Below are 70,811 nucleotides of genomic sequence, written 5' to 3'. Positions count from 1 at the left end.
GAATGAAGAGTAGATGCTTGTGCCTCAAGCTCAAGAGTAGATACTTGTGCCTCAAGCTCAAGAGTAGATACTTGTGCCTCAAGCTCAAGAGTAGATACTTAAGCTCAAAAGTAGATACTTGTGCCTCAAGCTCAAGAGTAGATACTTGTGCCTCAAGCTCAAGAGTAGATACTTGTGCCTCAAGCTCAAGAGTAGATACCTGTGCCTCAAGCTCAAGAGTAGATACTTGTGCCTCAAGCTCAAGAGTAGATACTTGTGCCTCAAGCTCAAGGTAGATACTTGTGCCTCAAGCTCAAGAGTAGATACTTGTGCCACAAGCTCAAGAGTAGATACTTGTGCCTCAAACTCAAGAGTAGATACTTGTGCCTCAAGCTCAAGAGTAGATACTTGTGCCTCAAGCTCAAGGTAGATACTTGTGTCTCAAGCTCAAGGTAGATAATTGTGCCTCCAGCTCAAGAGTAGATACTTGTGCCTCAAGCTCAAGAGTAGATACTTGTGCCTCAAGCTCAAGAGTAGATACTTGTGCCTCAAGCTCAAGAGTAGATACTTGTGCCTCAAGCTCAAGAGTAGATACTTGTGCCTCAAGCTCAAGAGTAGATACTTGTGCCTCAAGCTCAAGAGTAGATACTTGTGCCTCAAGCTCAAGAGTAGATACCTGTGCCTCAAGCTCAAGAGTAGATACCTGTGCCTCAAGCTCAAGAGTAGATACTTGTGCCTCAAGCTTTCTCTTCCAAGAAAGCAGTCAACTTGCACTTGCTGCAGGTATAGCTACCCACATCCTTTGGCAAAAAAACCCACACAAACTAACTAACATACTACAGCTGTTGCAGGTGACAGCAGCAACTCCCTGACCATGCATATTTAGTAGTCTTAAACAGTCCAGAAATAGAGAGTTTCATAGCTACCAATAAGCTGCTATGACTTTAAAAAAACTGAATGACCATAAAATGGCAGCCAGGAAGTGTTTTTGAGGGGGTGAGTGCGGACAAACGGGTGTTTTTGAAAACATTTTGGCCCCTTCCGCACACGCAAAATAATGCATTTTCAAACCACTTTCCCAACTGTTTGCAAGTGGATTTTGCCATTCCGCACAGCTTCAAAGAGCACTGAAAGCAGTTTGAAAGTGCATTATTCTGCATGTGCGGAATGAGCCTTTGAAAAGGGGCCACAGTAACTCTTCAGTGTATCAGTCAGAAGTTGTGCTTCATTATATGCTTTTTCATCTGTACATTCAATAAGAACCCCAGTGTCTGATCAGAAATCTTGCTGGGCAAAAACTCCACCTGGCCCCTCCCATTTTCTTAAGGCTCCAGCAAAGGTGCCATTTTTCACCGGTGGGTTAAGATTTTTTTCATTTTGTTTGGCATTCTCTCATTGGTCACGCTTTCCTGCCCTATATTTTAATTGTCGTTTCTTTGCATGGGTACTTTTGTTGTCTCGTCCACTTAGTTTTAATTGTTTCAGAGATGTGTTCTCATGTGTTTTTAATAGTTTTTAAAATGTGTTATCATTTAAATCCATTAGTTGACTTGGTGGCCGTGATGAAGGTGGAAAGGAGGGTTACAAATGTTTTAAATAAAATATATTGATGTTGGATCGGGGTCAGAGACCCTATCGTTCAAATCTCCATTTTTATTATCTAGAATTTCCCTAATAGAAATCTACTGAGGATTGTGTATTAGTAGTGTTGCTAGGTGGCTGTCTACATTCGATTCAAGAGCGTGACTGATTTAATATGTGCGCTGATATCTGATCACAGGAGTTGCTTCCTGCAGGATGAAATGCTGGCGTGAGGCTCAGAATTGAGGCTGGATTGGCCAATGGGGTGTCTTGAGAGCTGAACTTCCTGCAAGCTCAGATGTAATCTGGGTTGTCTCACAAAAAATATTAAATTAAATAGAGCCGAAGACAGTCACTTGGTGTTGGAAGCCGCTCCGCAGGACCACAACATGATGTCTACTGTCTCTATCTTCTTGCTCTGGTGAGAATTATTGAACCTAATGAGGAGAGACTTTGGGAGCTGGGTATGTTTAGTCTGGTGAAGAGAAGGTGAAGAGGTGACATGATAGCCATGTTGAGATATTTGAAAGGATATCATGTTGGTGAGGGAGCCAGCTTGTTTTCTGCTGCTCCAGAGACCGGGACTAGGAGTCATGGGTTCAAGGTGAAGGAAAAGAGATTCCACCTAAACATCAGGAAAAACTTCCTGTCAGTACGAGCTGTTCAACAGTGGAGTGTGGTGGAGTCTCCTTCTTAGGAGGTTTTTTAAAGAGAGGCTGGATCAGAGGTGGGATCCAGCAGGTTCTCACCAGTTCCCGAGAGTGGGTTACTAATTATTTGTGTGTGCCGAGAGGGGGTTACTAATTGGGTCCGCTATACCATCTCCACGCCCTTGCCTCCCCGAGAGGCATACTGCCTTTGAACGTGAAGGTTCCATATAGCAATTGCGACTAATAAAGTAACTCCCTGAACTGGGTTAATCCCTTCCAGGTACTGCAATTTATTGATTCTCAGCCTTTCGTACCTTTTATCTCACCAGTCTCTATCAAAGAACCTGTGGGTTTCACCATTGCTGTGTGCAGATTTGTGAGTTGGGGCATTTTCTATAATGTGATGATGATTTAGAAATGACCTGGTGCAAAAAAAAATGTGGTGGGGAGGCTGCCCATGGGGGGGGTATCCAACTCAGGTTTTGCCCAGGGCTCAGGTTTGCCTAGGCACGCCTCTGCCCCCTTTGCTGAGGGGAGGCTGGCGAGGGAACCTGTTACTAAAATGTTTGGATCCCACCACTGGGCTGGATGGCCATCCATCGGGAGTGCTTTGATTATGTGTTCCTGCATTGCACGGGGTTGGACTTGATGACCCTTGAGGGTATCTTCCAACTCTATGATTCTATGCTTCTGTAAGTGGGAACAAGAAGGACGGGGGCTTACTGAGCTGAGTTTTTGTGACAGTAGGACAAAATGACATGTAGATTTCACCTTCTGAAATGGATTCACTGGGGCCGAAGTCTGTTTGGAAATCAGACTACTCATTCTGGAATCCAAAACATACTCGCATATGATTCTGGTGATTCACTAGCTGAAGAAGTGGAAATCGGAACCCTCAGGAAGACTAAATTTCTGCTTCTTGTGAGATGAGAATTCAGCGACTGAAACAGGATCCAGGTCCAGTTCTCAGATCGAACCTCAATTGTACATCTGTCCATAAAGAGAATGAAGAAACAGATGTTCTACTCTGCCTGGACTGTTGGTGCCTTTTCAGTAATCCTTGTTTCCCTTTTCCAGGCTCTTTGGTAGCTCAGAAGGACAAAAAATTGGAAGGTAGGACTTATATTGGGGTTAATTGTAGTGGGAATGTGATTCCAGTGGTTTTGATATGTGGATTGTTAAAGTAGGCCTTTCATAACTCAGGAACAACTTTGTTCCATGCGCCTGTACGCACTTTCCAAATGTTGCTTTGCATAACCGTTTTCATGCGCTGTGTTAAGGATTCCATGGTATGGGGTGACCACTAAATTGTTCAACTGCTTTGTACTGCTGCTAATTTGTTGCCACTGAGTCTTAAATATATTTGAAAGCCATTGTGAAATGCTAACTGCAGATCTAGCACAACAAGACAAAAGAGTAGCGGCATTTTTATGGATGTCAACCATTACCACAGTTGAAGGCGGAACATGAAACGATTGCAGAGATGGGTCATTCAATTCAGCAGCCAAACTTCCATGATTGAGGCAATCTTTCAGTTCAGTAGTTATCATTCACAACTTGCCAGAATTATAAAGTTTAATTACCTGGTGAGTAAAGAAGTATTTCTTTTTGTTCATCCTAACTGTATTGCCCATTAACTTCATAGGGTACCCCAAATGCTAGAATTTTGAGGAGAGGGTCAAAAACTGTCTGTTCCTTCTTTCCAACCCATGCATAATTTTGTAGACCTCTCTCACATTTCCCCTTAGTCATTTGTTTTCTAAATTGAAAATTCCCTGACTCTTAAGCCTATTCTCAAAAGAAAGGTGCTCTAACTATTCGTCATCTTGGTCCTCCTCTATATGCATTGCTTTTAAACCCCTTTTAAAGGAGCAGCAGTGGTGTAGGAGGTTAAGAGCTCGTGTATCTAATCTGGAGGAACCGGGTTTGATTCCCAGCTCTGCCCCCTGAGCTGTGGAGGCTTATCTGGGGAATTCAGATTAGCCTGTACACTCCCACACACGCCAGCTGGGTGACCTTGGGCTAGTCACAGCTTCTCGGAGCTCTCTCAGCCCCACCTACCTCACAGGGTGTTTGTTGTGAGGGGGGAAGGGCAAGGAGATTGTAAGCCCCTCTGAGTCTCCTACAGGAGAGAAAGGGGGGATATAAATCCAAACTCTTCTTCTTCCTCTTCTTCTTCTTTTGCTGTATGGTGTGTGCCGTGGAAGAGTTTCCTGAGCCAAACCCATTTTAAACTTGGTAATGCGATCACAGAGAATCTTGTTCCAGGCTCTCAGCTTGAGGTAGTGGAGCAATATTCTTGGACCAAGGCAGACCAGCCTTAACAACGTACATGGATGAAATATATAAAACCTGCATTTGTGTAAAAATGTAATAAATCAGTGGGTGAGATACTTTCTGGCAGTCACATCTACGCTGAGCTGAGCAGGGCAGAAATGCATGAATTAATAGTTCCGTTAGAAGATTTTCCTTCAGAAGCAAAATATTCTGACAATCACATAAGGAATATGTATGGTTCTGGTTGTTGTGGGCTTTCCAGGCTGTGTTGCCGTGGTCTGGTAGATCTAGAAGAAGAAGAAGAGTTGGATTTATATCCCCCCTTTCTCTCCTATAGGAGTCTCAAAGGGGCTTACAAACTCCTTGCCCTTCCCCCCTCACAACAAACACCCTGTGAGGTAGGTGGGGCTGAGAGAGCTCCGAAGAACTGTGACTAGCCCAAGGTCACCCAGCTTGCGGGTGTTGGAGTGTACAGGCTAATCTGAATTCCCCAGATAAGCCTCCACAGCTCAGGCGGCAGAGCTGGGTATCAAACCCGGTTCCTCCGGATTAGAGTACACTTGCTCTTAACCACTACGCACTGCTGCTCTATCTACCAGGTAACAGCCACACAACCTGGAAAGCCCACAACAACCAGTTGAGTCCGACCGTGAAAGCCTTCGACAATACAGTTCTGTTGACTGCAGTACATTTTCATCCATTCCTACACTTGGCTTCTGTAACTAAGGCCCTTTCCGCACGGGCACTGAGCGTGGGTGCGTCGGCATAAACTATTCACACACACACACACACACACACACACACACACACACACACACACACACAGAGGACCATTTGCACAGACAGTCTCAGTAGGGGTGCAGGGGAAGGCACAGCCTTCGCACAGGCTGCACCTTCCCCAGCCGGCTTGCCTGCTCCTGCTGGCTCCCATTGCGTTGTGGAGGCCAGGGGACATGCCCCCCTGGCCAGAGCGATGGCACTGGAGACGGAAGCCAGTGGAGCAGGTAAGCCATCAGGAGCAGGTAAGCCGGCTGGGGAAGGCGGGAGGGAAACGCCGCCTTCCAGCCGCTGCTGTTCGCACAGCAGCGGGTGGAAGGCGCCCCTTTTGAAAAACCTCGCTTGTGGAGCGAGGTTCAAAAGGGGCGTTTCCGTGCCGCTTGGGCGGCGCGAGCACAGCAGTGCCTGCTATGCGAACGCCTCCCCAGGGATGGCGTTTTTGCCATCCCTGGGGCGCTCTATTTTGCCCGTGCGGAAAGAGCCCGAGAGATGGGATATCCTCTGCACTCTCGGCACATGTTCTTATTCTATTTTTCTTCTTGATCCAGGGAGGGAGTCTCTGGTATCTCCATCTCTGTGACTCTTCCTACTGGGCCAGTGTCAGTGGGAGAGGATGTCACCATCACTTGCAAGAGTAATTGCCCTGGGTATGTCTATCTGAAGTTCAACAGATTTTTCCCAGGCTTTGATACATCATTCGGTGGAAGAAAATCTGAGTTTCTCATCTCCAATGTGAATAGAGAGCACGCTGGGATATACATCTGTTGTTGCCGCATTTATTATTACTACCACTTTGAGAACCAGGAGAAATGCAGTGAACCAATGGAGCTCCTGATAACAGGTAAGAGGTCTCCATTAGAGTACTGCTCCAGGTCTCCAAGAAGCAGGATAGGCAGACGATGGCCTATCATCAGGGGAGAAACCTCAGCCTCTGTTTCCCTCCATCTTACCACCCGGTTGATTAAAAGAGAAAAACCCTTTGCGCCTCCCTGGCTGACCATCCCAGATAAATATCTTAAGTGACCACTGGGCATAAGTAGATCAGGAAAACGCTCTCAACGGCAGGATATTATGCATTTGATTGGTGGAAACGCTGCATTTAGAAACACCAGATGGAAGATTTGTTAACTTTTCTGGCTGGATGGGCTTTTAGTCTCATCCCCTTCCTGCCTCTCTTTGGGTGATTCTGCACAGGCCAAACAGAATGAGTTCAAACTTTTTTAAAAAGCATTTGTAGGGGGAGTAATTTCCGCAGAACTTGCCCCCCAAAAGTTGATTTTTTCTATGACCACCTGCAAAGCAAAAGGCTATGTTTTCAAAGAATGGTGTGTGTGTGTGTGTGTGTGTGTGTGTTTTCCAATGTGAACTTGCCTACGCAACAACCACAAGCAAACCCTTCCTTTCTCCCTTCCCCCTTTACTTCCTGGGTTCTTCACTTCTCTGTTTTGTTTTTCCAGGGTGGATTTATGAAGTCTGTGTTTATGTTGGATGCCACTGCAATGCATTGTTATTAATCATGTTTTAATGGGGGTTTATTGTAATTATTGTTTTTATCATGTTGTTCACCGCCCAGAGCCCTTCGGGGGAAGGGCGGTATACAAGACTAATTATAAATAAATAAATAAATAAATAAATAAATAAATAAATAAATAAATAAATAAATAAATAAATAAATAAAAAAGCAGAGCGAATGATAAACTGAGCATGACTGAACCAGGCAGGACTGGTAGAATAGGTTTTTGTCCCCAGCATTCAGATTTTTGGGCACTATATCTGGCCACCACATGGTCTAGTCCACATGGCACGAATCGAGCTTATGATCAGAGGCGTAGCTACAAGAGGGATGGGGGGGGTGCGTCGCACCGAGCTCCTGCCTTGGGGGGCAGCAAAAAATTCAGGTTGGTTTTTTGTATTTTTTTCGTGTTTTTCATTTTTTGGCCTGCAGGGGGCGCAGTTTTAGGCTAACAGCACCAAAATTTCAGGGGGTTTTCGGGGGACTCTCCTGATGATACCACCCAAGTTAGGTGAGGTTTGGTTCAGGGGGTCCAAAGTTATGGACTCCCAAAGGGGGTGCCCCATCCCCCATTGTTTCCAATGGGAGCTAATAGGAGATGGGGGCTACACCTTTGAGAGTCCATAACTTTGGACCCCCTGAACCAAACTTCACCCAAACTGGCGGGTATAGTCTCCTAAAGATACTCTGCATTTTTTATGCTGCTAGCTTAAAAACTGTGCCACTAAAAAACAAAAAAATACAAAAAACACAAATGAACACGGGGGGCAGCAAAAGATGTTGCACAGGGCTCCATTTCCCCCTAGCTACGCCTCTGCTTATGACCACTGCATGCAATAAATTGTCTTCCTTCCGGACACAGATCCTCATCTCCCCCGTCCCAGAATCTCCCTGAGCCCAGGCTGGACGGTCTTCCAGGGGAGCAACGTCGCCATTCAGTGCTCGCCTGGAGATCGAAACGGGAACTTTTATGTTTGCAAGGATGGAAATGGGCTGAAGGCTATGAAGCCTAATGGGAACACCGGCGTCTTCCACATCAGGAGCATCAGCCTGAGTGACGGAGGGACCTATCGCTGCTACTACAGACTGCAGCTGACGTTTTTTGTCTCGAATCCCAGCGAACCTGTGGAGCTGTGGGTATTAAGTAAGAGTTCTAATTCACCACTTGTCATGCGCTGAGTAACATACAAACACCCGCTTAGGCCCAGAGGTGGGATCCAGCAGGTTCTCACAGGTTCCCGAGAGTAGGTTACTAATTATTTGTGTGTGCCGAGAGGGGGTTACTAATTGGTGAGTTTGCCACCTGATTTTTGCCTTAGTTATGCCCCTCCTCTCAGCAGTAGCGCACAGAACTTGAAGCAGATCCTAGCGGGGAGGTGCACTGAAATTGCCGTTAGTTTCCATAAGGACGCCCAAGGACTTAGCCCGGCACAGCGGCTCGTCCATGCTTGCAGCCCTGCCCAGAAATGCCCCGCCCCCAGAATGCCTGGCCACGCCCCCGTCGTGCCCCACCCAGCCCCATTGGTGCTACGCCACAGTTTGAATCCCACCACCATGGGGAACCTGTTACTAAAATATTTGGATCGCACCACTGCTTAGGCCCCTTCCGCACAGTGATCAGTCACTGGAAATGGTGCAGGGGGTCCTTATGGTCCTCTCTCTTTTTCTACACAGATCCCTCGCTTCCAAAGCCCAGCATCACCTTGAAACCTGAAGTCGTTTCTCTCGGGGGGAAAGTCACTATCAAATGCCAAAGCCAAGCCACAGTGCAAGGTTTTTATCTCCAAAAGCCAGGGCACCTGAAGCTTCTTGAGTTTCCAGCTCTTGGTGGGAACTGGTCCCAGATCAACATCCATAAAGTAAGCAAAGAGGACAGAGGGAATTACAACTGCATGTACGCAGCATCCGATGCACAATATCCTGTTTTGTCCCTGCCCAGTGATCCAGTGACTCTGCTACTATCAGGTAAGGGAGTTGACTCCACACCTATTTCCTCAGTTCTAAACTGAACATGAATCAGGGGAGAATGCCCATTTCATTCACTGGCTAATTTAGGATAGCTGCTAAGAGAACGAACTGTGATCCCAGAGGTCGCAGCTTCAAATGTTATCTTTGCTACCATTGAGCTGTCCTCCTTTATCTCAGTATGCAACACCTTTTCCTTTGTGCTAAATTCCCCCCCCCCGCCCCGCCCCTTCAAAGCTGCCGTTGTGACCATTCAGTCTTTAAACAGCCATTTTAGAAGATAAAATGTGTGAATTTGCTTTGGTGACAGGAAATGACAAAACGTATCAATAAAATCACTCAATTTGAGCAACCACAAGGGGTCCAAAGAACATTACAGGAAAATTATGTACAGACAGGAGTTTAAGTCTGAATAATATAATGATCAACTAGCCCCACATCCAGTGGTGGGATTCAGCCTGTTCACACCACTTCGGCAGAACCGGTTGTTAAAATGGTGCTTGTAAACAACCAGTTGTTACTGGTTCTGGTGGGTTTTCCAGGCTGTTGTTAACCAGTTGTTACACTATTCAAATCCCACCACCGGAACCTGTTGTTAAATTATTTGAATCCCACCACTGCCCATACCCTACAGATTTGCTAATGATGAGGTTTCTTCTTTTATTTCCCAGGATAAAGTAGTGGTGAGTGTTTGAATTGGCGAAGACTGTCCAAGATGCTCCTCTGCTATCTTAAAATGGGTCCATGTTTTTCAGGAGACACACCTATGGGTGCTATAGCCTCAGGAGTTGGAGTATCTGTACTTGTCCTCTTTCTGGGACTTGGGACCTTCATTTGGTACAGAAGAAGAAAAGTTGGTATGTATGCCCTCCTCTACCAACCATCTGAGGGCCAATAAAACTGGGCGGTATATCATAACGGATTCTTGTTATGGGCCTTTACAGGAAGAAGGCAGTCATCGGCATCAATCAGGTAAGAAATATCAGGTTTGTCAGCTGACGTTACATTGGGCTAAAGAATGCTGGGACATTATGCCCAGTTTTAAGACGAGAACAGAATATTAATGGATAAGACCAAGATGTAGAGTAGTAGCTAAGACCAGGTGCTCTTCTGGAGGTCAAAAATATAGAGTAAGGAAGGGGTCCTTTTTGAGACTGTGTAACACCCCCCTCCCCCCTCCCCAAAATTGATATTTTTCAGATTTGGGTATATTGGATCAGATTTTTTTGGTATTTCTAAGAAAAATCTGAATTCCCTCCCGGTATGAGGTTTTCCCTGGCTTTTTAAAAAGTATCTGAATATTTTTGGCTCATTAAATCGTATGGGAAATCTTCGAGGGGCTCTGGAGGGGCAGATTTTAAAGACAGAGGCACCAAATTTACAGCATAGCTGCTGGTGACTCTCCTTACAGGACCAGTGGTGGGATCCAGCCGGTTCGCACCGCTGCGGCAGAACCGGTTGTTAAAATGGTGCTTGTAAACAACTAGTTGTTAAATTATTTGAATCCCACCGCTGCAGGAACCCCCTGAGTTTGGTAAAGATCAGGTCAGGAGAGTCCAGTTTTATTGGCCCTCAGATGGAGGGAAAATTGAGACCGGTAAAATTGGACTCCCCTGACTAATTATTACAAAACTTGGGGGTTCCAATGATTACCAAACTGAGGAGTTCTTGTAAGGAGACTCACCAGCAGCTATGCTGCAAATGTGATGAGAGGCTAGTATCTGGGGGCTAGCGTGAACTGCACTTGCAAAGGGTATATAGCAGTGATGGCATACCTTTTTGAGACCGAGTGCCCAAATTGCAACCCAAACCTCACTTATTTATCACAAAGAGCCAACACGGCAATTTAACCTGAATGCTGAGGTTTTATTTTATTAAAAAAAGGTTGGCTCCACCCGCTCGAGCAGCGGCCTCACCTGCTCGAGCAGGGGCCAGCCTGCTCTAGCTTACAGCAAGTCCCACACGCACCGCTCTGTGCCTCTCTAGCATCTCTGCCTCCTCTGCACCACCACCACCCCCCCAGGCAGCAGCCACTCGGAGCACAGGCATCAGGCCCGCCAGCCAAGTCCTCCCTGCTCACCGTGGTGCACGCATGTTGTGCTCAATGGCCTAGATGTGTGTGTGGGGGGGAGTGATTTTCCACCCCCCACATGATGAACTCTGTGTGCGTGTGCCCACAGAGAGGGCTCCGAGTGCCATCTCTGGCACCCGTGCCATAGGTTCGCCATCACTGGTATATAGGGTCTAAGACAGGGATCTTCAAACTATGGCCCTCCAGATGTTCATGGACTACAATTCCCATCAGCCCTGCCACTTGGCCATGCTGGCAGAGGCTCATGGGAATTGTAGTCCATTAACCTCTGGAGGGCCATAGTTTGAAGACCCCTGATCCCACCTAAGACCCCACCTAAGGTTGCAAGTTCTGGATTGGGAAATACCTGGAGGTGGGGGCCCTGAAGAGGACAGGTTTGGGAAGGGGAGGGACTTCAATGAGGTATAATGCTGTAGAATTCACCTTCCAAAGCAGCCATTTTCCCCTGGCGAATTGATCTCTGTTACATGGAGATCAGTCGTAATAGCAAATCTCCAGTCACCACCTGGAGAGTGGCAACCCTGCTAGGGCCAGTGCTGGGCTTGGAGCCAGACAACCTGGGGTCCTGGGTTTTCCTGGGGTAAGTAGGAGGAGGCATACTGGCAAATACACGGGATTTGGAATTTTGGGAGTACAGACTTTGAGTGAAGTGTGAGCAGGAGAATGAGGATTTTGATATTAAACATGTGGATACTATTTTGCACTGATTTTTTTGTCTTGTTTTCCCTTTTCTTGGCTAGTGTTGAACCTTCCTTCAGCGTGGTGAAAGCTCGTTGGAAAGCAAAACCTGACCGTAAGTAACTTTCTATGCCACACTGGACATATTTGTGGGAGGACAAATACAAAGGTATTGGCATCAATGGAAGATGGTCATGATGTCATGGGGCAGTATTTTAATTTCCGAGATATTTTGGTAACTGAAGTGGAATATCTGTTCTGCTCAGGTGAACTCCTGTTCATCTTAGTTGGGGTTTATGCTGGAGACTGTGAAAGGAATTACCCCTTGTTGTTGTCAACTGTAGCATCTTCCTCTTTGCATCTTTCCATGAACCAGACACAATAAAAAAATCCACCAAGGGGGGTTTCTCTATTCTTGCCTCATGACAAGGAACCTAAGCATATCTAAATCTGCTTATCCCTCTTGAACAAGGACTACAGCCAACTACCTTGTCTGGCTTACCAATCCAAGGCACAGAAGAGCAATAACCTTGGCCCGTTTCAATTTAATGCCCTCTATGCTCCTTAAAGGCAGATACCAACATATCGATAAACAAAAGAGGCTATGCCCATGCAACTCAGGCCAAGTTGAGACACTGGAGCACACTCTGTTCCATTGTGCAAGATTTGCCAAGATCAGAATGACCCAACCCATCATTGCTTCACTCCTATACAATCATTTAACTGATACTCTTAGAATTCCTTTAATCTTAGATAACCTTGATCCCTACTTTTGCGAAAGTGTAGCAAAATATCTTTTAAAGATTATAGACGCAACTCTAGATGGATACTAAGCATTAGATTGCTATCATCATAACAACAACAATGTTGGTTACGTCAACTATTTGCTACTGGTATACAGTGCCTACCTCTGCCAGTGACCTGTGGGTTCATGGTCATCCAAATTCAAATAACCTGTGGGTGATTCATAGAGATGTCGTAGTTTTGTTATCGATTGCCAGATGGTGTGACAATTGAAGGCTGTGGCAACCTATTGGAGTCAGATCAATTGTTCACCCATTTCTTTGTCCCCTATCCCTTGTTCTGTGTTTGGCGCCACCCCAACAACAATGTGTTTTATAGTGGAGTGTTGATACTGTATTCATTCATTCATTCATTCATTCATTCATTCATTCATTCATTATGGGATTTATAAGCCGCCTCACCCCCGAAGGGCTCGAGGCGGCTCACAGAATAGCTGCATATTAAACAACAATCAGCAAAACTTATCAAATACAAGAGTGCAGCTTAATTCATTAAAACTTATAATTTAAAACTTTAAAACTTAAATAACAGTTACAGTTACATACTGGCCAGTTAAAAGCTTAACCGAAAGCCGATCTACGAAGACCCCAGCGAAGAAAGGAGGGGATAGGTAGGACCCAAGATGGAAACCAGGGCCTGGCCAGATGGAAAAGTGGCAGCTTCAGTGGGGGGTGGTAAAACCGCAGCCAGCCCCACCGCCAAGGCCCGGTGGAATAAGGTTGCAGTCTTACAGGCCCACAAGAGGAACTCACCCGGTCCCGCAGGGGTAGGACAGCTGGGGTAGAGCATTCCACCAGGCAGGGGCCAGGGCGTAAAGGCCCTGTGGCCGAGTCGAAACCAACTTCGCGCCTGCTCGCAGGGCCAGGGGATCTCCAGCAGCTCTGCCTGCCATCGCCTTGAGCACTTGGCCCGGCCTGTTTGGGACATAAGGGGTGATGTGGTCCCGCAAGTATGAGGGCCCCATGCCGCGTAAGGCCTTAAAGGTCATCACCAGCACCTTGAAAACGATCCGGAACTCCACTGGGAGCCAGTGCAGGCAGCGCAGCACAGGGGTGATGTGATCTGAGTAACCACCACCTGTCAAAAGCCGGGCTGCCGCATTCTGGACCAGCTTCAACTTCCAGATCAGAAATTAAGCCAGGGAAGGCCCACGTAGAGCGAGTTACAGTAATCCAACCTCGAGGTGACCGTCGCATGGATCACAGTGGCCAAGTCGGACTGGGAGAGATAGGGAGCCAGCTGCTGAGCCTGGCGGAGGTGAAAAAATGCAACCCAGGTAACATGGGCCACCTGGCCCTCCATCGATAATGAGTATGAAGGAGTCCAGGCGGGGACCCCAGGCTGCAGGCCAAAGATATCGGAGCCAACTCAACCCCCTCCAAGACAGGCGGCCGAAATTCCCCTGGTCTCTCCCCCCGGCCCAGCCAAAGGACCTCCGTCTTCGTTGGATTAAGTTTTAACCTGCTCTGCCTCAACCAACCAGCAGCCAGTATGTTGTTGTGATGCCTGGGTTCTGTTGGTGGGTCTTCAGTCTGGCCCATAGAGAGGTGTATGGGAATGGCACTTTTGATGAGTTCATTTGGACTACACTATTGATAAGACTCTGAATGTTTGTTGTATTTATCTGTCTTTTATGGACAATTGTTTTATTGTAATTTAGTATGCCAATAAAGGCTTGTCTATCTATCTACTGGCTTGCTGAACTATAGCTTACATACTGGCCACTTTGGGCGTGATGGAATTTAAATCTATCTATTGAACCAGTTGCTTTTCTCAAGGCTAAGTGGCAGAAAGTCGTGGACAACTCTGATGATTCCTAGTGGAGAGTGCTGTCGGGTTACAGCCGACTTACAGTGATGCCATAGGGTTTTCAAGGTGATAGACAAACAGACATGTAGTCTGTAGTCTGGTACAAAATCTGAGTTTTCTCCTCCCCGCCCCAATGGGCAGCCGCCCACCCACACCCCAACCCAACAATTTTTTTGCACCAGGTCTTGAAGTCAGTGTATGGACCGGGGTGGGGAGGAGGAGAGGGGGTGATTTTCCACCCCCACTTGACTAAATGGCCGCAGCCCAGGGACATTTGACCTCATATGTCCCCCTGGGCGATACGCCCATGCAATCAGATAGTTTGACCTTACCTGTCTCTACACAGCGACCATGGACTTTCTTGGTGTTCTTTGTACAGTCTGGTGGTAAAGGAGGAGTGTGTGTGTGTGTGGGGGGGTGATTTTCTGCCCCCCCAGTGACTAAATGGCTGCAGCCCGGGGACATTGGACCCCATATGTCCAGTGGTGGGATTCAGCAGGTTCGCACCACTTCGGCAGAACCCAGTTAAATTATTTGAATCTCATCACCGGAACCGGTTGTTAAATCATTTGAATCCCACCACTGCATAGGTCCCCCTGGGTGGTAAGCCCCTGATCTCAATTCATAGCGAGTCATAGAATCAGCATTGCTGTCAGATGGCCATTTAGCCTCTGCTTAAAGACCTACAAAGAAAGAGAGGCCACCATGTCCCAAGGAAGTCTGCTCCACCGAAGAACCGCCTGACCATCAGGAAACTCCTAGTAATGCTTAGCTGGAAACTGTGGCCCCTTCCGCACACGCAAAATAATGCGTTTTCAAACCACTTTCACAACTGTTTGCAAGTGGATTTTGCCATTTCGCACAGCTTCAAAGAGCACTGAAAGCAGTTTGAAAGTGCATTATTCTGCATGTGCGGAATGAGCCTCTGTTTGATTTAATTTCAACCCTGGTACTGGTCTGACCTTCTGGGGCAACAGAAAACAACTCAGCTCTGGCTTCTGTATGATACATATGCTTCACTTGTAGGGACCTCAGCCAGCGAGAGTCGACAGAAAACAAACCTGGTAAGAGCCTTTACTTCAGATTCTCTTTTTTTCTTTCTCTCCCTTAACTCTCTTCATACTCTTCTTCTCCCCTCTGTTCTTTATAATGGTGGGGTCATGTAACTTTGTTGTTCAATGGAGTCTGATTTTATTCGCCATCTGGGTCTTAATAGTTTTTATTATGGTTTTATGTTCTGGTTGTATTTTAAATGTTGGAAGCCACCCTGAGTCCACAAGGGGAAGGGCAGCATATAAATATAACAAACATTTTACAAAATACTTTGGTCCAAAGCTGGCGCAATGTGTAATGGCCACAGTGACGGGTCTAACTGAGGTTCAGATCTCTGTTAAGTCAGGAAGTTCATTGCCTATGGTCAGGCAAGTCATTTTCTCCCAACGTAACTTACCTTACAAGATTATTGTCAGGAGAAAAACGGGTTAAATGCTATGTTGTGTCTATTAGAGTTCTCTACCCTAATCACCGCAGCTAAGAAAACGTGCTCCCCCGTGTATTTTTCTCTCCCATTTGAACGGGGTCACTTGGCATACTACCTGTATTGCTTAATAAACCCTGTTCAAAGGAGAGCCATAATGCTCGCCAGGTTTAATGTTATGCCTTCTGCCTTGTTACATGGCAGATTTAATAAGCAAGAAAAGGCTAAAAGATTGTGCCCATGCTAACGATAGGCTCCAGCTTGAATCTCCTGGCCCAGCAATTTATTCTTTCAATTGTCTCAGATTCAAGGAAATCAGATCCAAGTATGTGAATCTCACTCCTTTACATTTACCCGACCTCCCCGATTTAATTAGATTACACTACTTGTTGGACAACCCTGATCCTTCTCTCTGCATGATAGTGGCAGACTTTCTCCTGGAAATTACTAAACGCCAGTAGATTTCCTTCGTCCTAACATGTATATCCTGTATTGTATATGCTTTTTAATCTGTTTTTATCATTGTTGTACTGCTGTCTATGCCAACAAAGGCTTGCTTTATGCTTTATGTTGTGTCTATTGGAGCCCTTTGGAGAAGGAGCAAAATGAAACATAAACGTCACGGATTCCTCCATTTTAGAAAACTTTTAAAATGCATCCATGATGTTTATGGTTTACTGTTTCGTTCTGCTCCCAGACAAAAGTCTCCTTTCCTCTGATTGCGGGTGGCTTTATGACGGACCCACATGCTGGCAAATCCTGCAAAAGGATATGGTAGTCTTGGGAATAACGTGACTGGTAAGGCATAGCTAGGGACTTCTGGGCCATCTGGAAACACTGAAAAGAGACGAGCTCACCCTGTCACTTCTGTGAACCCTTTTGATTTTCTTCCAGCCTCCAGAGCAGGATTCTCCAACCGAGGACATCATCTATGCCGAACTGAAACAGGCAGCCCCTCAGGTTCAGAGTGAAGAAGACTCTGGAGAGGATTCCGACGGTTGCATCTATACTACAGTTGTTGCACGCTGAATTGATTATTTCCGGAAACTGGAATGGGATGGGGGTTTACTACAAGACTGGAGAGGGCAGAGTTTGGGGAAGTGAGAGACCTCAGCAGGTTATAATGCCTAACGATCTATCCTCCAAAGCAGCTGTTTGCTCCAGGACGACTGATGGAATTACATCTAGAATAATGTAAGAATTGTTAATATTTACAATATGCCTTAGCAGACCAGGTGCTCGGGAGCAGCAGCCGCAGCAGAAGGCCACTGCTTTCACATCCTGCAGGTGAGCTCCCAAAGGCACCTGGTGGGCCACTGCGAGTAGCAGAGTGCTGGACTAGATGGACTCTGGTCTGATCCAGCAGGCTCTTTCTTAGGTTCTTAGGTTCTTAATAGAGTGGGAATCTGATATGTACTTCCTGGAAGTAAGCCACACTTCCGTGACAAATATCTGGCCTCCGTGGGTGCAAGAATGGGGAAGGGGAAACAATTTTAATCGCCATCTGAATTTTTATAATTTATATATGGTTTTAACTGAAATGAATGTGGAATGGATTTTAACTGTTTTTATATAATTGATGGACACCGCCCTGAGCCCTTCAGGGAAGGGCGGTATAGAAGTTTAATAAATAAACAAACAAATAAACAAATAAACAAATAAACAAATAAACAAATAAACAAGCAAGCAAGCAAGCAAGCAACAGGGAATGGAAGGGAACTTGCTTCTGAGCAGAAAGCTTAGGTTTGCTCCCAAAATAATCTACATTCTTTGTGGATACTGGTCATTTGTAAATGTTGGGTCTTTTTAAATTCTAACATTAAAGTATTAATTTTTTAGAAGGGTACAACTCTGCTCATGGAAACGAGGCCATAGGCTGCCCAGACACAACGACACCAAGACAAACCCAACCTCATAATGCATAGCCCTACTAGGTCATAACAGCACCACCTATAAAAAAGACTACTGTTTCTGCCTCTCCTCTGAGGAGAAGCTCTCTAGCAGAGATATTATTCTTTCAGTGGATGGCGTGCATCCTCATGCCATATTCCTTCCTGGGAAGATGGCATCCTCTCCTTAAGAGAGGCAACGCCCTGCCTCTCTTCCCTAAATCTCTCCCCTTCTTCTCCCTGTTTCCTCACCTGCTTTCTCTTCTTATCTCTCCCAAGTCTGCCCTCTACTTCCTCCCCCCACACCCCCTCTTTCTCCATACCCATCTTTCCCCCTTCCCCGTAAAAAGTCTGTCTGCCATTGCAGACTTGGAGAAACTTCAAGAGGCCAGATTCCTTCGGCTGAGGGCCCCTGGAACGATTTGAAATGTCAGAAGAAGAAGCAAAGCCTTTGACAGAGAGAATTGACAAGGGTAGCAGATGACCCCACCGGACTATCTCAACAACACAGCCTGCAGTTTTGATGGGCGGCTGGATCCCCTCAAATGGTGGTTTCACTCTCCCTCAAACAAGCTGTGGGTGGTCGAGGAGGGAAGGTTGTAGCCACCTGCTTCTTTGGCCATTGTGGTCCTTCTCTTGCTGCCACTGCTGTGACAATGGTGGAGGTTGGGGTAGAATTCTTGCCAGCTTGCGTGAGGGGAAAGGAAGATGGAGGAGCCGCAGGTTGGATAACCTCTCTCACAACTGCAGCGGCCGCCATCTTTTCCCGCCAAAAAGCGGGCTGCGGGGGAAAGCATCTTCTGTGCCTTGCTTGTGCTTCTGGTGTAAATGTGATGGGAGAGCATCCCAGAAAGCCGGTTTCTGACTGGAGTCCTTCCTCGGGTTCGATGAAGTGCCCAAATGGGTGGAAAACATTAGGAGACAATTTATTTATTTATTTTTATTATTATTACTGGATTTGTATCCCAACCTTCACAGTCAAAGTCAGGCTCAGGGCGGCTTACAGAGTTTAAAACATGTCAGTACAAAAATATAAATCACTACAGCTAAAACCACAAAACCCAGGATGACGACAGAGCACATTTCTGAATTACCGTGGCAAAACCCAAAACCAAACGAGTTGGCATCAATGATCAACAAACAAACATAGATGATAAATATGATTGTTGTGAGTTGGGAGGTCAGCAGATGAAACATAGACAATGGGAGGTCTCAGCCAAAGATCCGATGGAACATCTCCATCCTGCAGGTCCTGCAGAATTGGCTAAGGTCCAGATCGGAGTTGAAAAAGCCCTGACTCTGGTTGAAGACAACCTAACATCCAAAAATGGAGTCAAATCCTGTCATGGTCTCACAGAGTAATGGAATGGGAGAATGGATTGACGGGAAGCAAAAGTTACCTCAGCCGAAGTTGTTGCCTCAGATTTTTTTTTTTATTCTTTGTAAAAATTTTCTTGTAACCTTTAAACTAAAGAAAGTATATAAATAAAAATTTAATCTGTTCAATTTAACCTGGACCATACATTAGTCACTCCTCAGGCCCTTTGAAACTGCTTTACAGCTTGGACGGACGACTTGAGGAGAATTTAAAAGGGGGTTGAAATTAAATTCCTGGTGGCAGCGACATATACCTTTGGAAAGAAAGGATAGAGGATGGATAGAAAAGATGATGCATTTAAAATGTTTTGAGGCTGGAAATACAACATTTTGGAGAAAAACTATGTGGAACTCCTTGGAGGGAACATGTTATTTCCAGCCTCCAAACATTTTTAAAGTGTCTGTGTGGAAAAGGCCCGTGGATCCACGTAAATGTCCATTAGGCATGTTGGCAAACCAAAACTTTAATATTTATTTAATTATTATTCAGTTTTTATGCTGCCCTCCCCCGGAGGGCTCAGGGCGGTTTACAACGAAACAAATGACATCAGCAATAAAATAAACAAACACCGTACATGCTGTCCTGGTGTATATTAAAACAGTTTTTATACTGCCCTCCCCCGGAGGGCTCAGGGCGGTTTACAACGAAACAAATGACATCAGCAATAAAATAAACAAACATCGTACATGCTGTACTGGTGTATATTAAAACAGTTTTTATACTGCCCTCCCCCAGAGGGCTCAGGGCGGTTTACAACGAAACAAATGACATCAGCAATAGAATAAACAAACACCGTACATGCTGTCCTGGTGTATATTAAAACAGCATTCCATCCTAAAATATAATAGACAGCGTCTCATCCTAATAAAAATCCTAATATGCAGCTCTACTGGGGCTCAACAGCAGAGAGGACCTTTAACCTCCATACCTTGCTGGTACTCATTCCAGGGGCCTCTGGTTGTCACTTTGGAAAACAGGTTGCTGGATGATGGACTATTGCTCTGATCATCTGAAGGGCTTTGTTCTTGTCACACATCTCTCAGATCCTCACTTACAGAACTACCATCCCCAGAATTCCCAACAAAGAAGAAATGACCAACTAGTTTAACTTACATGTGAATGTGCCACGACTGCCTTGTACTTTGACAATGTATTGTCGAAGGCTTTCACGGCCGGATTCGACTGGTTCTGGTGGGTTTTCCGGGCTGTGTGGCCGTGGTCTGGTGGATCTTGTTCCTCACGTTTTGCCTGCATCTGTGGCTGGCATCTTCAGAGGTGTATCACAGAGGGAAGTCTGTTACACACTGTGCATCAAGTTCAGTAGGAGGCATAAGGTGCTATCTCTAAAGGTTCGAGGAAGTTCATCAGCATTTAAGAACCAATATCGTGGACCTTGAGTTTTCAGCTAGGAAAACTTTTGAACATCTTGTCTGATGTACGTGAGTGGTTGGGTCAGTTGTTAGACTTATAGACCTTTCTACTATTATCTAACTAAGTATGAATCGGAACCTAATTTATGATTTGGGTAGCAAAGGAGAGAGGTCAGCTGGGATCCCAGTCCATTCGGGCAGGAATGCTGCAGACGGCTTAAAGATTTTGAGGAACGGTGAGTCCGGGAGGGTGTAATTGGCCAAGTAAACTGTTTCTCCACCAGCCAGGTAACCAGCCCAGATGCCAAAGGTCCCAATGGTCATTATTGTATGGTTGCAATGAGCAATGAGAGCAAAATCCCACCCTGGCGACGACTCTCGCCCATCATCAGAAAAGTAAACGTCCCCCCTGGAAGCATCGATGTTTTCCTTGCACCAAGCCATCCCGTTGCTAACTACCACAAAGACAGCATCGTGGTACTTCTCTCTGAAGTAATCCATGGCTTTTTCCAGGTAACCTTTGTCCGCCACGACACCTTTCCAGATATTGGGCATCATACGCACGTAATCCCCCCTCCGGACGTGAATGCCGACATACGTTACCGTCTCGCGCCGCCCCCGCATCTGCAAAAGTTTTGTATTGGCGTCCTTTTTGAGATAGTCATGGAAGGTGAACTCCTGGAGTATCTCCTGGCGGATGTGGTGATAAAAAGTGAAAGAACAGGGATAACCCGTCAGCTTCACGAAGCTGCCTTGGATGTGCCGATACTCGTCAGACATCCAATCGTTGCGATGGTAGTTCCTCCAAGGGATCTTGCCCACCATTTTGGAATGGATCACAGGCAAAGTGATCCGAAATATCGGTGCTAGATAACGATGCATACCTGGAAGGATGGCGGCTTGATGGCCGTTAAGCTTGGCTAAGGCATAGAGGGTGGCGTATTCTCCCATCTGATTTCCCAAACGCCCCATTGAGTTCACCGTCCACAAACCTCTGTCTAAGTTCTTGGTGGTTAAGATAAGAGTTGTGTTGGTGAAGGATGTGTGTTCATGTTGTAGGAAAGCAAATGTGTTTTGGACCCAGATCGGCATCCCCCACAGACCTTTTCTCTGCAGGTGCCAAAACGTGGAGAGAGACAAAATGCTTAAAAAATACAGGCAACACAGAAGGGACGTTTTACTGAAGATGTTTCTTTCGGGAACTTGCATGGCTCCAAACTGAGGGCACCTACAGGAAGAGCAAAATAGACTGAAACGGCTAGAACCAACATGAAGAACTCAGCTATGGATGTATTGTCGAAGGGTTTCAAGCTGGATTCAACAGGTTATGGTGGATTTTCCGGGTTTTGTGGCTGTGGTCTGGTAGATCTTGTTCCTAACATCTTGTTCCTAACATTTGCTACCCAAAGGACCGATATTTATATCCCAAAATGGGTGCTGAAGCAGTATGAGGTAAACTGACAGAGAAGCCAGACTGATTACATTTCCGAGATTCTGACCAAAATCTAAGGCCCCCTCTGCACATGCAGAATAATCCACTTTCAATCCACTTCCAATGCACTTTGCAGCTGGATTTCACTGTGTGGAATAGCAAAATCCACTTGCAAACAATTGTGAAGTGGATTGAAAGTGCATGATTCTGCATGTGCGGGAGGGGCCTAAGAGAGGCCTGATGAGGATTTGACGATTTTCCCAATATTTCCCCCACTATGCTATCCTGTGCTTCTTCAAGCCTGAGAAGAGATGAAAAACAGGCATTATTCGTTCTTGTCCTGCCTTAAGCAAACATGGGGGAAACCTGTTTCCTTTGCAAACTTTTGTGTTCTTTTCAGAAACTTCAGCAGAATAATTTCAGCGACAAACGCACATTGCATACATTGAGGATAACAGGAGAGATTTTTGTTTTCATTGCGGTTTTTCATTTAGAAGTGCGTCGTTTGAATCCGACCAGAATTATTGTGGGATTCACACACACGCACGCACGCACGCACGCACACACACACACACACACTCTTGATATGCATGTTGGCATTAAGCAGAGGTGGGATCCAGCAGGTTCTCACCAGTTCCCAAGAGTGGGTTACTAATTATTTGTGTGTGCCGAGAGAGGGTTACTAATTGGGTCCGCTTTTCCACCTCCACGCCCTCGCCTCCACTGCCTTTGAACGTGAAGGTTCCATATAGCAATTGCGACTAATAATGTAACTCCCTAAACTGGGTTACTGCAATTTCAGGTACTGCAATTTCAGGTACTGCAATTCATTGATTCTCAGCCTTTCGTACCTTTTATCTCACCAGTCTCTATCAAAGAACCTGTGTGTTTCACCATTGCTGTGTTCAGATTTGTGAGTTGGGGCATTTTCTATAATGTGATGATGATTTAGAAATGACCTGGTGCAAAAAATTTTTTTGGGGTTGTGGTGGGCTGGCTGCCCATGGGGGGGGGCATCCAACTCAGGTCTTGCCCAGGGCTCAGGTTTGCCTAGTTACGCCTCTTCCCCCTTTGCTGAAGAGGGGCTGACGAGGGAACCTGTTACTAAAAATTTTGGATCCCACCACTGGCATTAAGGCATCATGCTTGGAGCAGCTTGCACAAAAACTAAGTTTTGGTTCAGACCCAATGCCATGATCTTTGGAACGTGATCATCTCTGGGGAGGGCATGAAGTTTGGGGTGACCAGAAGCAAAACCCCAGTTCCTATGAATTGTTAGGAGGCATCCCATGTTAAACAAGATTATACAAAAAAGTAGCCCTTGACTAGAACTAACACTGATCCATCACAGTCTCTTAGGAATAGTGATACAAGGTTTGGGCTTGTCCAAAGCTCATATTTCTCCCAGTCTCTTATTGACAGGAAAGCAAATAATTGACATGGGGACATCACCACCAGAGGTCTTTAAAATATTTTAATTAGTAGTTAAATATTGTTATATCGGTAGTGTGTTATAACAATATTTGTAACAAGTTCCCTGGATTCTCAGCATTCTTTCCCCCCCCAAAAAAGTAAGTCTCTAGCCTCTCCTATTGTGGAGATAAGGGAAAAGGCAAAACAAAAACAACAAAACCCAGGGATCGGGGAGGGTGGAATGAGCACTGTTAGAGGGGGGCATGCTCAAGGAAACTGAGGGGAAAACTTCCACATGGCGCCATAGTCAGGATAAAATGGGCGATGTAGCCATTTCCACTGGAGAAAATGGCAAAGGAGGAAACTGGAAGACTCTCTACCCCTCCAGCCAAATAAATCCATATTTTAGCCCAGTGTCTACCATCTGTCCTCCCTCAGTCCCAGAGCCAAGCACGGTCCTCCATCCTAAGAACATAAGAACATAAGAACAAGCCAGCTGGATCAGACCAGAGTCCATCTAGTCCAGCTCTCTGCTACTCGCAGTGGCCCACCAGGTGCCTTTGGGAGCTCACATGCAGGATGTGAAAGCAATGGCCTCCTCCTGCTGCTGCTGCTCGCGAGCACCTGGTCTGTTAAGGCATTTGCAATCTCAGATCAAAGAGGATCAAGATGGGTAGCCATAAATCGACTTCCCCTCCATAAATCTGTCCAAGCCCCTTTTAAAGCTATCCAGGTTAGTGGCCATCACCCCCTCCTGTGGCAGCATATTCCAAACACCAATCACACATTGCGTGAAGAAGTGTTTCCTTTGATTAGTCCTAATTCTTCCCCCCAGCATTTTCAATGAATGCCCCCTGGTTCTAGTATTGTGAGAAAGAGAGAAAAATTTCTCTCTGTCAACATTTTCTACCCCATGCATAATTTTGTAGACTTCAATCATATCCCCCCTCAGCCGCCTCCTCTCCAAACTAAAGAGTCCCAAACGCTGCAGCCTCTCCTCATAGGGAAGGTGCTCCAGTCCCTCAATCATCCTTGTTGTCCTTCTCTGCACTTTTTCTATCTCTTCGATATCCTTTTTGAGATGCGGTGACCAGAACTGGACACAGCACTCCAAGTGCGGTCGCACCACTGCTTTATATAAGGGCATGCCAATCTTTGCAGTTTTATTATCAATTCCTTTCCTAATGATCCCCAGCATAGAGTTTGCCTTTTTCACAGCTGCCATGCATTGAGTTGACATTCCCATGGAACTATCAACTAAGACGCCCAAATCCCTTTCCTGGTCTGTGACTGATAGCACTGACCCCTGTAGCGCGTATGTATCCTCACCTTAGTTTCCAGTTCTTCTCCTGTTCCTTTTCTTTCATTGATTCCACTGCCAAGAATTCAACGGACCGTACTCCTATGCCTCCTAGAAGTTGGGCGGGAACTCTTCTTCACTGCACCAGGTTCTTTCTCTCCTATGCCATGTCTCTGTCCTTCTCCAAGGCTGTTTCCGGCGGTTGCTTTATCCCACCTCCCTTGCTGTTCACCTGCCTGTGGTGAAAATTTAGTTTTGAGTTCTTAAGCTGCAGCCACTCAAGAGCGTGGTGTCGTGGTTAAGAGCAGGTGGATTCTAATCTGGAGAACCGAGTTTGATTCCCCACTTCTCCGCCTGAGTGGCAGAGGCTTCTCTGGTGAACCAGATGTGTTTCCACAGTCCTCGGAGGAAACATTTTATTTCCAGCCTCCAAACATTTTAAAGTGTCTGTGTGGAAAAGGCCCGCGGATCCACATAAATGTCCATTAGGCATGTTGGCAAACCAAAACTTTAATATTTACTTAATTATTATTCAGTTTTTAGACCGCCCTCCCCTGGAGGGCTCAGGGTGGTTTACAACGAAACAAATGACATCAGCAATAAAACAAACAAACAGCGTACATGCTGTCCTGGTGTATATTAAAACAGCATTCCATCCTAAAATATAATAGACAGCGTCTCATCCTAATAAAAATCCTAATATGCAGCTCTACTGGGGCTCAACAGCAGAGAGGACCTTTAACCTCCATACCTTGCTGGTACCCATTCCAGGGGCCTCTGGTTGTCACTTTGGAAAACAGGTTGCTGGATGATGGACTATTGCTCTGATCTTCTGAAGGGCTTTGTTCGTGTCACACATCTCTCAGATCCTCACTTACAGAACTACCATCCCCAGAATTCCCAACAAAGAAGAAATGACCAACTAGTTTAACTTACATGTGAATGTGCCACGACTGCCTTGTACTTTGACAATGTATTGTCGAAGGCTTTCACGGCCGGATTCGACTGGTTCTGGTGGGTTTTCCGGGCTGTGTGGCCGTGGTCTGGTGGATCTTGTTCCTCACGTTTTGCCTGCATCGGTGGCTGGCATCTTCAGAGGTGTATCACAGAGGGAAGTCTGTTACACACTGTGCATCAAGTTCAGTAGGAGGCATAAGGTGCTATCTCCAAAGGTTCGAGGAAGTTCATCAACAGTTAAGAACCAATATCGTGGACCTTGAGTTTTCAGCTAGGAAAAGTTTTGAACATCTTGTCTGATGTACCTGAGTGGTTGTGTTACCAGCAGGAAAATAGGAAAAATATTTTCTTGAGCCTGCCACTGAACTACACTGGCTAAGGATCAGAGCAAAGAGCAAAGTTCCTGGGGTCCTCTGCTGGTTGCCAACCCCTGTTGGGGATCTGGGTATTGGCGAGGACCTGACCACATGGCAGGGGTCGGAACCTCTGGGCTTAGGCAAACTGCCACTTCTTTCGTTCAGCCCCCCGCTCCCCTTTGGAATCCTCCCGGCCAGTTGCAAACTGCAGATGGTTGGGTCGGCCTCCTTAGGTGCAAGGACTCTGAAATTTTAAAGCTTCGCGCCCAGGTTCGTGGGCTTGAGGAAAGATTTGATGCATGGCGCCTCACTATCAGGCACACCTGGGAGAACGACGCGACAGCCCAACCTCCCTCCCTGCCTGCCATTCCCCGAAACAAGCAGCGGGAAACCCGTTTGGATATCGAGAAGGCTGAGGCCCCCGGTTTGCCCAGATCTGCCGGGTTGCCTCCCCCTTCTTCCCCCAGAAGTGTTCAGCAGCTGTCGGATCCCCCGCCCCCTCCTAGCCACCAGACGCTGGCTCCCGGATCTGTTCATGTACCTGGCCCCCCACTTGATAGTTGGAGGCATCCTTCCCAGCAGCGTGCCAGCTCTGGGGTGGCCCTCAGTGCCCCGCGCCATATCTGTTTAGGTCAGCACCGAAGCCCCGGGAAGTCTGCTCCTGTGAGCCCGCAACCTATCGCCCCAGTAATGGTCTCCTCCGATCCCCATGCACCAGCCCGGATTCAGCAGGCTGGACAGAGCTTTTAGCTCCCCAGCCCCCGGATGGCTCGTGTTGCCAACCCTGTGCCAACTGTGATTGTTGGTTGCCTGGCCCCTGGCCGCCCTGAAACTGTTTGTGCTGCCCAGCCAGCATCAATGCCATGTCCCCTGGGCCCTGAAAGTGTCTTGGTGCCCGGTGAGCCCATGACCGCTCCTGAAGCTCCCTCTGCCCATGTGAATGTTGCAAGCGGTTCATGTGCCCTCCCTGTACTGCCTCTCGGCCCTCAGCCTGCTCAGTCTGTCGCTCCCCCGCCGACCGGTGTTGTTGGATGTTTTTCCCCTGATCCCCTTGCCACTGCTCGTGTGGCCCAGCTGGTGTCTGTGCAGGGTTTGTTGGCCTCTGAGTATGTCCCGATGCCCCCTGGTTCGGCTGATGCCTCTGGATTTCCTACCGGCAATATGATTACTGGGACTATTCTGCCTGCCCTCCCCACCCCTTCCTGTACCGCCTCATGGTCCCAATGCCGTTCTGGGTTGGTTTTAGTGTTTGGCAGGGTGGGTTTTCAGGTTTTCCCCTTCCCGAAGTCATTTGTTCAGATTGCTGTGTTGTATCTGCACTGTTGCATCCAGAGGGGGGGAGAAGGCTCCAACCGCTTCCAGATAGGATGCAACACCTCAGATACAAATTCCAGAAATTTGGAAAGGTTTAAGGTTAAACCGAGGAGACTTGCCCCTGGAGCAGAGAAAAGGAATTAATGCCTCTGTGTCCTTAGTGGAAGCAAAAGAAGCCATGGTCTCTGGACATGTGTAAAGTTTTGAACTCAGGTATCCAGATAGCCCTCTAAACAAGGAATGATTGGCTGCAGATGCCCCTGCAAAGGCAGACCTCAGCAGAATAGCCACCTCAAAGAGCACACAAATTTTGACAAGTCTAGTGCCAAGAAAGAGTTTTTTTTATTGTCCATATTTTTTTTAATTCCGTATTTTTTTATTGCCCTTGTTGCATCTGAAGGAAAGAAAGGAAATTGGGGGACGCGTTTGAACTTTTAATGTGCACTCTCGGGCTTGAGCCAAAAGGTAGAGCCCCCAGTCTCAGGAGCAGTTTTCCTGCGGCCTTGGTTTCATCTTATTTTTTGGGCAAAGTTTCTGTCATTATGGCCCTGTTTATTTAGGTATATGTTTTCCATTCTGACTTCTGGAGTTGTGCTTTTATTGGATTCCATATTCCAATTGCATGGTATGCCTTGTTCCAAGTCTCTCTCTCTCCCTTGTGTTAGTAAGAGACAAGTACAAGGTTGCATTGTCCCAGCCCCTTCCCGTTTGTTTCGCTCCTCAGTATAATTGTGCTTGCTGGCCCACGTTCACTTGAAATGTATTGTATTCAGTGTTAATAACCTTGTGTTTAGAATTGTTTTGCAAAGCAGGTATGCATACCCACAGTCCCTGGAACATGGCTGAAGTCAACCCACCACATTATCGTTTGCCCTTTTGCGCCCGCCCCTTACTGTTTCTACTGTGTATGTTCTCGCCTCTGGTTTTAAAACTGTCTGTGCTTGTTATTGTTATTGTTCCTGGTCTGCACGAGGTAGTCCAGGCGCTCTGCCCCCTCCTTCTGCCCTGATAGTTGTCTAGGGTGCTCTAGGCTCTGCGGTTGTCCAGATCCTAACTTGAAAGAACCTGATGCGACCAGATTCTGACTGCAAGGCAGAGAATGATTCTCCTTGGAAATGACCGCGAGCTGATGGAAAGATGACTGCCCTGATGCCCTTGTCCGCAGCCAGACCCCACAGAGCTGCCAGGAAGACCTGTTGAAGCTGCTGCCCTGCCTGTTTCCCCAGTGACTAAGCTTTGCAAACACCAAAGAAGCCAGCGCGAAAAGGGACCCTGCTTGTTCCACCCGATGAAGTGAGTGAAGTCGTTGAAGGACGACGCCTCGCCCCAGGTGGAAGAATATCAGAGGGGGGACGCTGCTGCCGTGAACGCTTGGACAGCACCCCACTGACAGATGGCTGACAGCTCCGCGCCTGCGCGATGGACGCCAACCCTGCCAGCTTGCTTGGATTCCTTTGGCTGAACTTTTGTGCTTTGCCAGCATGAGCGCCCGCTGTGACCAGCTGCCACCAGCGGACGACTGCTTCTGCACCCCGCCTTGCCAGCAGCAGCCGCTTTCTCCCGAGTTCCCATTGGATTTACAATTGCTCTACCTCATCCCGTTTGATGGATCCTCCGAAGTTTGCAAGTTTCCCCTCCTCAGAGCACCCTACTGCCCCAACCTTGATCCCCAGTGGTCGAGCCTAATGAAAGCGCCTTGCCTACCTACCTACCACCTGGAAACCTGGTTGCCTGAAGCCACTCTGGCCCCATTCAGCAGTAGTATGTGATTTTCTTGGCTGCCTTTGAAATCGTGTTCGCTTCGTGCCTTCGCCTTACATGCCCACATGAATTGGTCCTGGGCATCCATGCCCTGGGCTCCCCCCAGGACATGAATAGCCCAGGAGAGGGGGGACTGTTACCAGCAGGAAAATCACTCTGAAATCACTATCGCTCATTGCTGACAAAGCTGAAATCACTCTGAAATCACTTTCTAGTTACCCCTGGCTGTGGGTAACAGTTGGGTCAGTTGCTAGATTTACAGACCTTTCTACTATTATCTAACTAAGTATGAATCGGAACCTAATTTATGATTTGGGTAGCAAAGGAGAGAGGTCAGCTGGGATCCCAGTCCATTCAGGCAGGAATGCTGCAGATGGCTTAAAGACTTTGAGGAATGGTGAGTCTGGGAGGGTGTAATTGGCCAAGTAAACTGTTTCTCCACCAGCCAGGTAACCAGCCCAGATGCCAAAGGTCCCAATGGTCATTATTGTATGGTTGCAATGAGCAATGAGAGCAAAATCCCACCCTGGGGATGACTCTTGCCCATCATCAGAAAAGTAAACGTCCCCCCTGGAAGCATCGATGTTTTCCTTGCACCAAGCCATCCCATTGCTAACTACCACAAAGACAGCATCGTGGTACTTCTCTCTGAAGTAATCCATGGCTTTTTCCAGGTAACCTTTGTCCGCCACGACACCTTTCCAGATATTGGGCATCTTATGTACGTAATCCCCCCTCCGGACGTGAATGCCGACATATGTTACCGTCTCGCGCTGCCCCCGCATCTGCAAAAGTTTTGTATTGGCGTCCTTTTTGAGATAGTCATGGAAGGTGAACTCCTGGAGTATCTCCTGGCGGATGTGGTGATAAAAAGTGTAAGAACAAGGATAACCTGTCAGCTTCACGTATTTGCCTTCGATGTGCCGATACTCCTCAGACATCCAATCGTTGAGATAGTAGTTCCTCCAAGGGATCTTGCCCTCCATTTCAGAATGGATCACAGGCAAAGTGATCTGAAATATCGATGCTAGGTAATGATGCATACCTGGAAGGATGAAGGCTTGATGCCCATTGAGCTTAGCTAAGGCATAGAGGGTGGCATATTCTCCCATCTGATTTCCCAAACGCCCGATTGAGTTCACCGTCCACATACCTCTGTCTAAGTTCTTGGTGGTTAAGCTAAGAGTTGTGTTGGTGAAGGATGTGTGTTCATGTTGTAGGAAAGCAGATGTGTTTTGGACACAGATCGGCGTCCCCCACAGACCTTTTCTCTGCAGGTGCCAAAACGTGGAGAGAGACACAAGGCTTAAAAAATACAGGCAACACACAAGGAACTTTTTACTGAAGATGTTTCTTTTGGGAACTTGCATGGCTCCAAACTGAGGGCACCTACAGGAAGAGCAAAATAGACTGAAACGGCTAGAACCAACATGAAGAACTCAGCTATGGATGTATTGTCGAAGGGTTTCAAGCTGGATTCAACAGGTTGTGGTGGGTTTTCTGGGTTGTGTGGCCGTGGTCTCGTAGCTCTTATTCCTAACATTTCGCCTGCATCTGTGGCTGGCATCTTCAGAGGTGTATCTCAGAGAGAAGTCTTGTTACACACTGCGTCAATTTTAACACACTTCTCTCTATGATACACCTCTGAAGATGCCAGCCACAGATGCAGGCGAAATGTTAGGAACAAGAGCTACCAGACCACGGGCACACAGCCCGGAAAATCCACAATCAGCGATGGATGCTCCTCATCCAACTGTTCTCATCCTTGCGCTCTTCTTCCTTCTCCCTAGGTCCAGGAGGTGGCTAACTGGCTATTCATTAAGTTAATTCTACATCAGATGAAGAGATTGGTGCCTGAGGTGTAGCTAAGGGTTATGGGAGGGCTGGAGCCCCAGGCATCACTTCCGAGAGGGTCACTATAGGACCATGTCCCCCCTCCCCGCACAAATGTTCCTTGATCCAAACTCCAGGGAGTTTGGGGCAGGGGCACAGTTGAATGCTCCCATTCTCCATTGGGAGCGAGACCAGCTGGGTTTGCCCCACACCACGGGCAAATTCCCACTGGCGATTAATCCTGGGATAATCACCTGAAATATCCAGGTTTCCTTGAGATCTCCTCACAGCCGAACTACAGAACACAGATCAGTCCTGTTTCTGGTGCCCCCCCCCCCTTATCATGGGATTTTCCTGGACCTGTTTATTTATGCACCTTTTGGAAAAAACACTCCAATGGGAGCTAATAGGAGATGGGGGCTACCCACTTGAGGGTCCATAACTTTGGCCCCCCTGAACCAAACTTCACCAAACCTGGGTGGTATCATCAGGAGGGTCTCCTAAAAATACTCTGAAATTTTGGTGCTGCTGGCTTAATAATTGCACCACTGACAGAAGGCACTCCTCCCCCCAAGGGGCAGGGCTAGACATCTTCACTAGAAACAGGCTGCAGTGAGGATGTTGGAACCTGGATGAAAAGGTGCCGATTCTTTTGAAACTTGGTTGTATCGGGATTAAATTATCAGTGGGAATTCGGCCCACGTCTCCATGTGGAAATCGGGAGTGGATCCAGCCAGCTGTGAGCATGGGGGCTGCCGCTCTATCTCTTGCCTCGAAAAACCCCGTGAGGTAGAACTGTTTCCAAGAGCAAAGGAAAGCGTCCTCATGCAAGTGGGGGTTCACACACAGATCCAGAACACACACAGAGAATGAATGGCCGAAGGACCGATATTTATATCCCAAAATGGGTGCTGAAGCAGTATGAGGTAAACTATCAGGGAAGCCAGACTGATTGCATTTCCGAGATTCTGACCAAAATCTAAGGCTCCCTCTGCACGTGCAGAATAATCTACTTTCAGTCCACTTTCAATGCACTTTGCAGCTGGATTTCGCTGCGTGGAATAGCAAAATCCACTTGCAAACAATTGTGAAGTGGATCGAAAGTGCATGATTCTGCATGTGCGGAAGGAGCCTAAGGCCATTTCCCCACTTTTAAAAATGACGTCGGTTTCATCCGGCGTGGACCTTTTCAGCACGGGGATTGTGTTCCCTGGCTTCCCCACTGCCCCGCGCTCTGTGCGGGGTCATCAAAAGGCGCCGTTTTCAGCAGCACCAGAAATGACGCACGCTGAGGGGGCGCGAGAGCGGCAGAGTCAGGGCGGCTGCGTTGTCGCCCCCCCTGTAGTGGGGAGTGCCGCTGGACCCCGTGCTACTTGGCAAGAGTAGCGGGCAGCAAACGGTGAGTGGGGGAAGGCCCTAAGAGAGGCCTGATGAGAATTTGATGATTTCCCCAATACTACCCCCGCTATGCTATCCTGTGCTTCTTCAAGCCTGAGAAGAGATGAAAAACAGGCATTATTCGTTCTTGTCCTGCCTTAAGCAAACATGGGGGAAACCTGTTTCCTTTGCAAACTTTTGTGTTCTTTTCAGAAACCTCAGCAGAATAATGTCACAGCGACAAACGCACATTGCATACGTTGAGGATAACAGGAGAGATTTTTGTTTTCATTGCGGTTTTTCATTTAGAAGTGCTTCGTTGGAAGCCGACCAGAATTATTGTGGGATTCACACACACACACACACACAAACACACACACACACACACACACTCTTTCTTGATATGCATATTGGCATTAAGGCATCGTGCTTGGAGCAGCTTGCACAAAAACTAAGTTTTGGTTCAGACCCAATGCCATGATCCTTGGAACGTGATCATCTCTGGGGCGGGCATGAAGTTTGGGGTGACCAGAAGCAAAACCCCAGTTCCTATGAATTGTTAGGAGGCATCCCATGTTAAACAAGATTATACAAAAAAGTAGCCCTTGATTAGAACTAACACTGATCCATCACAGTCTCTTAGGAATAGTGATACAAGATTTGGGCTTGTCCAAAGCTTATATTTCTCCCAGTCTCTTATTGACAGGAAAGCAAATAATTGACATGGGGACATCACCACCAGAGGTCTTTAAAAATATTTTAATTAGTAGTTAAATATTGTTATATCGGTAGTGTGTTATAACAATATTTGTAACAAGTTCCCTGGATTCTCAGCATTCTTTTTCCCCCCAAAAAAGTAAGTCTCTAGCCTCTCCTCTTGTGGAAATAAGGGAAAAGGCAAAACAAAAACAACAAAACCCTGAAAAGCCCAGGGATCTGGGAGAGGGGGGGAATGAGCACTGTTAGAGGGGGGCATGCTCAAGGAAACTGAGGGGAAACCTTCCACATGGAGCCATAGTCAGGATAAAACAGGCGATGTAGCCATTTCCACTGGAGAAAATGGCAAGGGAGGGGACTGGAAGACTCTCTACCCCTCCAGCCAAATAAATCCATATTTTAGCCCAGTGTCTACCATCTGTCCTCCCTCAGCCCCAGAGCCAAGCACGGTCCTCCATCCTTACCTTTGTTTCCAGTTCATTTCCTGTTCCTTTTCTTTCATTGATTCCACTGCCAAGAATTCAATGGACCGTACTCCTATGCCTCCTAGAAGTTGGGCGGGAACTCTTCTTCACTGCACCAGGTTCTTTCTTTCCTATGCCATGTCTCTGTCCTTCTCCAAGGCTGTTTCCGGCAGTTGCTTTATCCCACCTCCCTTGCTTTTCACCTGCCTGTGGTGAAAATTTAGTTTTGAGTTCTTAAGCTGCAGCCACTCAAGAGCCAGCGTGGTGTCGTGGTTAAGAGCAGGTGGATTCTAATCTGGAAAACCGAGTTTGCTTTCCCACTTCTCCGCCTGAGTGGCAGAGGCTTCTCTGGTGAACCAGATGTGTTTCCACAGTCCTACATTCCTGACCTTGGGCTAGTCACAGATCTTGGAACTCTCTCAGCCCCACCTACCTCCCTAGGTGCCAGTTGCGGGGAGAGAAAGGGAAAGGAGCTTGTAAGCCACATTGAGTCTCCTTACAGGAGAGAAAGGTGGGGTATAAATCCAAACTCCTCTTCTTCTTTTTCTTCTTCTTCTAGATGTTCCTAGATATCTGGGTGGTGACTTGTCCTTGCTGGTTTTATGCCACCCTCTGGCATGCTTCTGATCCAGGGTTCTCTAGGAACAATTACATCCTTATAGTGAAACCTGTATGTAGATCTAAACTTTATGCCAATCCAGTCGTACAGGGTTTGAAGTCGATATGATTGCACTGGAAGCCACAGCTACCTTTGGATCTCTGGCACATCTGTGGCACCTGTACATTCTGCGGAAAGTAGTTATCACATGTTGCAACCACAAACAGGTTTTTCGTTTGTGCCAGAATGTCTTCCGTGTAAGAATGCTGTTGTGAGGAGTGCTCTATGTGATGACATAATATTTCACCCCAAGGTATTTGTGTAAGGATTTTCCAATTTGCAATGGGAATGTTGGGTTTATACTCTGTGGCCTAATACACATGAGGGATCGCCTTTGCTGTCAGCTTGCATTTCCATCAAGACCATCCCCCCAACCCCCAAGGATCCATGGCAGGCAGGCAGGCAAGTAGGTAGGTAGGTAGGTAGATAGATAGATAGGTAGGTAGATAGGTAGGTAGATAGGTAGGTAGATAGATAGGCAGGCAGGCAGGTGACGGGCGGGCGGGCGGGCAAGCGGGCGGGCGGGCGGATAGAAGACAGACAGACAGACAGACAGACAGACAGACAGACAGACAGACAGACAGACAGACAGACAGACAGACAGACAGACAGACAGACAGACAGACAGACAGACAGACAGACAGACAGACAGACAGACAGACAGACAGACAGACAGACAGACAGACAGATAGATAGATAGATAGATAGATAGATAGATAGATAGATAGATAGATAGATAGATAGATAGATAGATAGATAGATATTGTCGAAGACTTTCATGGCTGGAAACACTGGGGTGTTGTGTGGTTTCCAGGCTGTATGGCCGTGTTCTGGTAGCATTTTCTCCTGGCGTTTTACCTGCATCTGTGGCTGGCATCTTCAGAGGATTCGTACTACTATGGCAGAGCCCGTTGTTAAAACGGTGCTTGTAAACAACCAGTTGTTAAATTATTTAAATCCCACCACTGGTTCTGGGATGGGTGCCCTATACATTAGTCAACCAATCCACTCTCTACACACAAGGCTAACACACATGTAAAAACACATGGTTGGCTTCTTCCATCTTTTATAATGAAATGGTGATCACAAGTATTCAAACATTCCAACAAAATTCTATAGTTCAAAGGATCAGTCTAAGGACAGGCAAGAGGTGAAACAAAAGGATGAAGGGTGCCTAACCTTACAGCACTATCTAGTTGACCACCTGCCCGCCCCCTTCTGGGTCTTCTTCTCAGTTGCTTTGCATGCTAGACACTGCTACTTCCAACACTATTGTCCTGACAGGTGGAGAGAAACAAGTCTCTCTGCCCTGCTGAGGCCCTGACACGTTTCTACCCGTTAATCTCCAGTCTTCCCAAGTTTCTGTTTCTCATTGGCCCCTTCCGCACACGCAAAATAATGCGTTTTCAAACCACTTTCACAACTGTTTGCAAGTGGATTTTGCCATTCCACACAGCTTCAAAGAGCACTGAAAGCAGTTTGAAAGTGCATTATTCTGCATGTGCGGAATGAGCCCTAGTCAGTTTTTTATTCCGTTTCAGCTTCTACTATTCATTATCTGCCAAAGTAAACCAGGCGCGGCACTGCCAGCCATATTCCTTTGTTTACCCATCCTTGGTCTTGCAGCGTGATATTTATTTACTACACTCACATGGCTTCATGAGGTTTTGCTTTAGATACCCTCCCCAACCACATTTGTTTCAGCGAAGTATTTCACACACCTAGCAAACAGGTATGTCAATAAAAGATTATAATCCCAAAGCTGAAATAGTAATTTGGAAAGGAAATGTCTCCTTTAGTTTGTATACATGCTGAGGCATGTATATGTGGGGCTAATATTTCAATGCTGTAGTTCCAATTTCATTCGGGGTTTCCTCCCCTCCATGAAAAGTCACGCCCATCACTATAAATTCAAGTTCCCCACATCGCAGACAGAGAACAGAGAAATGCTATGTTGAGGGGCTGTGACCAGGACTCAGGAAAAGAGTTGTGGGGTTCTGATTCCCAACTTTGGTGGCATTCCCTCAGGACTCTCCCTAAAGACCCCGTTCCAACTCCAATGAATCCAGCCATCTTGCTTTCCAGTGTCTACCACTACAGCCCTGTCCTGTGACCAACATGATAATTCTTCCTTGCAAGAAATGCAAGACTTGTAACTGAAACAAATGCCAACTATACACTGTTCGGTTTCTCAGAACTCTTCCTCAGTCTGGAACAAGGGTGCAGAACCAGTAGTGGGATTCAGCTGGTTCGCACCACTTTGGCAGAACCAGTTGTTAAAATGGTGCTTGTAAACAACCAGTTGTTAAATTATTTGAATCCCACCACCAGAACCGGTTGTTAAATTATTTGAATCCCGCCACTGCTTGTATGCTTCTTATCAATGAAAAACCGCTGGTTTCGGTGTGGGAATTCTGCTCAGCTGTTAGTACAATTCGTTGATCGTTGATAGTTTAAACTTTTCACTCTGCATTATATAATTTTTAATAACCTTATTTATTATTTTACTTAACTTGTATTTTCCCTGAATTATCAGTCAACTTAACTGTGGGAATTACTTTTAATTTTTTTTTTCTGTTTTGAATTTTGCTGAGATTTGAGCTTGTCTGCAACCGTATTAAGATATATTGATGCCCCTTTAAAAATGTGTGTGTACAACATGCTTTCTGATCCTCTTCCAGACTGTTATGCAGAGGTGGGATCCAGCAGGTTCTCACAGGTTCCCGAGAGTAGGTTACTAATTATTTGTGTGTGCCGAGAGGGGGTTACTAACTGGTGATTTTGCCACGTGATTTTTGCCTTAGTTACGCCCCTCCTCTCAGCAGTAGCGCGCAGAACTTGAAGCAGTCTAGCAGGAGGTGCACTGGCGTGTGTGGCAGCCTGCGCCTGAGTGCATTTGTTTCCCGCCCAAGGACCGGCGCAGCGGCTGCGTCCTTGCCACAGCCCCACCCAGGAATGCCCCGCCCCGGAATGCCCAGCCACGCCCCCACCATGCCCCGCCCAACACTGTCTGGAACTAATTTGTTACAAGGCCAGGATACGACATAAATGGGACTTGGTTAGACCAGGCCCTGGGGGAGGAAGGGTGGTTGCCTGGGCTGGCCCCAGAACAGCACAGGGGGTGTGCTTTGATGGAGGAGCTTGCAGAGGAGTGTGGTTTAGAGGACTTTAGAGGACTTATCAGGCTCGTGAGCCAGCTGAGGCAATCCCCCCCCCCTTGCTACCAAGCTATCTTCTAGGTAGGATTGCATCAACAATATATAAGATTCAACAGAGATTAAATAGTACCCAACGTCACACACCTACTGGGGTGTACTGCCCAGGGGGACATATGGGGTCAAATGTTCCCGGGCTGTGGCCATTTAGTCACGTGGGGGTGGAAAATCGCCTCCACACCCCTCCTCTTTCCCCACCCCCGGGTCCATACACTGACTAAAAGACCTGCTGCAAAAAAAGTTGTTTGGTTGTGGTTGGCAAGGGTGGCCGCCCATATTGCCCCCCCAATATGGGCAGCCACCCTCGCCAACCACAACCAAACAACTCAGCTTTTGCACCGGGCTACATTTTTTCCTAGATACGCCTCTGCACACATATGACTAAAAAGGAACTGAAAAAAATATTTCAGTTGGGAAAATCCCCAGGCAAAATCATATCTGGTTCCTGGTCCACATCCTGAAAGGGCAACCGTTTTTTTCAGACGTTAAAATTTTCAACTCAGTATTTAGGTTTACCAAGCCTTGAGGCTCCATCGGTAAGAGGTGCCGGTGGAAGAGATGTGTGGAAATGAAGCCACCGCAACACAGTGAAGTAATGGGTGTCGTATAAATTCAACACATAAATGAACAAATTAGCAAACAACCATTTGACCATAGAGATCCGGGGGGGGGGGGGGTCCTAGAGCAGTTTTTGGGCTGAAAATGATGTCACAGAATCGCACAACACCATTGCCACTCTATGCTCCCTTCTCCTGCTACTTATTCAAGCAGCAACGGGGGCCCAGGGATGAACACCGGCACTTCTCCCACTAGGTGGGCAAGTGGCATCCCTCTCTACAAAAAAAAATCTTGCCTTTGCTCTTTTCAATGAGAAGCAGAGTTGCCAACCTCCAGCTGGGTCATGGGCATCTTCCAGAATGACAACTGATCTTCAGGCAACAGGAATCAATTCCTCTGAGGACAATCTCAACTTCAGAGGGAGAACTCTATGGTGTCTCATCCGTGCTGAGCCCTCTCCCCTCCCCAGATTCCACACTCCTTGGGCTCCGCCCCCAAATCTCCCAGAATCCCTCACCCTAGAGCTGGCAACCCCTGTCTCCTGATGGTTCCGCTCAGCCTGAAGGAACGAGGGAAAAGAACTTCTCTGGTCCAACTGAGAATGTCCACGATCAGAACTTTTCCGAAGCTTTTCAGTCCCACCTATTCAGAGAGAACTTGTCCCATGTAGTTGCTGCCCAAGGGTGGATCACTTCTTGTGCGAGGCCCCTCTATAATGATACACATCACACCATTGCTGGGGTAATAAATTGGCCATAGCCATTTTATTGAGCAGAAGCGTGAGGCTAAGCATGGGTCTGGATCTGGTCATGCGGGTACGTGCTACAGCTCAGCAGGGCGGGTGCCCAGTCCCGAGCTTTGATCTACTGTGGGGCTCTGCCGGGCGGCCACTCCTGGCCAGGGATGTTCCCCCTTTTGGCCCGGTTTGACAGGGCGGTCGTCTCTTGTCGCTGTTGCTGTTCCCAAGAGGAAGGCGCGGCTCCCTAGCCCCCTTCCCCTTGCCCTTCCAGATCAATACCCATGCTCCAAACCGCCACAAACTAGGCTATGACATAACAGCATGCATTAACATATAAAAGTAGGGTGAGGTGGGCGGGCAAATCGTCGGCCGGCAAGCACATGGCCTGAACAAAGGAGGGCAAGTCCCTTTAAAGCCTTGGCTCGCTCCTCCTTTCATCCAGTGACGCTGTCCCTTCCCATGGTGGCTCCCTTTCCAGTTCCGCCCCTGCCTGGGCAGTGCCAGCTGGGCTCGTTCCAATCCCCCACCCCGATCAGCAACTCCGCCTCGTGGTAATTCACATGCGCCTTATGCTTGCAAGAACTAGCAACAGAAAAACCAGGTATAATAGAAAAGATAGCTTGTTCCAAGTATTACGACCAGATTCTATGACTGCCGACTCCCATCATTACCCCCCGCATAAACATATGTACACACATATTGCCTCTCATTCCTGACTTCCCTCCAGACTAAGTTTATCTTCCTTCTAACAGCTGAGAAGGCTCATGTTACCACTGCATTCCATCCTGAACAATTAAAGTTGTGGCGGGGGGGGGGGGGGCTTCTCACAGCTTAGCCGTGTCTATTCTCTACTCCTCTTACTTTTGGATGATGTGTCAATGAAGTAAACTTATCAAGGCACTGCGACCCAGGGACTGTACCATGAGGAGGTTCGCTGTGTCAGGGTCACCAGTTGCCAGGGGCATGAAGAAGAAGAAGAAGAAGAAGAAGAAGAAGAAGAAGAAGAAGAAGAAGAAGAAGAAGAAGAAGAAGAAGAAGAAGAAGAAGAAGAAGAAGAAGAAGAAGAAGAAGAAGAAGAAGAAGAAGAAAAAGAAAGAAAGAAAAGAAGGAAGAAGGAAGAAGGAAGAAGGAAGAGGAGAAGTTTGGATTTATATCCCCCTTTCTCTCCTGTAAGGAGATTCAAGGGGGTTTGCAATCTCCTTTCCCTTCCCCCCCTCACAACAAACACCTTGTGAGGTAGGTGGGGTTGAGAGAGCTCCAAAGAACTGTGACTAGCTCAAGGTCACCCACCTGGCATGTGTTGGAGTGCACAAGGCAATCTAGTTCACCAGATAAGCCCCCACAGCTCAAGTGGCAGAGCGGGGAATCATACCCGGTTCCCCAGATTAGAGTGCACCTGAGCTTAATCACTATGCCACTGAATGGGGTATTCTATAGGACAGGTAGATCAGGTTGAGATGGTAGCCTCCCCCGCTCCACCCATACTTTCCGATAATGCATGCGGCTATTCTTCAGGTATATCTGTAGCTCTGGGTGGCACATTGGCTCCCAACATTCTATATGTGACAATTTTTTATTTTCAAAAAAATCAAATGGGTTTATTGTGATGGTGGAAAATGCCATTGAGCGACAGCCAATTTATGGTAAATCCCACAGAGTTGCCAAGCCAAGAGATGAACAGGAATGATTGGCCGTTGCCTGCTTCCACATAGCAACACCGGACTTCTTTGGGGGTCTCACATCCAAGTACAAACCAGAGAAGACTATGGCTGCCAACCCTGAGCTGAGAAATTCCCAGAGATTTTGGGGTGGATCCTGAGGAGAGCGGGGACTTCAGCCGGGTATAAAAGAGTTCGCCCTCCATTCCAAAGCCGCCATTTTGTCCAGGGAACGTGATTCCTGTCACCTGGAGCTGAGTTGTCATTCCTGGAGTCTGGCAACGCTCGAGACCCTGCCGAGCTTGTGAGACTTGATAAAGCTCACCGGGGCCGTCCAGGTCCGGATATGGGCTTATTCACCAAGTGTATTGCAAAATATACAAACATAATCTCTTTGTAGCCACAGAAATAAAACAAATAAGACTGGCTAATCTTGCCAAGTGGTGAAAAAAAGAATACCCAGCCTGACTTGCTCCTGCATCTGCCACAGCAGTTTGAGCTGCAGAAATCAGTTGTCGAAAAATCAGATAGCTGCTGCTGTCTGGTTGAAAAGTTGGACAAGCAAAAAAACAAACAAACAATGGTGTTTGAGGGGCTTTATTTATTGTCTCTCCACCCCTCCGTGGTTCACATGAGCTTGAAGCTTCAAAGGCCGTTCTACGGCTCCTTCCGCACATGCAGAATCATGCACTTTCAAACTGCTTTCAGTGCTCTTTGAAGGTGTGCGGAAGAGCAAAATCCACTTGCAAACAGTTGTGAAAGTGAAGAAGAAGAAGAAGAAGAAGTTTGGATTTATATCCCCCCTTTCTCTCCCACAGGAGACTCAAAGGGGCTTACAATCTCCTTGCCCTTCCCCGCTCACATCAAACACCCTGTGAGGTAGGTGGGGCTGAGAGAGCTCCGAGAAGCTGTGACTAGCCCAAGGTCACCCAGCTGGCGTGTGTGGGAGTGCACAGGCTAATCTGAATTCCCCAGATAAGCCTCCACAGCTCAGGCGGCAGAGCTGGGAATCAAACCCGGTTCCTCCAGATTAGATACATGAGCTCTTAACCTCCTACACCACTGCTGCTCCTTTGTGGTTTGAAAGCGCATTATTCTGCGTGTGCGGAAGGGGCCGTACCTTCAAAGGCTGCATGTAGCATTCTCTTTCCTTTCTGTAAGCACAAAAATGAATGAGCTTTATGTTTATTCAGCTTTGCACTTATAGAAATCATTCAACTTTGCACGGCTCAGCTTTGTGCTTTTGTGGCTTTGCTATTATAGAAGTCATTCAGCTTTATGTCCCTCGACTTTGTGCAGATTTCCTGCGAATGCGTACTCGTGACGATTTCTTCTTTGGCTGTTATATGTTTGGGGTTTGGTGGGGTTGGAGGCTAAGGGGGGTTGCCATTCACACCATGTGAGCTCATGCGATCTCTCCTAGCCATCTCTCGGTGCAGGGACAGCCCAGAAAACACATTGCATGAGCGGGGTCCTTTCATACAACCGTAATCCCCAAAATTGCCGTGGGTCCCAGTGAACCCAATTTTGGGTGGGCAGAGGATAAGACGCAGAGGTTGTTTACCTGTGAACCGTTTCCAGCGTCAGCAACCAATTTTCAACTCAGGAGGGGAAAAAAATGTGTTCACACATGAGTTCTATTTGCATAGGGATGCCATCCTCCAGATGGGACCTGGAGATCCTCAGGAATTATAGCTTATTTCTAGACTAGAGAAACCAGTCTCCTGGGAGGGGGGGAAGGGTGGACTTCAGGTAAGTATCAGCCCCTGTGCTGTGAGAAATTTTTCTCTCTTTCTCACAATACTAGAACCAGGGGGCATCCATTGAAAATGCTGGGGGGAAGAATTAGGACTAATAAAAGGAAATACTTCTTCACGCAACGTGTGATTGGTGTTTGGAATATGCTGCCACAGGAGGTGGTGATGGCCACTCACCTGGATAGCTTTAAAAAGAGCTTGGACAGATTTATGGAGGAGAAGTTGATCTATGGCTACCAATCTTGATCCTCCTTGATCTGAGATTGCAAATGCCTTAACAGTCCAGATGCTCGGGAGCAACAGCCGCAGAAGGCCATTGCTTTCACATCCTGCACTTGAGCTCCCAAAGGCACCTGGTGGGCCACTGCGAGTAACAGAGTGCTGGACTAGATGGACTCTGGTCTGATCCATCTGGCTTGTTCTTATGTTCTTATGTTCTTATGACTTTGTAGCATAGTACCTAACTGAGGTTCCTGTGATCTCCATACTTCAGGGATGGCGAACCTTTTTGAGACTGAGTGCCCAAGCGGCAACCCAAAACCCACTTATTTATCGCAAAGTGCCAACACGGCAATTTAACCTGAATACTGAGGTTTTAGTTTAGAAAAAAATGGTTGGCTCTGAGGTGCGCGTTACTCAAGAGTAAGCTTGGTGGTAGTCGGTGGCTTTGCTTTGAAGCAACCGTGCAACTCTTCGAACGGGTGAATCACGACCCTAGGAGGGTTTAATCAGAAGCAAGCCCCATTGCCAGCAACCGAGCTTACTCCCAGGTAAAGGATCGCGCTTTAGTTCTTTGCATGAAAATCAGGGGGGTTTAACGGTGCTTAACAGGGTTACCTATGCCACTTCCCCAAAACTCGGTCTTAGGTTTAATGCTAATAATTGAGCCCAGCGGCCCAGGCCAGCCTAGATGTGTGGTAGAGGGAGCAATTTCCCTTCCACATGATGAACTCTGTTTGTGCGTGCCCACAGAGAGGGCTCTGAGTGCCACCTCTGGCACCCGTGCCATAGGTTCGCCATCACTGCCATACTTCATCTCCAAATCTCCAGGTGTTTACCAACCTGATCTGGCAACCCCACCTGCCCCTATTCCCACTGGTGGCTAGGAGGGAGAGGGCAACTCTATCTAAACTTGCGTGAGTGGCGTAACAAGAAAGCCACAAACTGGCAACATTTCTGCTCTTGTTCCATGGAAAGAAAATAATAATGTCTCTCCCACTTTCTGGAGCTCATCGCTTCCCAGTGACACTCGTGAAATGAATGCTTTGCTGGACAGGACACGAGCAGTTTTTGCTACAAATTGGCTACGTGGGTCGCGCTGGAAAGCGTCCGATTCTTCTTGCCATTCAGAAAGCGAACCCCTTTTTGGGGGACCGTTCCCGGGCCCTCCTTTCCCTCGCCAGAAAAGCGAACATTCTGTACCGGGAATGCGCGGATGAACTCGCATTCGTGTCACTCTCTTCTCGACAAATCCTCTCATACAAATGTTGCTGGGGTGGGGTGGGGGGAAGAGGTGTCTGGTTACCTCGCTATAAGGACTTACAGACCCTGCTCTCGTCTGTGAAGCAGCCAGCACCTGCTCACAGAGGAAGGGATCTCTGACTTGCCCATATCCAGCAGGTGAGGCAACATTTGGAGAATCCTCTGTGTTTCTGGGAGGGGTTTTTGATCTGTCTAACTGGGGCACAGGAGCATGCATTTGGACAGAAGGGGGGCTGAGATAACTTGTGATAGTGTTATGCAGTCGTGTTTTTATGATGTTGTCTTGCCGCCCTGAGTCCCTTGGGAATGGGCAGGGGAAAAACCCCAAAATAAATAAAAATAAAATAAAATAAAACTGTGCATGACTTAACCGTATGCGAATTTGCAAACCCCAACTTTTTCCTCCTCGATACTCCGATTTTCCCTCTTGAAGCCTCCTCTCCGCACAATCCACACCTCGAACTGGATTCGACTTCACCCTTTTTATTTTGCAACCCACCCACCCCCAACTCATCTCCTCACACCTCACTCGAAATCCTTCCCCCAAAGCTTTTCCACCTCTACTATCAGGGCTCAGTCCGTTGAATTAGGGAGTGGTCCCGGGGCTATTTTAATCTCTTTATTTCACATCAGCCTTCAAACAATCAGATTAAGAAGCGAGGGCTAATTTTGAGCGTGAACGGGTAATGCAATGGGAGTTCCTTTGTACTGTGCAATTGTATCTCTTCTGTGCAGCCGAGTCAGGTTTCTCAAACAAATGTGCTCTCCCACACACATCTCAAGACATTTCAGTCTCAGTAGTTATTTTGACTTCAAGTAGTCTCTAAGGCAGTGGTGGCGAACCTATGGCACGGGTGCCAGAGGTGTCTCTGAGAGCCCTCTCTGTGGGCACGTGCAAACAGAGTGCCCCCACCCCTCCACATCTAGGCTGGCCTGGGCTGCTGGGTCAATTATTAGCATTAAACCTCAGACCTAGGTTTGGGGAAGCAGTGTAGATAACCCTATTAAGCGCTGTTAAACCCCACTGATTTTCATGCGAAGAACTAAAGCGCGATCCTTTACCTGGGAGTAAGCTCAGTTGCTGGCAATGGGCTTGCTGCTGAGTAAACCCTTCTAGGGTCATGATTCATCTGTTGGAAGAGTAGCACGGTTGCTTCAAAGCAAAGCCACCGATTACCACCAAGCTTACTCCTGAGTAACGCACGCCTCGGAGCCAACCGTTTTTTCTAAACTAAAACCTAAGTATTCGAATTAAATTGCCGTGTTGGCACTTTTTGATGAATAAGTGGGTTTTGGGTTGCAATTTGGGCACTCGGTCTCGAAAAGGTTCGCCATCATTGCTCTAAGATTTGATCATTCAACCTCGGATCAAGGCTCAGAACTTGTCGCATCAACCTGCCCATACAGGCAACCTGTGTACAGAAGCTGCTTCATGAGGGTGCATGACTCTTTAGCCTGGGCTGTTAAAAATGTTTCTCCGTTTGAGCCTTGAAACTTCAGTCTGATGTTTTAGGCAACTAGCCATCAATTCTTATAGATTGCTACCAGGGAAATAAGCAAATTCTACTGATGGGGTTCTTTAACTTAAAAAAAATACCTTCGGGACCGTCTTACCCCATATGTCCCTACACGGCCTCTACGTTCGTTAAAGGCCAATTTACTGGTGGTCCCTGGCCCCTCGATGATGCGACTGGCCTCTACCCGGGCCAGGGCTTTTACAGCCCTGGCCCCTGCCTGGTGGAACACGCTACCACCAGCTATCCGGGCCCTGTGGGATCTTGGAGAGTTCCGCAGGGCCTGTAAGACCGAATTGTTCCACCGGGCGTTTGGAGGGGCCGGCCGCTGATGCCCCCCTCCCCTTTCCCCCTCCTTTTCCTTACAGTCTGGGTTCTCCGCTTCTCTGTTTTATTTTCCAGGGTGGATCTATGAAGTTCTGTTTTTACGATTGGATGCCAATGTAACATCATTGTTTGCTGTTTTAATGGGGTTTTATTGTAACTATTGTTTTATTGTGTTGTTCACTGCCCAGAGCCCTTCGGGGGAGGGGCGGTATATAAAACCAATTATAAATAAATAAATAAATAAATAAATGAATAAATGAATGAATGAATGAATAAATAAATAAATAAATAAATAAGGAAAAGTGTGTGCCTACTTAGTCAACTGTTTTTTTCCATCTCAAGCACACAAGTATAAGGCCCCTTCCGCACATGCAGAATAATGCACTTTCAAATCCACTTCCAATGCAATTTGAAGCTGGATTTTATTGTGCGGAATAGCAAAATCCACTTGCGAACAATTGTGAACGTGGGTTGAAAGTGCGTTATTCTGCATGTGCGGAAGGGGTCCAGCATACCAGTAAGGGCCAAATGAGATGCAATGGTGCTGTTAAATATTTGTTTAAAATGTAATTGCCCTATTTAGGTGCAAATTGGGGAACAAAGGTCTGTTTTCTACAGATAACCGGGCATGTGGGTGAAGGGAGGAAACTCTGCCTCGGTTTACCTCACGTTGTGAAAGATACTACCAGCTCTGTTCTGATACCAGAACTGTAGAAATCTGAGGGGGAATGTATGCCAGGAAAGCTCCTCTCATTCACACATTCCTTTCCCTCTACTTTTTAAACACAAAGGGGATGGATATGAAGCCAAAACACAGATGGCTTCCTCCATCCCATCTAGTGAGAAACTGTCAGCCAGAAAGACCGGAATCCACAAAGTCACTGGAGCCGCAATCCTTTCCTGAGAGTAAGCCCCACTGAATAAAATAGGACTTACATCTAAGTGCCCAGGATTGCTGCCTAGTTGGCCAAAATTGAACGACTTCCCTCTCAGCCTTGGTGGCACTCCCCCTACAATAAAAAGGTCAGCGATGCCAACAAAGCTTTTGCGGGATTGTCATACAGATTACTAAGATAATGGATGGAGTCTCTTCGAATGCTTTAAATACTCTGCATAAATAGTATTGCATTTTTAAAACTTCATTTGTACTCCACTTTAAGAACGTCAGAAAGAGCCTGCTGGATCAGACCAGAGTCCATCTAGTCCAGCAGTCTGCTACTCGCAGTGGCCCACCAGGTGCCTTTGGGAGCTCACCAGCAGGATGTGAAAGCAAGGGCCTTCTGCTGCTACTGCTGCTGCTCCCGAGCACCTGGTCTGCTAAGGCATTTGCAACCTCAGATCAAGGAGGATCAAGATTGGTAGCCATAGATCGCCTTCTCCTCCATAAATCTGTCCAAGCCCCTTTTAAAGCTAAGCTTTAAAGCTAAAATTCCCCACGGGGAACTAAAAGGGCTTAAAACATTCTCTTCTTCTCCATTATATCTTGCAGCTAATAATAAAACGCAGCTGCTTTTGTTTTGGAACCAGCTTTCCATTGATAAGGCTAACCTTGCAGGATTGTTGTCAGGAATATGGACTTTATGTATGCTTCAAGGATCTGAAACGCTATATAAATACGAAGCATGATGTCTCCACAATTCTCCAGATGGAACGGAGCTCTTAACCACCACGCCATGCTGGCAATCGACTGTTATACATATTAGTGTGCTACAGCACAACAGTGATTAATTATTGGTTTTTAAAAAGCCACTTGGTGGTGCATTTTGTGCATGGGCAAATCCAGGAGGAAGACCGCTGAACCCTTGCATAGAGACTCCTGTGTGGATTCTCTGTTGCCAGTCCAAATGCCTTGGCATTAGAAGTGGCAATTACAGACTCCTTCCGCACATTCATTCATTCATTCATTCATTCATTCATTCATTCATTCATTCATTCATTCATTCATTCATTCATTCATTCATTCATTCATTCATTCATTCATTCATTCATTAGTAGACTTATATACCTTATTAGACTTACATTACCTTATTAGACTTATATACCTTATTAGACTTATATTTATTATTAGACATATATATACTTATATACATGCAAAATAATGCACTTTCAATCCACTTCCACCATTGTTTGCAAGCGGGTGTTGCTATTCCGCACAGTCAAATCCAGCTGCAAAGTGCATTGAAAGTGGATTGAAAGTGCATTATTCTGCATGTGCGGAAGGGACCACAAAGAACAGACACCCACCCAGGGGATGCCACCAAAAGGGAACAGGGGAGGCTGCCATGATCCCTCCGTACACTCATATTCCAACTTTGAACACCGCAATCCTTAACAGAGTTCTACCCTTCCTTCCAAGCCCACGGAAACCAATGAGTGTCTAAACTCTGCTTAGGATAGCACAGTCCAGATCTTTTCTTTAATCTAACACAGAGCTGATCGCATTAGAGTCATTTGGTTCTTTCACGCCATGGCCCTGCCAGAGCTTTCTAATGCAATATTTGGCACATTTGGCATGCCGCCTCAGAGGCAAGTAAAACGGGGACGATAATAAAATTTGCACAGGGCCAATTACGGCCAATTTGCCAAACACATTAGCTTGTATTTGCTTCTCAGATGCCAGAAGAGAGGTGTCACCTAAGATAACATCGGGGCTTTCGAAAATGTGACTCGATTGTCAGAGAATGTTTCAAAAAGTTTCCACTGGGAAAGTTGCTTGGCATGGCAGCGCGTCCCAGGGGGATCTGTATGCGGGACGGAAAAAGGAGGATAGGGGGATAGTCCTGGGTTGGACGCTACCCCAGACTGCTCAGGGTTATTTAAAGACCAGTTCGGGAGGGAGTGGGTTCGAATGAGACACTGAGAGACAATAGCTCTAGAGGGACTTCCAAAATATCTGTGACCTTTTACAACAGCTGTTTGGAATGAGAATGGGAATGCTGCTATCACTTTGGCTGTGTCAAACAAAGCTGTGAAGGACGAGGGAAGGGCATGAAAACAAAAAACCCTGAATGTCCCTTAGAACAGTCTCTGCTGCTCCAGAGACTAGAACCAGGAGTGGTGAGGGAAAAGAGATTCCACCTAAACATCAGGAAGAACTTCCTGACTGTCAGGGCTGTTCGACAGTGGAATGCACTACCTCGGAGTGTGGTGGAGTCTCCTTCTTTGGTGATTTTTAAAGAGAGGCTGGACGGCCATCTGTCAGGAGTGCTTTGATTGTGTGTTCCTGCATTGCAGGGGGTTGGACTTGATGGCCCTACTCTATGATTCTAGGCCCAAAGTTTGAGGGTATGTTCTATTAGACACCAAACGGGACTGGTTTCTCCACAAGGTACAAGATACAGTCAAGATACAGTCAACATTGTGCATTCCTGGGGGCAATAAAGGGCCACTTAAACAGGATGCAGGCAGAAAAGAAGTTTCCTATATTTTTTAGCACAGCATTCTGTGCAAACGGGGTTCTCGGCCTGTACTAGGGCTATTTCCAACCCCCACACCATTACTCAATAGAACGTTACGGGGAGGAATGCTAGGGGAATCTTCCTCGCTCCAATTGGCCATTGTCGTTTCTGGTATGCACCTGGAAGTGATGTCATTGTGTCAGGGTGATGCTGTAGTGTTCATACCAGAAGCAACATAGCATCGTCAGAGCAATGTTGATTTGCATTTCCCTGCTCCCCCAGCTGTGGTTGCTGGAGTGGTGTACCGGGTTTCAGCCGCCTCAGTCTTACTGCCGAGCCAGATTCCCTCAGAACAAACCACTCACCTTTTTTTGAGGTGGATCCCTGGGACTGCAGTGTAGAGGGATCAATCATCCATTCCCCAGCAGTTCAAAGCTGGACCCAGCCAAGCTGAGCCCAGCGTCGAAGAGGCACGCCCTGCCACATGGAGTTTGGGGCGCGGCAAGTCCAGTTGAACGCCAGGTGCAGTGTTCAACTGTGCACCTGCCGAAAACTCCATGTGGAGTTTTCCAGGTGCACTGTGATCACTCCCAGAGGCTGTAGGACATGAGCTGGCACCCTTTGATCCATCCTAGATACACCATCCTAGATACACCATCCTAGATACACCTGTGACTCCTCCCAGGGGCAATGAACGCAATGCAGGTGCGGTCCACAGCATTTACAATACTGTCCAAGCTTTCAACTTTATTATGTTCCATAAACCCTGCAATGTGTGATTCGCTTCCAGTTACGTGACCAGAAGCAGTCACGGTTCATGTGACATGGGCACCACCTAGGCCGGCCCGCAAAAGCTCCCGGAAGTTGCCAGTCTTTGACAAAGCTAGTTCAAGTCCCTACTCTGTCGTTAAAGCTCATTGAATTTGTCTTTCAACCTAAGCTACTTCTCAGGGTTATTGTGATAACATGGGACAGACAAAGGCATGTGACTCTTCTGACCCCTTTGTAGTTATGGTAGGAGAAAAACAAAACAAAGGATAAACGAAATCAGACATGTTTTACCAGGGCAGATTTTACATCTGCATTATTAGACCTATTTAATTGCAAAGCAACCTAAGCTTCGTACATCTTGTCGAAGGCTTTCACGGCCGGAATCACTGGAGTGTTGTGGGCTTTCTGGGCTGTATGGATTCTCTGAAGATGCCAGCCACAGATGCAGGTGAAACGTCAGGAGAAAATGCTCTTGGACTTGGCCATACAGCCTGGAAACCCCACAACACTTCATACATCTTTATTGAAGGAGAGGCCCAGTATACTAAAACGTGTTTCTCTGTCGCTGATATGGTGCCCCCTTACTGCTCTTTGCCTTGTTGCTGTTACATCAGGGTCCCCTCATATTGAGGGGCCCGCCGTCCCCCTTTTGGGGGTAGGTTTTAAATTGGGGTTTCTGGACGCCTCTTGTTTATTTATGTATTAACTGTTATTTGCTGTTTTATATGAGCTTTTAGGTTGTTTTATTGATGATTGTGGGATGGAGCCTATGTATTTATATTATGTGTATGACCTGCTCCTGTTTGATGTTTGAATTGTGTTGTTCACTGCCCGGAGCCCTTTGGGGATCGGGCGGTATAAAAATCGAAGAAATAAATAAAAAATAAAAATAAATAGCCTGAACATTCAGGTTTCACCGGAATTCTTTATTCCCTGGCTCAGTGGAAGAGCATCTGTGTTTCACACAGAGGGTCCAGGTTCGATCCCCAAAATCTCTAGTTAGTAGGAGAGTCAGTGATGTGAAAGATCTATATTTAAATTCCTAAAGTGCTGCTGAGAATCAGAGAGAATATTTACTTTGGTAGGCCAGTGATAAAGCTGAACTAAAGCTGGTTCATGTAGGAGAGGAAAATTCTAGTGTTCTGTTCTACAATGCCCATATGGAAGCCATTGCTTCCTATATGGGGAAAGGCTTACGTTCCTTTCCACATCAGGCATTACACAGGTTAAAAATAGACTGTGACGGGTGTTATCTTCCACAGGAATACCCAGTCTATTACCTCTGATCGCAATCTTCCTTTGTCTGTCGGTTGACCCTGCCTGCATTTCATACCATAAAAGGGATTCCCGATGGAATTAGGATGAGCTCTCAGGAGAATTACCTGGGCGGGAGATCTGGAACGAGATATGCTGTGAATTGTTTCTGCTCTGGATGGGTGTGCCTTTAAAGAGAAAGCAGTGGGTTAAAAGAATTAAGCAGTTGATCCGATAAAAAATAGCCATATTCACCTAACAGTAGAGATCCCTCGCTGCTAAACTGTTCCATAAGTATAACTCCACAACCGTTCCCATGTGCAGAAACATGACCTGTTTATTCTTTGCTTCCAGGTGAAACTCAAAAAACCTTCACCATGTCTGATGAGGAAGTTGAGTATGAGGAGTAAGTAATCCCTGCATTCCGGCCACAAATATGTGCTCGCAAATACTCAAAAAGATTGATGTTGATGGGGAAATATTGAAAACAGACTGAAATTTAAATTCCTTTAGTTTGATGTCTTTGCTATTCCTTGTTAAGAACGTTGTTGGCTCAGGGAGTGCTGGAAAAACAGTTTTAATGAATTGTCGAAGGCTTTCACGGCCAGAATCACTGGGGTGTTGTGTGGTTTCCGGGCTGCAAGGCCGTGTTCTAGTCGCATTTTCTCCTGACGTTCGGCCTGCATCTGCAGCGGGCATCTTCAGAGGCCACAGATGCAGACGAAATGTCGGGAGAAAATGCTACTAGAACATGGCCATACAGCCCGGAAACCACACAACACCCTAGAGCAGTGTTTCCCAACCTTTTTGATGTCGCGGTACCCTTGACCTTGCTCTTCATAACTCAGGGTACCCTTGAGGTTCATTTAATTATTTTTTTTGCATTTTTAAAGAGGTTTTTTCCGTTTTTGGCCTGTAAGTGGGGGGAGTGGCAAGCAGGGGGAGGGAAGGGAAGGGAAAGCAGCGTTGACAGCTGCGTTGTTTGTTTGCCTAAATTCAGCATGGATTGAGGGGATTTAAAGGGAGAGCTCCCTTTAAATCTACCCCCCCAATCCACACCAAATTTAGGCAAATAAAACAATGCTGTTTTTCAATGTTGTTTAAAGGGGGCCCATGAGGCTTCCAACCCCTCCCCCTTCAAAATCCATTTGATTTCCGGAGGGGGGGCATGCGGTAGCATTGTCATGGTACCCCTGGGACATGCTCATGGTACCCCAGGGTACCACGGAACCCTGGTTGGGAATCACTGCCCTAGAGTTTTAATTGCTTAATTTGCCAAGTTAACATAATCACCTGCCAACAAGATTTGGCTGGGTCTAAAGATTTGGCTGGGTCTAAAATCATCCTAGTGATTCCAGCCGTGAAACTGAAGATCTGAATTTTGGATATGTCCCCAGTTTCAGATTTTTTTTTTACACTCTAATGTTGTGGTTCCATTTGTCTCTCCAGGGGGATAGACTACTAGGTTTCTTGTGAATCAGACTCTGAGGCACAATGTGTGGTGCTGCGTTCTAAGGGGTGTGGCTCCTGGAAGATCAGAAAAGGAATGGGGTGGGACCAGTGGTGGGATCCAAAAATTTTAGTAACAGGTTCCCATGGTGGTGGGATTCAAACTGTGGCGTAGTGCCAATGGGGCTGGGTGGGGCATGACGGGGGCGTGGCTGGGCATTCCGGGGGCGGGGCATTCCTGGGCTGGGCTGTGGCAAGGACGCAACCACTGCGCCGGTCCTTAGGCGGGAAACGAATGCACGCAGGCGCAGGCTGCCACGAACGCCGGTGCACCTCCTGCTAGACTGCTTCAAGTTCTGCGCGCTACTGCTGAGAGGAGGGGCGTAACTAAGGCAAAAATCACGTGGCAAAATCACCAATTAGTAACCCCCTCTCGGCACACACAAATAATTAGTAACCTACTCTCGGGAACCTGTGAGAACCTGCTGGATCCCACCTCTGGGTTGTGCCCTGAAGATGCCACAATCACTCAACTCTTTTCAAATCTGTTTCAAGATGGGATGTTGTGGGTTTTCCAGGCTAGCAGCCACAGATGCAGGCAAAACGTCAGGAGAAAATACTACTGGAACATGGCATTGCAACCCGGAAGACCCACAGCATCCTAGTGATTCCAGCTGTGAAAGTCTTCCACTACACTGTTTTAAGATAGTTTAACTAATGTAAATGCATTCGTAGACTTTGGCCAGCACAAAAATATGAATTCACCTGAACGTTTAACCGTCTCTCTTGCTCTCTGTCTCTCCTCCTATCACCCGCATTTTTGTCCACGCACCAGGGAGCAGCAGGAAGGTAAGGGATTTCTAACCCATTCAGTATTGATAATTATTAATTACAGATTATCTTTTCCAACTAAAATTTTTAAATTGTGTGCAGTATTTTTTCTAGACTGACTTTTTCCTACGGAAGGGTGGGATTTTTTTTCCTTTCCCCTCCCTAACTCTCATTTACCTCCTGTTTAAACCTAACTCTCGTTTACCTCCTGTTTAATCTTTGCTGCTTTTAAAAAATCTGTGGGCGTATTGACTTTTCATTTAAATATGCTGAGTCTTCATTTTGACAGTCTGGTGGTGTCCACAGGATCACTATTATCTTCTGATCTGTAAAGTTCACAGGATTTTTACAAATCAAGGACCAAGCCGATTCATTCCTTTCCAGAATTCTGCACCTCTTTCCTTTTAAATCCCTGTTTCCATTTGCAGACAGAAGCCCCTTCCGCACATGCAGAATAATGCATTTTCAATCCACTTTCATTGCCCTTTGCAGCTGGATTTTACTGTGCGGATTAGCAAAATCCATTTTCAAACAGTTGTGAAAGTGGATTGAAAGTGCATTATTCTGTGTGTGCAGAAGGGGCCAAAGATTATATTTTAAAAACTGGCCATCACCAAGAACATTCTCAAACTCATACCTACCATACTCCCAAATAGTTGCTGTAACTGGAATTTATATCTGCTCCCAAACGGCTGCTGTAACTGGAAACCAATATTTCATATCTGTTGATTTCCTTTCCCTCCCAACAAAGAAAAATACTCTTGCTGTCTTACTCTCTGTCTTGGTATCTCTTTCTCTCTCTCTTTTTCTTGAAGAAGAGGAACAACCTGAAGAAGAAGGTGAGGTGAAATCACCCTTCTTTATTCTGCCCTCCCAGGAAGCAATCTATATTTTTACCCCAAAGATAAACAGAAGTCCAACAAAAATCAGAGTTAAAAGATTGACTTGGGCCCCTTCTGCACATGCAAAATAATGCACTTTCAATCCACTTTCACAATTGTTTATCAGTGGATTTTGCTATTTCGCTTGTAAAATCCAGCTGCAAAGTGCATTGAAAGTGGATTGAAAGTGCATTATTCTGCCTGTGCGGAAGGAGCCCAGGAATATTATCTGAATCAGGGCTGTTCCTTCTCCCAAAAGGGACTGAGATCCAGTGGGCAAGATTTGGAGAAGTGGGAACCAACGGCACTTGATTTCTGGGAAGGAAGCATGGTCATTCGATTAGAACAAGGAAACTTAAAACACAAAGATTTCTGGTTACTATTACTTCAGTGGTTCTTGCTGTCTTATTACAATGTTTTGTACCTTGATTTTCAGCTCCAATTGAATTATAGTGCTTGGCCTCTTTTTTTCTTCCTAGGTTTTTTTTTCCCCTAGATTTTTTTTCTCCCTAATAAACTAGGTTTTCACTTGCAGGGACATTTCCATTGTGTCCCTTGTAAGGGACAGGGCAGTGGCTACTCTGAACTGTGTGGGGCTGGTGGGTTGAACAGATACTAACGAGTAACAGTTTTAATGACCCTGACTCCTCTTGTCCTATAGACAGATTGATTTAACGGCCTTTTCCTTTCTTTCCTGGATTGGTCTGTACCCTACAATTTCCTTGTCTCTTACTCCTCCCGTTCCCAACTCCATATCTGTCTCCCTCCCCCCAAACCTGTGATGTGTGTTGTTTGCAGTGGCTGAAGAACCTGAGCCGTCAGCTGAGCCAGGTATATCCTCTCCCCCCACCCCATCCTTTCCTTAGGGGGAAAAAGTCCAGAGAGGGGCAAATATAAAGACATTGCTCTTTCCCCACTTACCTTAAGCCCCGCGCTACTCTCCAAATGTAACGTGGGGTCCAGCTGCACTACCCACTTCAGGGGCGGCGAGAACGCAGCCGCCCCGATGCTGCCTCTCTCGCGCCCCCTCAGCGCGCGTAATTCCTGGCGCCTTTTCAAATGGCGCCTTTTGCGGGGTCATGGGGAAGCCGGGGCATGCGCCAGGAATTGTGCGCACTGGGAATTGCGTGCAGCAACCCTCCAACAAGGGTAAGTGGGGAAAGGGCCCTTTTCTCTTTTCTGTTCCTGCCATCTCTCAGCAGAAATTGCTGTGTGGTAGATAAAGGAAGGTATTTGGCGACAATCTTGGATGAACGGATGTTTGGCATTAATGGATGGAAGGTCTGGAATCCATGCCCTAGAAGGGAGCTGGATACCTGGAGAAGAGAAGGTTGAGGGGGGCATGATAACCAGAAGTGTATTGAGGGGAAATGGCACCTGGAGACAAATCGGGGCGGGGGGCAGCTGGGTGCCCTCAACCCTGCCCATGTCAATGATGACACTATGATGATGAGTTTAGAGGCGTCCAGGGACAGAGGGTACCCTTCGTCCCTAGGCAAATATGCCACTGATGATAACCGTGTTTAAATATTTGAAGGGATGTCATGTTGAAGATGGAGCAAGCTTGTTTTCTGCTGCTCCAGAGACTAGGACCAGGAGTCATGGGTTCAAGGAGAAGGAAAAGAGATTTCACCTAAACATTAGAAAGAACTTCCTGACAGTAAGGGCTATTTGACAATGGAATACGGTGCCTTGGAGTGTGGTAGAGTCTCCTTCTTTGGAGGTTTTTAAACAGAGGCAAGACTGGATGGCCATATGTCGGGAGTGCTTTGACTGTGCGTTCCTGCATGGCAGGGGGTTGGACTGGATCGTCCTTGTGGTCTCTTCCATGATTCTATGAGAAGTAGGAAATGTCACTGATGAACAAACAAATTACATGAATAAAGTTAGTTTGGACTGGTGATCCCATGCGCATGTCGTTTTTTTCTTTTTTGTTTTGTTTTGAGGGAGGTGTCTTCGAAGTTATGACAACTCGAAATATGCGCCTATTGAAGATTCTCGTATCCTGTTGTTGTAGCTTCAAAGACACCTCCCTCAAGACAAAAAAGGAAAAATGACCTGTGTGCAGGATCACCAGTCCAAACTAACTTTATTCGGGTACTTTATACAGTGAAATCGCGGGCGAATGAGCTGCAAGCGGAGGAAACCTCAGAGGGAAACTTTCACCAAGTGGAGGGTGGCACAAATCACAAGTGGGAGAAAATAGAAGCAAAAACAGAAGTGAGAGCTAGAGTGAGGAAGGAGGCAGGAAAAAGAACTGTTTTCCCTGGCAATGCTTTTTTTTTTGTTTACGCGATGCGGACAAAAAAGCCAAAACAGTTCTTTTTTTAAAACGTCTGCGAAACGTTTTATTTGTGCTGTGCAGAAAAAAACCATAGATATATCTAAGGGCTTCTGATACTCTCCGTGTGCTACACATGTTCTGATACATGCACATAGCGTGTTCTTCACCATGTATCTACACTGAGACCATGTGTACCCCCCATCATGTCTATAAGGGAAGCAACATATCTAAGCCCAGATGGGGGTCATAGATATTTTCTAGTACCTATAGACATGCCTGTGACCAAATGTATGTCAGATCGTGAACCTTCTTTCCCATTTTGTGTCAGTCTGAATTCATCCTGGGGCTTGGGTTATCCTATGGAACTTTATTTCACATAGTCAAGGTGCAGTTTGCAAGCAACGTGTTGGAGGCTTTATTGTCCATGAGCGTGTCCACTAGAAATGTATTCTATTTTTATCTTGCCCATACTCCAGGGAGATCAGCATAGCATACATGGCTCATTTATCCATATAACTTGTGAGGTAGATTAAGGTGAAATAATGTAATGGATCCAAAGTTACCCACTGAGCCAGTGTGGGGCCTTGAACCAATGGGGCTTTCCCCACTTACCTTCTGCTGCATGCTACTCCGGGAAAGTAGCGCAGGGTCCAGCGGTGCTCCCCACTTGCAAGGGCAGCAACCACGCAGCCGCCCCGATGCTGCCGCTCTTGCACCACCTCAGCGCGCGTCATTCCTGGCGCTGAAGAAACGGCACCTTTTGATGACCCCGCGCAGGTGCGTGGTCATGAAGAACCCCGAGAGCGCGCCAGGAATGACGCGCGCTGAGGAAGCGCGAGAGCGGCGCACAGCAGAAGGTGAGTGGGGAAAGACCCCCTTGTCTCCCTAGTCATCAAAGGGTACTGTAACTACTAGACTGTGCTGCCCTGGTGTTCAGAGATGAAGTGCTTTCTTTCCTCAAGAAACCCAGAGAAGGGGGCTGAAACCAGAAGAGTACTTCTCACTATCTCAGGTGTCCCTAAAAGGCAAAAACGAGGACAACGATTTATAAGTGACGGGTACCGGAAAATAGGGATTGTCCTTGGTACAAAGGGACATTTGGAGCAAATGTAACACAAAGGCTGAGGAAATTACCGAAACCAACAAAACAGCACGTCAGCAGAAAATATAGCAAAAGTGGTCACTCTTCCCAATCTCCTGAATAGAGCACGAAGCCTAAATTATACCTGAAGGTTTTGTAATAAGTGGAACAGAACAGCCTGGAGTAGGGAAACCTCTTTTCCCCAACATTGTTATTTCTCTAATTTGTTCTTTGTTCCTTTTCGCTCAATTTTCCTCCACTGTTCTTGTTACAAGCGCTTCTATTCACAATCACGCCCACACCCCATATTTGCTACAAAGCAGAAGGGGCAGGGGGTATTTTCTTTCCTGGGCCCCTTCCGCACATGCAGAATAATGCGTTTTCAAACCACTTTCACAGCGGTTTGCAAGTGGATTTTGCTATTCCGCACAGCTCCAAAGAGCACTGAAAGCAGTTTGAAAGTGCATTATTCTGCATGTGCGGAATGAGCCCTAGTGTTCATGACAGGCTGTATCCGCTTTTACAATTCAAAGTTGCCTGTCTTGTCTCCATCTAACACCTCTTTTCTTTTCCTTTTTTTTGGGGGGGGGGTCTTCTTCTTTTCACAGAGGAAGAACGCCCCAGGCCCAGGTAAGTGAGAGGACCAGGCACTGCGGGAACACGGGATGCTGAAAGCGAAGAGGTTAACCAACATAAGAGTGGGCATCTTTGTTCCGCAAAACCTCCGTGTCTCTATAATGCTGGAAATTCCACTCAAATACCACGACGGAGAAAAGTGTCTCTCTTGAACGCGATCTATTACGCAGCCATTAGAGGCACAGAAACCAGGATGCGAAGGACCCCGCACAAAATGCAAAACTTGCAGTTGTTTTTTTTTTGACATGCAATTGTAGCCTCAGCTTGTGGGTTCTGTGGGGCAGAACTTGGAATGAGTTTGCAACAACAAATTAAAAACAAAATGGTTTACTTTCTTAACATAATAACATCAACATTTAACGTCACACTTCAAGGTCCTGTTCAGGTTTCACTTCAAGTCCTTCTAGTTACAGTCTTCTGATATTGCCAAGTCCAATTCTTCCTGCAAGTGGGTTGGCTCCTGAAGACTCCCAAGGGCTTGGTGAACAGGATTCAACATGATGAAGGTTTCCAGGAGAACTCTCACCCATTACAAATACAAAAAAAAGAAACCCTTAACAAGGTGTTAAGGGCTTATACCAACCAAGGTCCGAGTCTGGTAGCCTTGTCTCCTCCAACTACATGAGGTCTGCTGCAGCCTCTTGCTGCTTTGAGTCTCCACCCCTTACTGGGTCAACCCATTCTGAGCATGGGGGTTACACAATCTTCAAACGTTCCCTGTTAACCCCCCCCCCCTTCTTTCCAGCTCTACAATTGCAACTCAAGGGGGGTGGGTAAGATTTCTCTTTTGTAGTTCTTTGCTATTACCCGTTTCTAATATTAACTGTGTGTGTTTTTCATGCCTGCGTTTTCCCACCCAAAGACCTGTTGTCCCACAGTTGGCTCCTCCAAAAATCCCCGAGGGGGAGAGAGTGGACTTCGATGTGAGTATTTCATTTTGATCGTCCTGATCTTTTTTAGCATTCTCTACCAGACACTGGTCCTTTCCACACAACAGTAAATGTTAAAAAAAAAACAACAACCTGCACCTCCTCATTTTTTGACAGGACAGCACAGACAAATAAACTGTCAGAGGATACAGTAGGTTTTTTCTCCTGCCCGCCATTTTCTCCCTCTTGAATCCTCTGCACCCAGAAAAGGTGCTTGGAGCTTGGAAGAAGACGCAGAGCTCCGTCAGGATATAGGTCCGTGATGGCGAACCTTTTTGAGACCGAGTGCCCAAATTGCAACCCAAACCCCGCTTATTTATTGCGAAGTGCCAACCTGGCAATTTAACCTGAATGCTGAGGTTTTAGTTTAGAAAAAACCGGTTGGCTCCCTCTTCCGCCGCCCCACCCGCTCCAGCAGGGGGCAGCCTGCTCTAGCCTCCAGCAAGTCCCACACGCACCGCTCTGTGCCTCTCTAGCATCTCTGCCTCCTCTGCCCCCCGCCCCCTGGCAGCAACCACCCAGAGCACAGGCACCAGCCCGCCAGCCGAGTCCTCCCTGCTCACCGCAGTGCGTGCATGTTGTGCTCAGTGGCCCAGGCCAGCCTAGATATGTGTGTGTGGGTGGGTGTGATTTTCCGCCCCCCCCCCCACATGACGAACTCTGTGTGCGCGTGCCCAAAGAGAGGGATCTGAGTGCCATCTCTGGCACCCGTGCCATAGGTTTGCCATCACTGATATAGATTATTTTCCAGCCTCAACATGTTGTGTTTGTGTTCTGCGGAAAGGGCCATTCCCGTGTTTCTTGGATGAACATCTGTGGCCAATCAAGTCATTATTTTTACATGATCAGGTTGAAAACTACAGGACTATGAACCTAGTGTCATGGACTTTCCCTTGGTTGCTGCCCTACCACCGTTTATACATCCTGCCTCACCTGCCACCTGTATTGGCTGCACAAGGCAATCCACAGACTGTGCATCTCAAAGGTGATTTCTCACAGCAGAAATAAAACACCTTGTGGATGTTTGAGAAACCGCTTTGGGGGAGACGTTCGCACAGCTCTCGCCCTCAAAGCATCTTCAAAACATTTTATTTCTCTCAACCCACATTTTTCCAAAAATTGCTAAACTAGGTAGCTTTTGAACACATACAATCAGATCCACAAAACTACTGAACCAATTATTTTTAAAAAATCAGGTCCCCATTTGCAACTAGTGAACAGAATCTGACCCAAACTGAGTGATTTTATTTTTGCATTTATTTAAAGAAAACTGTGGTGGGAAGCTGCAGTTTGGAGAGGAAAAAGGACAGGTAACAACTGCTTCTGGGGTCTGCAACCTGCAGCTCCCCAGGTGTTCATGGACTACAATTCCAAGAGGTTCCAATTGGCCATGCTGGCAGGGGCTGATGGGATTTGTAGTCCATGAACATCTGGAGAGCCACAGGTTGCAGACCCCTGGTAACCCTTTCTAGTCTAGCTAGTTCCTGTACAAAATCCTTCCTCTACCAAAAGTAATGTTCTTTTTTGATGTTCCTTATCTCTCTAAAAGGCAACTTGGGCTCGTTGTGAGCTGCAATTTTAGACAAACTGAAGTGGAATAAAAAGTAATCCACTGTCTATTGAGTGTCCATGTCAATGCAGAATGTGAAATTTGCTGCTTAAAGAAACAACCTGTTTCAAAATCATTCACAAATGGATTTGTTCAGGTTCACTGACAAACAAAATTATTCCAGACCATAAAACCCTAAGCAGCAAAACCAAAAGACAATGATGAGAATGTTAACAAAGAGGTGAGAATGTTAACAATGAATGTTAAGATCTGTCAACAGTATTTTGTTTGCTCAGCACCTGTAAGGATTAAACCCATAGGGATTAAGTCAGTGGGCTACCTAATTCAGCGTCTTATTTCACACAATAGTCAACTTGTTACTCTGGAAAGTCAACAAATAGGCACAGAAGCCAAGACCTTCTGCTATGTTTGCCTCCTTGCACTGGTATTCAGAACTCAACACAGTATTCCAAATGAGGCTACATCAACCTGGGCATTATACGGCCCACGGGCCACATGCGGCCAGCCGGATGACCCTGACTGGCCCCCCTGCCGTTCTGGGGAGCGAGGCGTCTTTGAAAGAAGCCGGTTGCCTTGGCTGCCGGCTTCTGTGGGGCTTTCAAAAGCGCCTCGCCCCCCTGCCTTGCTGGGGAGCGGCCTTGGCTGCCGGCTTCTGCGGGGCTTTCAAAAGCGCCTCGCCCCCCTGCCTTTCGGCCCGGCCCTCCGCAATATTTTCTGTTTCTTATGCGGCCCCATGGAAAAAATAATTGCCCACCCCTGGGCTACATGATAGATCAATACAGCGAGATTATAATATTGGCTGTTTATTTTCAGTCCCTCCCTTGGAGTTAGCCTTTTTCATCCCTGCTGCACACTGTCGACATTTTCATGGAACTGTCCACTGCGACCCTGAGAACTCCTTCTGTCCCCATCTCTGCTAGTTTTGATCCCGCTAGCATATATTAAAAATTAAGCGTTCCTTTGGTTCCATTCTATATTGCCCGTCATTTGACCAGGCTGAATTTCAAGAGCTGTCATGAGTCTGACTCTTCGTGAAACGGCAAGGTAAAAAAAAATCGAATAACAAACATAAAAATAATAAATTTGCCATGTTGTGGCCGCATGAATTTGCCATGTTGTGGCCACATGAAATTTGTTCTTTGTTCCTTTTTGCTCATTTTGCCCATAACACACACACCGGCCCCTTCCGCACACGCAAAATAATGCGTTTTCAAACCACTTTCACAACGGTTTGCTAGTGGCTTTTGCTATTCCGCACAGCTTCAAAGAGCACTGAAAGCCGTTTGAAAGTGCATTATTCTGCAGGTGCGGAATGAGCCACCATTATCCATGGAAAGGCTGATTGATTGTCCACGTGGGAAATGAAATCAGGCTTCTCTCCATCTGTTGGACAGGACATCCACCGCAAGCGTATGGAGAAGGACCTCCTAGAGCTCCAGACCCTCATCGATGTACACTTTGAGCAAAGAAAGAAAGAAGAAGAGGAGCTCATTGGCCTCATGTCAAGAATCGTGAGTTCTGGGCAGCAAGGGATTGTGGGTAGCTGGCCGCACAGTGTGATCCAATTGTTATGAGAGGCTTGGTTTGGGGAAGGGTGGGACCTCAATGGAATATAATATGAGTCCACCTTCCAAACCAGCCATTTTCTCCAGGTGAGCTGATCTCTGTTGCCTGAGATCTGCCGTAATAGCAGGAGAGCTCCAGCCACCTCCTGGATATTGGCAAACCTTACCGTGGATTGCTTCCTCTTTTCTTAACTTTAATCTGTTTGCCCGCTGACACTCAATTTAGTAGTGACCATAATAAAAGGAAATCTAATCTCATCACTGACAGTCCCCTGCCCAGAAACAGTGAATACAATATAGATCTATTCCCAGAGGATGGTGAGTTCCACAGGAGGACCGTTATATTCTTGTTTCTGTGCCCTCTTTGCCAAAGCCTGAACTACCTTCTGTGCTCTTGGACAGGAGCAGCGCCGGGCAGAACGAGCCGAACAGCAGCGGGTCCGCACTGAGAAAGAACGGGAGCGACAGGCCAAATTAGCTGTGAGCAGAGGCGTAGCTCCAAGGGGACGGGGGGCACAACACACTGGGCACATGACCCTGTGGGGGTGTGGTGAGGGCATTCCAGAGGGTTCCGGGGGCACGGGGGGCGTTCCGGGGGGCAGAGGACGCACCGATGCACCGGGCGCTTTTCCCCCTTGCTACGCTTCTGGCTGTGAGTATTATGCTCCTTCAGCAGAGAGAGACCAAAGCCTGGCTCAAGGGACGAGCTTGAGAAAATCGAGAAAGCCAAAAGAAGTAACAATCTTTTGAAAAAAACCATGAGTTTTCTTGAGCACAGCACAGAATCCTTCCCTTCAGGCGGGGAGTGGGAACATAATGGTTGCATTTCCGCACCTTTAATTAATGAGTTCTATGTTGGCAACACTTTAGGAAGAGAAGATGAGGAAAGAGGAAGAAGAGGCTAAGAAAAGGGCTGAGGATGACGCCAAGAAGAAGAAAGTGCTATCCAATATGGGAGCTCATTTCGGCGGATATCTGGTGAAGGTAAGAACATCGGAACATAAGAAAGAGCCTTGCTGGATCAGCCCAGAGTCCATATAGTCCAGCATTCTGCTACTCACAGTGGCCTTTGGGAGCTCACCTGCAGGATGTGAAAGCAAGGGCCTTCTGCTGCTGCTGCTCCCGAGCTAAGGCATTTGCTAAGGCTAATTTGCAATCTGTAAAGTAAAGGTCTGCTACGGCATTTGCAATCTGTAAAGTAAAGTAAGGATTACGAAGCCTTTGTAAAGGGAAAGTAAGGGGAAGTAAAGTAAAGTAAGGGAAAGTAAGGATTACAAAGCCTGTCCCAGCCTCCCTATCAGAAGCATATAGCTGCTTGAAAACTAAGCTATTAGAACAAGAGTATCGGGATATGATAACAGCTGGCAGAAAAGCGTGGTAGACCCCTACCTGACCCTGCTTATGTCTATCAATTGAACAAGGCGACACATGAAGCCAATTATTTACAGTGGATCACCAACCCTAAATTAAGAAGAGCTTTAACACTGGCCAGATTCAATCTAATGCCTTCTATGCTGCTCTATGGCAGATATCAACAAATTGATAAACAGAGGAGGCTAGCTTGTCCATCTAATATATGGGTCAGGGAATTGGAGACACTTTCGATCTATTACCCTCTTTCATTGTGTATAGGTTTTAAAATCAGAATGTCACAATCTGCACTTATCCCATTTCTGTATAACAATCTAACTGATGCTCTTAAGATACCTATGCTTTTGAACAACATGGATCCCACAGTGTGTGAGAATGTAGCAAAATTTCTTGCTAACAATAACAGACAGTGAAGTCTTCAGATGAATACCAACCAATGTCTATGTATTATGACCACATATAGCCAGCAGTAATTTTGCTAGCTTCTGTCAGTATCCGATGACGTTTAAGTGAGTTAACTTAGCTGAAGGAATGTCCTATAGTTACAGAAGGACCATGTATATATTTTAGTATTTAGTATTTTAGTACCAGTGTCTATAATTGTGAGCAATAATGGGCAAATTTTGTATGCTGATTTTGTATGTTTATTTTATGCCAATAAAGGCTTGTGACTGACTGACTGTCCCAGCCCCATATTTTTATCAGTATGCCCCACATCTTTTGTGGGTTCAAGGGTTTCTATTTCCCTGCTTATGGGAAGAGACCTCCAGAAAATTGTAACCCTTGCCCGCTGTTGTTCAGCTGATAGCTGGGCAGAAAAGGACATGATTGTCTTGCGGAGAAAAATAAATAAAAATAATGCCTCATTTACTTCCAGCAAGTACTGACCACAGATTTTCTGACAATTCCTAGAGCTCCCCAGAAGTGACAAAGGTCGCTGTAGCAATCCCCAGAAATGCTACGGTCCGCTTACCATACTTTCACCAACCTCTGTGTTCTTCTTGGTGGGGGGAAAAAATGGGTTTAAAAGACAAAAAGATGGGAGAGAAATCCCCCCTCTAGTCCTGCCTTTCGGCTCCCCACAAGTGCATGGACCTAGATGAAAAATCTTCAGATAGATCCGCAAGAGTGGAGAGATATCCAACCCCAAGCAAGAAAGAAGATTCTCGAGCCCTTCAGGGATGAGGCGGCCTATAAGTTTAATTAATTAATTAATTAATTAATTAAAGTAATAAGTAAGTAAGTAAGAAAGAAAGAAAGAACTGCAGGAATTCATTCATAATTAATATGGAGTTTACTTGTTATAAAGCAGTTTTCTTCCTATCCCACCCTTTAAAGAAAAACCATGCAGTATTTGGTTTCAATAGCCTTCGTTTACCCACCATCTCCTAGGCAGAACAAAAACGTGGCAAAAGGCAAACAGGCCGTGAAATGAAGATCCGGATTTTGTCAGAAAGGAGGAAATCTCTGAACATAGACAATCTAAACGATCAACAACTGAGGTTGGTAACGTGATTGACAGACAGAAATGGGAGGGCTGGTGGTTGTTTTTCGAAATGGAAGCATGGGGACTTGTCAAAGAACTCTTCTCCCAGAATGCACCCTGCCTTTCTCCATCCAGGGACAAGGCCAAAGAACTGCACGACTGGATCAATCAACTAGAATCAGAGAAATTTGACCTGATGCAAAAACTCCAATGTCAGAAGTATGAGGTAGGGATGAATGAAAACACTTCCTTCCTTCATGGATCTGCCGCATCCAAAACAGGCCTCTCAGAAGGGAACCATGAAATGCAAAAATGCGGCATGTGCGTCTTGTTGAGCCAGTATCAATATAATGCTCCCGTGCAGGCAAAAGAGAACTACATTTCTGTATAACGTTAATGTTGTGACCAATCGTGGTTGGACCAAGCCTTGTTGTGTTGAGTTGTGGCATCTGGGTAGCTTTCGACAACCTGGGTGTTGTCAGCTAGTGCCCAAGGATGACTTCAAACAGGATTTATCACTAGTGTGTTAATCACAGCTTTGTACTAATTGTCATTTGTTGTGACAAGCCACCGTTTGTCGAGTAGCAGGGCCCTTTACAGCTACCTAGCCACAGCAAGGTCACCATAGGGAAGATGCCCTCACAGCAAGAGTGGCAAGAGGAGACATAAATCAGGTGCACAAACCAGGATTGGCTGTTCATATCTGGGAGGCAAGCCAGAGTTTGCTGCACAAACTGCAGTTTAATCTAAGGCAGATTCCGCACGGGCCGAAAACAAAAAAACCAGTGTGAAACCGGTATAAAATGGTTTAAAACAATGGCTGATTCTACATGGGCCAAAAACAGCAGTGTGAAAACGGTGTGAAAACAGTATGAACCCTTTTACACTGTTTTAAACCCTTTTACGCCATTTTCACACCGTTTTGACACTGCTGTTTTTGGCCCACGCGGAATCAGCCGATGTAAAAGGGCTTACACTGTTTTCACACCGTTTTCACACCACTGTTTTTGCCCCGTGCGGAATCTGCCTATTGGTCCTCAAAGTTCATGGTCCCCAATAGGATTTCCAGTTCCCATTCACATACACACACACACACACACACACACACACACACACACACCGTGCCACAAGAGCCAGTCCTGGCCTAATTTGAGCAGAAAGTGCTTTGAAAGAATTCCGGGGGGTATTTGTAGGACTCTTCCATTCATAAATAATCCCCTCCACCTTAGAAGGATGCTGTGCTTGTAACCTCTTAACATTCTGTGACTGGCTGCAGCACTTTACAGCAATGGGAGCTAACCCCTGTCAGCCATTTTGTGCTGCCACTACTAGAAGTACCACAATCTCTGGGAGACTGGGGGCCCCTGGTTTAAACAAATCATGGTTTACTGAGATGTCCAATGTATTGTGATACAGGCTTTCATGGGTCAAAGTTTGTTTCAGGAGATACAAGCACAATGTAATTTGTTGTACTGGGTGTTTGGGGGACATTCAGTATAGACCAGCCTTTTCATTTATTTTTAAGGCAGAAACGGACACGATTAAGCATTAATCTCCACCAGGCTGCAAAAGCTAAAAGTGTTCGGGCAGCTGCAGTTTTGCTCAAGAAGGAAAGAAGGAATTTAAGACAAACCAACATTTAGTGTCCTATAAAAGTCCATCTTCCCTCTTCCTTTTAAAATATGAATAACCATATGGGAAGCCTTGTTTCTAATCACAAAGCTAAGCTAGTTTGGGGTTAAATTTCACCCCTCTGCATGATCTAAGGCTAAATGGGAGTTGAATGCATGAGTAATTGACTTCGCACAAACTGCCAAAGAGTATCTTTCAAATATTTGTTTTGCCCATTGCACCTTGCAAAATGATAGCACTGCTTTTATTCTTTTTATCAGTGCTATATGCTGTTTCCTGAACTGCACATTCAGGAAACATGCCCTTCCCTATTTTGCATGGGTAAGCAAATAAACTGTAATATAAAGGATAACAAGAATCTGGATTATCGAGACAAAGGAAGAAACCTGATAAGTTATCTAGTCGTTCCAACAAAGAAATCGCATTCTTTGCAGGGTGGAGTTTTTTCAGATGCCAAAATTATACTAACAGCAATGTCCTCAACTTTTCTTTTCTTCAGATCAATGTTCTTTACAACCGTATCAGCCATGCTCAGAAATTGTGAGTGATCTTTTGGTTCTGGGGACAATAGAAGCTAAAATGTTTCTCAACCCGGCTATATTTTTACAGCTATACTGCCTGCATTTACACAATTCACAGCCAGATTACTGAAGGATACTTAACGTTTGAATGAGATGCTGCATGAATTTATTGTTCAAATTCAAAATTTCAGAATCTGACATTTTTGGAACAGGATATTTGAGCTTCAAAATCCTGTTCGGGGGAGTTAGAACACCAGGGATCTCATCTACACATGAGTCTTTGTACTGACCAGGACTTGAAATCCACTTACAATACTACAAACTTTTAAAAGAAGAGCAAAAGAAGATCCCTGCTGGATCAGACCCATGACTCATCTAGTCCAGCGTCCTGTTCCCCAGTGGCTGACCAGATACCCCTATAAGACCCTCCTCAGCGGTCAAGAGACCAATCCACCCTTAACTGCATTCTCCCAGCAACTAGTAGTCAAGGAGTTAATGATGCCAGCAAATTGAGATCCCTTTAGCTGCCCTGGCTAACATGTATCTTCCAACATCATGTTTAGTCTGGGCTGTAAGAGCATGACCAGACAGCTGTGAAACTGTGTGTAACGTAACTCCCTTCTGAGTCGCACACTTTTTATTTGTTTGATCTCTGCTTCTGTTACTCTCCGGTTTTGAGTAACAGTGGCTCATTCCGCACATGCAGAATAATGCACTTTCAAACTGCTTTCAGTGCTCTTTGAGGCTGTGCGGAATGGCAAAATCCACTTGCAAACAATTGTGAAAGTGGTTTGAAAACGCATTATTTGGCGTGTGCGGAAGGGGCCAGTGATACAGGATGTCTTACGCAGGATAATAACCCGCCCCTTTCTTTCTTGCAGCAAAAAGGGTGCCGGAAAGGGACGAGTTGGCGGTCGCTGGAAGTAAAAGAGAAGATACCAGTGCCCAGCCCGATTGGGAGCAAGAGCGACCCGCCTGTGACATGACGCCCTGCCCCTATTCTGTGCTGAAAATTAACCTTCAATCAATTCCCCTCCACCTCCTTAGCATCTGCTCTTAGCCTGTCCTGTGTCACAACCTGCACTCAATAAACCGAACTGTCCCTCTCCTTCTGTGCAGTCTCTCTATGTGTCCCATTAAATCACACGTGAGTGTCCCATTAAGTCACACGTGAGTGACTTATGGTCACAAAGGTTTTCAAGGCAAGAGATGTTTGGAGGTGGCTTGCCGTTGCCTGTCTCCATGTGGGCTGAGAGAGTTCTGAGAGAACTGTGACTAGCCCAAGGCCACCCAGCTGGCATGTGTGGGAGCGGGGAATTGAACCTGGCTCTCCAGATTAGAGTCCGCTGCTCTAAACCACTCTATGCCGCATGCTATCTGTCGTAAGTTTCTATCTGTTCGTGGACATGATGTATAAAAGGAGTGTTGTTTTCGTCGTTTGGTAGAAAGAATGGAAAATATATGGGGGATCCCCACAAGGGAGGTGGGTTGGGCAGCGTGTGGATAGATCCACACTATACCCGGGTGAAATCTGACAACTAGACAACATGTGAGAGATCTATGATAGGGTCTCCTAATGAGTGGAATCCAGCCGGCTTTCCCATTGGTTAAAAAAGGAACTCCTCTTTTCCTACCTAAAAGGCCATGCTGAGAATCATGGGTCCTGCGTAGAGGTGGGATCCAGCAGGTTCTCACAGGTTCCCGAGAGTAGGTTACTAATTATTTGTGTGTGCCAAGAGGGGGTTACTAATTGGTGATTTTGCCACGTGATTTTTGCCTTAGTTACGCCCCTCCTCTCAGCAGTAGCGCGCAGAACTTGAAGCAGTCTAGCAGGAGGTGCATCGGCGTGTGTGGCAGCCTGCGCCTGCGTGCATTCATTTCCCGCACTGCAAGGAGTGGGGCCCAGGCGCCCAGCAGGTGTGTGTCCCTGCCACAGCCCCGCCCAGGAATGCCCCACTCGGATTGCCCAGCGCCATGCCCCGCCCCTGTTAGGGTGCTCCCTCTCTCGCCCAGCTCCTTAACTGGTGCCCTACATACAGTTTGAATTCCACCACCATGGGAACCTGTTACTAAAATTTTTGGATCCCACCACTGGTCCTGCGAGGAGAAAAGCCATGTAGGACGAGGGCTTTAGTGAGGATGGTAAATGGATGAGAATGAGCGAAAAATGCTGACTGGATCCGAGACAATTAGCCTCAATAGGATACAATAAACTCAGGCCTAACAGTCACTCAGGGAAGGGAGAGAAGCAATTTCTATGTTGGAAATGTCATGGGGACTGGAGCGTTTTAACAACAAAAACACACTGCGCGATAGCTTGGATCCAAACTGGGACCCTCCAGAAAATGTCAGAATATCTATCACAGCTTTCTAGCAGCTTTGGTCCAGTGAGGCGGTTCATTTTACGTTGTCTCCAGCCTTTAGTAAACCCGCTTTGCGTCCCTGTTCTCTAATTATAGTTATACCACAGTGCCCATTAGTGGCTGTGTTTATTATTGCAGGGCTCCATCCCCTTCCTTGTTTGTACATTCGGTCGATTTGCAGCAACGTCCCCTGACTACGTTTCAGCTTTGGAACGATTCCTTCACAACAGTCCAGGACGTTAAACAGCCTCCAGCAAACTCAAGAGCTCTTTGATGCCAGCTTAAATCCTCGCTGGGGAATTTGCACAGAAATACGGCGGCTTCTTAACAGTACAGAAAATGCAGGAACTGCACATTCGAAACGTAGCTTCGTGTTGCTCATTACTGTCTTTTTTTTTTAATGGTGCAAAGCACGGAAAGGATTTGCATAAATTGGTAAATCTAAAACGCACACCTGGAGCATTTCTGCTTCCCTGATCTAGTCCTAGGAATACATGACACGTGGATCCCAAAAGCCCAAAAACGTCAGGCTTTCCTACCTGTCTACTATCTCATTCTCCCATTTGCAAATAACAGACTGCCATACAGTGAGCCTGTGTCACCCTTACAGGAAACTAGAAACTGCCGTGATTCTGGAGCACACGTCTGGCAAACTCTGTGCCTCTCTAATCATAGGTAAATGGGATAGCTGGGTTTCAAAGGGCCCCCCCCTCCCAAGTGCTCTACAGCCACCTGTGCGTCATCTTCTTCATCAAGCAACATCAGGGATTAGACAAGGATATTATTCCAGCCATCTCCTTTGTAACCAGAAAATTGCTGCGAGTTTAGATCTCTCCGGGAGTGTTTGTCTGCCTGCCCTTATTCCGCAAGTCCATGACTGTAATGAATTATTGATTGATACTGTCTGCCTGTCCAGACTAGTTTAATAAAAATCTTGTTATGCACTCCCCGCCTTTCCAAATAGGGCCTGTGTTCACCTGCATTGATTCCCGTGGAAAAAAGTGCATTAGAGACACATGCCGTTTTTGTAGTATTGGCAGCAAAGGGCTGCTAAAAAGCAGTATGTCTGCTATCCTGAGAAGAAGAAGAAAAGGAAGAAGAAGAGTTTGGATTTATATCCCCCCTTTCTCTCCTGCAAGGAGACTCAAAGGGGCTGACAATCTCCTTGCCCTTCCCCCCTTCTCACAACAAACACCCTGTGAGGTGGGTGGGGCTGAGAGAGCTCCGAGAAGCTGTGGCTAGCCCAAGGTCACCCAGCTGGCGTGTGCGGGAGTGCACAAGCAAATCTGAATTCCCCAGATAAGCCTCCGCAGCTCAGGCGGCAGAGCTGGGAATCAAACCCGGTTCCTCCAGATTAGATACACGAGCTCTTAACCTCCTACGCCATGGCTGCTCAGAGAGAGAGAGACCCTAATGCCAAAAAAAAAATGCTTCTACCAACTCACCGAAATCTTTCTGCCCCTCTCTGTACCTGCCCTCTCCCACCTCCTGGGTGAATTGCCCTCTTCATAAGAACATAAGAACATAAGAACAAGCCAGCTGGATCAGACCAAAGTCCATCTAGTCCAGCTCTCTGCTACTCGCAGTGGCCCACCAGGTGCCTTTGGGAGCTCACATGTAGGATGTGAATGCAATGGCCTTCTGCGGCTGTTGCTCCCGATCACCTGGTCTGTTAAGGCATTTGCAATCTCAGATCAAAGAGGATCAAGATTGGTAGC

The 70,811-nt window shown here is 46.6% G+C and overlaps 3 protein-coding genes across 5 annotated transcripts; 1 reads left to right on the top strand and 2 right to left on the bottom strand.

Moving 5' to 3' along the window:
* Positions 1 to 20,383: 20,383 nt before the first annotated feature.
* On the bottom strand, positions 20,384 to 21,331 carry LOC125444295 (galactoside alpha-(1,2)-fucosyltransferase 2-like). The gene has a single exon (XM_048516723.1). It carries the CDS (start codon positions 21,329 to 21,331, stop codon positions 20,384 to 20,386), a length of 948 nt encoding a protein of 315 aa, XP_048372680.1.
* A 7,746-nt stretch (positions 21,332 to 29,077) lies between these two features.
* LOC125444294 (galactoside alpha-(1,2)-fucosyltransferase 2-like) lies at positions 29,078 to 43,195 on the bottom strand. The gene is made up of 2 exons (XM_048516721.1): positions 42,968 to 43,195; positions 29,078 to 30,043 (listed from the first exon to the last, which is right to left on the bottom strand). Exons 1-2 carry the CDS (start codon positions 43,193 to 43,195, stop codon positions 29,078 to 29,080), a joined length of 1,194 nt encoding a protein of 397 aa, XP_048372678.1.
* A 68-nt stretch (positions 43,196 to 43,263) lies between these two features.
* TNNT1 (troponin T1, slow skeletal type) lies at positions 43,264 to 67,838 on the top strand. 3 transcript variants are annotated; one of them, XM_048518127.1, is made up of 14 exons: positions 43,264 to 43,368; positions 50,849 to 50,900; positions 52,779 to 52,792; positions 53,590 to 53,613; positions 54,454 to 54,486; positions 57,629 to 57,650; positions 58,519 to 58,579; positions 61,550 to 61,666; positions 62,123 to 62,200; positions 62,591 to 62,704; positions 64,484 to 64,593; positions 64,713 to 64,803; positions 66,709 to 66,749; positions 67,612 to 67,838. In XM_048518127.1, exons 2-14 carry the CDS (start codon positions 50,872 to 50,874, stop codon positions 67,655 to 67,657), a joined length of 780 nt encoding a protein of 259 aa, XP_048374084.1. In that variant the 5' UTR covers positions 43,264 to 43,368; positions 50,849 to 50,871; the 3' UTR covers positions 67,658 to 67,838. The 3 variants fall into 3 exon arrangements, with proteins under 3 accessions (XP_048374084.1, XP_048374085.1, XP_048374086.1); XM_048518128.1 differs by lacking the exon at positions 53,590 to 53,613 and having other exon boundaries at positions 43,271 to 43,368; XM_048518129.1 differs by lacking the exons at positions 53,590 to 53,613; positions 54,454 to 54,486 and having other exon boundaries at positions 43,271 to 43,368.
* The last annotated feature ends 2,973 nt before the right edge of the window (positions 67,839 to 70,811 follow it).

The sequence above is a fragment of the Sphaerodactylus townsendi genome, linkage group LG15 (assembly GCF_021028975.2).
Source record: "Sphaerodactylus townsendi isolate TG3544 linkage group LG15, MPM_Stown_v2.3, whole genome shotgun sequence".
Lineage (NCBI taxonomy): Eukaryota > Metazoa > Chordata > Lepidosauria > Squamata > Sphaerodactylidae > Sphaerodactylus > Sphaerodactylus townsendi.
Note: the sequence above shows the minus strand (reverse complement) of the source record. Positions and strands in the feature narration are given on the sequence as shown.

Bases quoted from the DNA above. Each gene is read 5' to 3' on its own strand.
- LOC125444295 (XM_048516723.1), bottom strand. From the start codon at position 21,331: ATGCCGATCTGGGTCCAAAACACATTTGCTTTCCTACAACATGAACAC.
- LOC125444294 (XM_048516721.1), bottom strand. From the start codon at position 43,195: ATGCGAGTTCATCCGCGCATTCCCGGTACAGAATGTTCGCTTTTCTGG. The intron at 30,044-42,967 runs GTGGGAGAGACA...TGGCACCTGCAG, and splicing joins GAAGCGATGAGCTCCAGAAA to AGAAAAGGTCTGTGGGGGAC.
- TNNT1 (XM_048518127.1), top strand. From the start codon at position 50,872: ATGTCTGATGAGGAAGTTGAGTATGAGGA. The intron at 57,651-58,518 runs GTAAGTGAGAGG...TCCCACCCAAAG, and splicing joins GAAGAACGCCCCAGGCCCAG to ACCTGTTGTCCCACAGTTGG. The intron at 62,705-64,483 runs GTAAGAACATCG...ACCATCTCCTAG, and splicing joins TCGGCGGATATCTGGTGAAG to GCAGAACAAAAACGTGGCAA.